General features: G+C 39.7%; 3 protein-coding genes across 6 annotated transcripts; 1 reads left to right on the top strand and 2 right to left on the bottom strand.

Annotated features, from left to right (window-relative positions):
• Positions 1-25948: 25948 nt before the first annotated feature.
• On the top strand, positions 25949-36807 carry nocta (nocturnin a). The gene is made up of 3 exons (XM_053323390.1): positions 25949-26555; positions 35043-35327; positions 35424-36807. The coding sequence occupies exons 1-3, from the start codon at positions 26336-26338 to the stop codon at positions 36284-36286; spliced, it is 1368 nt and encodes a 455-aa protein (XP_053179365.1). The 5' UTR covers positions 25949-26335; the 3' UTR covers positions 36287-36807.
• Positions 36808-37654: 847 nt separating this feature from the next.
• On the bottom strand, positions 37655-49339 carry elf2a (E74-like factor 2a (ets domain transcription factor)). Of its 4 annotated transcripts, none has more exons than XM_053323386.1 (9): positions 49070-49339; positions 47327-47410; positions 46203-46488; positions 45261-45368; positions 41938-42054; positions 41748-41831; positions 40452-40644; positions 40131-40370; positions 37655-39408 (listed from the first exon to the last, which is right to left on the bottom strand). In XM_053323386.1, the coding sequence occupies exons 2-9, from the start codon at positions 47399-47401 to the stop codon at positions 38835-38837; spliced, it is 1677 nt and encodes a 558-aa protein (XP_053179361.1). In that variant the 5' UTR covers positions 47402-47410; positions 49070-49339; the 3' UTR covers positions 37655-38834. The 4 variants fall into 4 exon arrangements, with proteins under 4 accessions (XP_053179361.1, XP_053179362.1, XP_053179363.1 ...); XM_053323387.1 differs by having other exon boundaries at positions 41748-41828; XM_053323388.1 differs by having other exon boundaries at positions 41938-42051.
• Positions 49340-53423: 4084 nt separating this feature from the next.
• Positions 53424-68979, bottom strand: mgarpa (mitochondria localized glutamic acid rich protein a). Its single transcript, XM_053324475.1, has 9 exons — positions 68800-68979; positions 65844-65944; positions 65604-65709; positions 62145-62162; positions 57560-57889; positions 55029-55213; positions 54093-54971; positions 53819-53865; positions 53424-53607 (listed from the first exon to the last, which is right to left on the bottom strand). The coding sequence occupies exons 1-8, from the start codon at positions 68873-68875 to the stop codon at positions 53830-53832; spliced, it is 1731 nt and encodes a 576-aa protein (XP_053180450.1). The 5' UTR covers positions 68876-68979; the 3' UTR covers positions 53424-53607; positions 53819-53829.
• Positions 68980-72089: the final 3110 nt, after the last annotated feature.

Genomic DNA, 72089 nt, shown 5'->3' with positions numbered 1-72089 from the left:
GCATTTGTGAAACATTTAGCATTCAACTGTGCCAGCAAGTGGCCCTCTGATGCCAACAAACACTATAACTTTGCCTGTAGTACCTCATTAGCTTCCAGAGGTCAGGCATATTCTTTTATTGCTCTTTGTGGGGTTGTGATGCTCAAACTGTGGTTAGTGACATCCTGTATCTGAATGACTGGTGGACATTTCTGTGCTCTTTTTTTCTTGTGTTCCTACTAATTAAGAGTTTTATATCCCTTCATAATGCACTTACAATGTAAGTGATGGAGGACAAAATCCACCGTCCTTCATCTGTATAAAAATAGAATTTAAAAGTTTCTTTGAAGCTATTATGAAGCGTCAGCTGTCCAAATGAGTCAAATCAAGTCTTCTATGTTTCAACGTTACAGTGTTTTTAGTACCAAAGTTCCTCTTTTTGTTACTATACTTCCACCACAGCTCAACAGGAAACACTAAGAGGGAATTTGATGCTAAAAAGACTGTAAATGTGTCAGATATCACCTGATATGACTAACTCACACTGCTGAAGCTCAATAGAAGCTGATCATCTACTTTAAATGACTATGTGGACACAGTATGAGCAGGAGGAATGCTTACAGAGAGGAAAACCTCTTTCACTGATCATATGGACACCTGGCTGCTGGTTTAAGATACACTTGAACAATAGTGATAAATCTCCATAGTCTTATGGACAACATAGCTCCAACGCCAGTCCATCATCCATTTCACCACAGGACGTTCTCAAGGTTTAGCAGCTACACTGAGTAGTGAAAAGTGAATGTTAAATAATGCTTGTGCTACGAATCGACGAGTGTAGCAAACAGACATTTATGTATGTAAATGTCATCCTCATTTTCAAAGCAGGTCAGTTGTTTTGAAGGTAACCTTCACAACAACACTGGTGGCTTGCTTAATTTTATTCTGTATGTGTGTCCAAGTAGCTACCTTTTCTAAAGCCTTTATCCACCGCCAAGCACCTCTCTGTGCTCAAGGACAGCCACTGGAATGACATCAGCCCAGCATCAGTAAAAAGCAGCAGAAGAGGCAGAAGCAGATGAAGGTGATCAGAGTTAAAAGCATGGCAGCATGCAAAGAGAGATACAAGAAAAATGAAAGTCACACAGAGGGAGAGCAGGGAACAAATTGATGGCAGAGAGAAAAAGTGACAGTGTGGAGCGAAGACGAAAAAACATGATGGAGAAGCTAATGAAGGCAAAGAAGAAAAGGGTGTAGCGTTTACTGCTTTTTGAAGTAGTTATTTCAATCAGATGCTGAACATAATGGAGGAGAGTGGGGTTATATCAAACCAAGCATGTTTGGAGTGGTTTATTCTGAATCTTGAGGATCTATTTTTCAAACTCATTTCATTAGGCAAGTGAGAACAATGCTATTCCAATTTAGTACCCAGCTGGTACCAAACCACAGTTTGAAAATTGCTAATATTTGTCCTCATCTCAGAGAGGTTTGGTTTATTTGTATATGCCAATGTCACTACACCATTTCAATGGGCTTTACAGGAACACAGCAGCAATAGTTTCCAATCCAGCCCGAGCCTCAGACAAGAAAAAACACTAATAACACAAGGAAAATGAGAAAATCATTGGAAGTCCAAATAAGTCAAAACATTAGGTGTAGTTCGACCAAGTTGTGGTGGAGGGATAGTAACACAATGAGGTAATTTTGTTCTGAATAGACTTTGCAGCAACTGGTTCTAAATCATAGGTGTAGATTTGGTGGTGTGGTTGATGAGGACCCATCTATAGATCAAATCAAATCTACACCCTTGGTTCTAAATAGCTAATGACCAGCAACATTAAACGTTGGCAGCAAGTATATTAAGTTATTAATGTATATATTTACATCCAACAAGTAACAAACAACTTCCTGTATGATGTTTTGCAGCCCAGTCTGGATTTGACCTTTTCTCTCAAGCTCTCTTTTTTTCATTTCAGTCACTCTTTGTCAGACAACTGAATGCAACACCACAGAATTCTTTAGAGGAGAGACTGTCCATGAGTGTTTGTGTTATACTCAACTGTATGGTTCATCACATCAAGATGACAGTCACAGCAGGTAGAACTATTCTTGCCTTTAGACATAAACGACCTACTTCATTTGAAGCAGTCTAAAGCCTTCACATCAAGTATTTTTGTAGTTATATTGTTCATTACAAGTATCTAACATTGGTGCTTTTCACATACAATACCAAGGAGCTCACTTCAATGTTGTTTGCTTCATGCCTGTAGAGGCAGCTGTGTTTGTAGCAGAGTGCGAAAAGAAGAAAATGTGATACAGACAGTTTAAAACTAGAAGAGAACATGAGTGAAGAGAGGAAGGTGAGGTAGCAGTGAAGAGGATGAGACTGTGGGTGCATATGTTGACCTGTTGAGTCAGTGCTTTGTGAATGTATGAGGATGTATGTATGAGGAGGGGAAGGAGCCCAGTGATACCGCAGATGCATGGGGACTAGATTTTTCTGCTGCACAGCTGAACTGGAGTGTGTCAGTTCCAAGAAACCAAACACACAATTGCGTCGAAAGTAATCTAAGTTTGATCATTCCCTAAATGGCTGCCCTTCAGAGGAGACTGAGAGAGAAAACAGATGCGAGTGGAAGATGCATCGCACTCTATCCCCTTGTTGAAAGCTCTATCGAACGAGGCTGGCCACACGGTGGAAAACCTTTAAAATAGAGCCAGGACCCTCGCATCCCTGTGAGATGGAGATGACGATGAGGAGGATGAGGAGGAGGAAGAGGAAGATAAAGTCAGAGAGGTGAGTCTTTGCCGGCAATCTTTAAAGCCTCTCGTTTAAAGAAGAAAGACACTTTGATTTACCGGGGAGTGGCATTCTGAGTGCTGGACCGAGTCACTTGAGCATTGGAGAGAATAATAAGATAAGACTCCTCCTAAAAGCACAGTGAGGATTCACCGCAGGGTCTGGAGCGTCCTTAGAAACATGCAAGAATGAAGTGGGCGAAGAGACTATGTACACAGAATTCCATCTATTGTGTGTTGAGGGATCCTGATTGATGAAGTTAACAGAGGCAGGCTGTGTGGGCTTCAGACAACAGAGGGCCGGAGGGGGTTTCAACTCCACAGACAGCTGCTCTGCTTTGGGCACAGTTCCCTTAAAGCAACGCCAACTATCACACTTGTTTCCACTCAGTAACCACCATTCAATTTGTGATGTTAAAGAACAAAGACAGAAGTATTTTCTGAAGGATCGCATCCACTTTTCACTGTTGTGGTTTCTTTCTTTCTCTGTGGAGTGAATGAAGTGTTGGATCATCCGAAACTCGACAGCAAGCTATTTGTTTCTGCAGCAGAGCATTTCAGCCTTCACTACATCTCATATACCATATTTACACATTGCATGTCCACATAAATCATTTCTGAAGTCATGTCATAGCATCCAAGTCAGCAGAAATTAGACCTGAAAACAAGATTTTTGCAAAGTGATATCCAAACACGCCTCCTACTAATAATACAGCTCTACTTGCTAACTATCTGTCAACAGCAGTATATTATATGATGGGTGGGGGAACAGTGATGACCCCGACTGGGGAACAAGAGTAGAAACTGGATCTTTGTTGTTTGTTTTGTTTCCTATGAATCCATGTTGATACAGAACAAGCATGACTGGACATAAGAGGACCTGGCAACAAGTAAAGACTTAATATAAGAACATTATTGAACACAAAAGTGCCTCAATATACTGTTGATTTGTTACAATGTACAAATGATGTGTATATAAGTCTTTGACTTATACCAAGGGATGCCTGTGTTGGAAAGGATCAGGGGGGTGAGGAGCACTGACTATGTCCCACCTACAGAAACTTGCCAAGTTTTTTGTGACATTCCTGTGACTGTTAATTTACTCAAGATGAGAAAAAAAGAGACTATACTCCTATCTTTTTCATATATGGGTCATAGTACTACCATTTTGCATTTATGTACAAAGATTGTTCTTTATATATTCTTTTGTTTCCACCTAAATGTACACCTGAAAAATATTAAGCGGGATTGGAACATCATGTGACTGTCAGGTGACCATGGCCTTATGTGTATTTAAGACAGCGATGTTCTAGTTGTTTTTTAGTCTGAAGGAGAGCATTGTGCTCGGAACATCACGCCAGTGATATCCTAATAAATACTTGCATTGGGAGCTGCAGTGTGTGGACCTTTTTCTTGTTACTTATTGGTTGTTTGGTCTAGCATCTGCTTTATTCATTTTCTGGATGTGTGAGTCGACCACACAACCAGAAAATGCCCATCTACAGAAACTGCCATTTTCAAATACATTATACTATTCCAGCACTACCACACAATCAACCGTTATATGGTGTTAGGTGGACTGTCTGACATTGGTTTGCAGTGTCTGGCAACACGCAAACTATTGTGGAGCCACCAGAGAATAACCTTAATCCAGTGAGTATTATTCATTTAAGGCGTAGGCTTGCACCTATTTAGACACGTTTTATTGAATGTGGCAGGGTGAAGGCACATCTGCAGCAGAGACTGTGTCGGTGGTATCATGCCAATCTTGTGGCAATACTTATTAGTCCATAATGGATAAGAGGTCAGTGATGTGGTGCTCATAGGAAATATCATATTTGTAACAGAACCCAGACGCTGTACAGAGAGAGTCAGTCTTGCAACATAGTATTACCCAAAGGACATCCACACCATGCACAGTTCCTGCTGTGCTAATTGATATATTTACACAATTCACAAAGTGTCAGATGTCTGTGCAACACACACATGCAAATACAAATAGAGTTCGCAGATGTGAAAATCAAATTTCACAAAGAAAAATTGCAGGACTTGAACTTCGATAGGGAGATAAAAAGAAAACACTGGGGAAATTGGAAATCCACAAACTAGAAAGAGAAGTACACGATGAATACATTGTACACTGTAAGCATGACTGTAACACAGGGCGTTAATAATTGTTTCTCTCCCAGTAGTTCCCAGCAGAAGAGTGATCCCAGAAAAACAGCTAGTCAATCAGTGCACGGCAAACATCAAAGCTACTAGAAATCTTCAAATCTTATTAAAGTAGCAATTATTTCCAAAATGACCACCAGCACACTTATTAGTGGGCCTGATCTACAGACAGAGACCATAATGACTCAAATGATTAGTTTAGTATTTGTAGAGAGAAGTTGAGGCTTTTAAATAGGAGTCATTTGGCACATCTAGTAGGTGTTGTTGACATTGTACTTAAGGTACTTCTGCACTGGGTTAGGGGGTCAAAGCAGTTTGACTTATAAATAATTTGGTGCTTAATTCCAAATAATAATAGACTAATACCATAATAGGCAAATTGTAATCTTTAAGATTTTCATGATAATAAACTCATTTTTGATACAATGTATGGCTGCCAATTGATGTACTAGATTTGCATTCTATATTTGCCTCTCCATGCAGTCGATAGTTACTGGTGAATATGACCTTTCCCTCTCAGAATTCAATCTGTGCAACAACACACAAAAGATCTTGAAGGAAGCAATTCTTGTAAAATGAGAGTCTAATTAGAAGCCTCACTGATTGTTCTCTGCAGTCATATCAGAACTGTGTTCACTTCCTGCTAATGCAAACCCTACATTCCTTTCTGCTGCTGCTTCATGTTAAGAGTATTGTAAATGACTGTTAACTGATAATAATAATTTCATACACAACTTTATTTTTCCTTTAATTCCCTTAGACATCCACTCCCTGCAAGCTTTTATTTTCACAGTAGGTTTTTTTTTTTATGTTTTGGATCTGGAGCCGTCTGAGAGTTGTTTAAGTTAATTAAATAGTGTGAATGAGAAGGTGTTTGTTATTTTTGTGATAATCAGGCGCCTAGATGGAATGGGAACAAGGCATTGTGAGTTTTGTTGTACTTTGTTAATGTATTATATGTACTATATGTATGTTTATTTATTTAGTAATATTTGTTCTTGATTAATCTGTGACGGTAAAGGTAACGGTTAAATGTAATGGTAAAATGCTAATGCTTGATTTACAACTTTTCTTGTGCTTTTGATATGTATGATGAATAGTGAATGTTTTTGTTGATGCCCAACTCTACATTTTAATTGAGTTTAACTGATGTTTGTGTTTGTGATTTGTGTTACATACGCTCATTTGCGCCTGCAGCTCTTAAGGTGTACGGAAAGTTACATTTGTGTTCAAAAGCAAGGCTGATGGCTCTTCAGTTTGAATGATGCTGAATTGTACCTGTGGTGTACTCATACATATGGATGCAAAGCAGTCAGCAGTCTCTAGCCTCTCATGAATCTGTAGCTGTGTGTGTGTGTGTGTGTGTGTGTGTGTGTGTGTGTGTGTGTGTGTGTGTGTGTGTGTGTGTGTGTGTTGTGTTGAGCATGTCATTTACATATTCTGCTCTGACTGGACAGCTGTTTTCTGACATAGCCGTCGGCAATTTGTTTCCACTTGCGGTTCTTTTTTTAAGGTACCGGTAGCTCATTAAACACACACCATAGAAAAACCTGAGAAGGCGACAATCACCTTTTCTTCCATTTTTGTTTAAAGTTATTTCAGGTTGATCTTTTCTCAACTTCTTACTTGGCACCTTTTGAATCTCTTGAGCTCAGCAGAGAACAGAAGGCTGCAAAGCCAGGTCTCATTCACAATTAATAGCAGTCGTCAGCGTCCCAGCTTTTGAGTCTGTATGTGTCTGTAAGACTTCATTAATAGAGAAGGGGCAGATAAAAAAAGTCTGGAATGGAGGAACATACTCACAGTCACTGCTTGTTCACAGTTAGGTAAATTGTCCAATGACTGCTTGAGGCCAAAAGACAGACTGAAAAACCACATGTTGATGCAATTTTTAGGTGTCACATTTTTGTCCTTAGTAATAGAAGAAATTCCTTACGCCCCTAATATAAGATCTAGCATCAATAATATGAGGACAAGCAAACCTGGGGAAAATCTCTACCACTCTGAAATGATCTTTTTCAGTCTACACCTCTAAGTCTGGAGGTTAATTGGACGGTTAAGAAAAGTTTATCTTGTGATTCATTATAAAGACACACCTTTCTCAACACCTTTCTTCACACATGCTGTACAGGCATAAAGCATCCTGTGATTGAGCCACCTGAGGCCTTTTAGTTCCACGTTTCCTGCTACCTGTTTGTTAAAAACGGTATTTCCACCTTGTTGTGTCTAATGGGTGACTCAACTATGTGTCAAAATCTAATATTCGACCATTCCCTCGACACAAAGCCATCTTCTATAACAAGCTATTGCTTAGTGGGAGATAACAATACTGAGAAAGTGTGAGTTTCTGAATATCTAATGATTTTGGTTTAATTGGTGCTTCCTATCAAGTTGATGATTATCATATGCACTTTTATCCTTTCACAAGGGGAGCAGTTTGAAGCTCGGGAGGTAGATTGGATCATCCACTAATCAGAAGGTTGGGGGTTTCGATTCCTGGCTCCCACAGTCCACATGTCAAAATGTTCTTGGGCAAGATACTGAACCTCAAATTGCTCCTGAAGGCTGTGCCATCAGTGTGTGAGTGAGTGAATGTGGTTTGTAGTGCTTAGAGTGGTCAGACGACTAAAAAGGCATTATCTAATTACAGTACATTCACTATTGTTCGCTCATTCGTCGATGACTCTTTTCTATATCTTTACAACATGACCTATTTAGTCCAAGTGGCCTGTGTAGATGAAATTGTTACATGTTTTGGTGACATTCTGTTAGAGACTGCATTGTTCATTATAGAACAATGCAGTCTGTTGGGGCCACTAGGAACATTTTTGTCTTACCGTCTTATAGCAATAAACTATATGAAAAAGGAGCGTGTTAATTGGGTTCATGTGGGTTCTCCTCCACACCAGTCGTATTTACTATTAATGGATTTCTAACTGCTTTCTGTTGCCCTGTTTTTTAGGCTCAGTAGTGCAGCTCTGTCCTTGATTGAGTCATGAGTCTGTCCTCTGAAAATCCGTCCTACTCAAGCTTGCTCTCTGGTAAAACATATGAATGCAATGAATAGCGACAGATTAGACTGTTCCCTCCGATGTCTCCTGGTAATCTATGAGACATGGATCAAAGATGATATTAATATAACAAAAACTGTCAAGAACAAAATGTCACAGATCAGTATCAGTCCAAATATAATGCACATATATTGCACATGCTGTAGTGAACTCTAATCAGTGCCTTGATGTGAAGAAGGTAAATTTCATTTTCACTTCCAGAGACATTCAATCTTACCATAATTTAAAAGAGATGATCACACAGATAGATAAAGCTTTGGTGTCCATGTGTAAATTCTATTTCTATTCTATTTTAACTTACAAATTAAACAGTTAGTTAGAAAAATAAATGGTTGCAAGTGTGTGTTTGTGTGAACTTCCTGAAGATTCATCTCACTGCTCTCTCACCATCTCTCTTTATTTCTCGGTTTGCCCTCTCTCCCTTCCTAATTAAACATTGAGCTCATCGAGGCAATTTGATCTCCCTCGTTAACAAGGCCTCATTAGGGCCCCACGCTTCATTTTCTTAATGAACTTATCAAGTTAAATGAAATGGAAAGTTAGGACTGGGAATTTAAACACCACTGCACACTCCCCTGAAATGGAGAGTCACAGTTGGTGTGTGCAGAGGGGGGCAAAGTCATCCGTTTTAACAACATCCGGAGATGCTGAGAAGTCTGCTAAAGTCTGGTTGAAAGTAAAAGGTTGCAAGATGTGTTTGTGGCTCTTGTAAAGATGATTGAATGAAGTTGTTTATCAGTCTGCTTCTTTATTCATGCTTTGCTTAATAAACTCAACAAGAAAGACTAAAGTAAAAATAGGCGGCTGCATATATGGAAAAAAATCACCTAACCCAGAATCTGGCAACATGCACTAGAGCTGAAGTTGCTACAAGGAAGTCCCTGGAAGATGTATAAGTTATTGCTGGTCAAGAAATAGTTCCATTATGTAACTCCCCATAAACCAGAACATGAATCATTTAGCAGAAGCAATTTAATCAAATAATTAATTTTGCATTATTTTAATAAATATATCATGAATAATTAACACAATATTTGAAAATATGTAATGAAATACATTTAGAGGAACTTGGATAGGTCCACCCTTTCTACAATAGAATAGAATTTTAATTTCATTGATATTTATAATATTTTCCTATATATTTTGGATGACATAACATCACCTAGAGTGTTAGCATGGAGCCTACTAACGCTTAACATATATACGTAGATGCTGAAGTGATATTGTAGCCTACTACTGCATGCTAACATAGTATATGCATGGATGTATTATAATAGCTGTATACTGGACCAAAAATGGCACTCATTCCTGTATGAATTGCTCGGCTGGCGAAAATGCCAAAAAATTGTCAGTTCCTTCTCGGCCAATAGACTTTATATTGTGATGACATCACAGATTTTTAAATCGCTTTTCTCAGCTCAAGGAAAGTTTTACAAAATGTTCTTCTTTACAATGGTGGTCTACGGGGGTAAATGCATTTTGGGCCGCAGGAGGATTTTTCACTGCAATACCACGAGTGACCACTAGGGACAAATAGCTGCATAGTTGAGCAGCAGCCCCTATTCAAATATTATAATACATCCAGGAGTATACGCTATGGTGTTAGCATTGAGGCTGCTATTACTCAACATGTATCCTAAATGTTAGCTTGGATCCTACTAACACTGTCAAGTCTTTTAGGCTTTGCCTCACATTATCACTCTACCTAAACAAACCTCACACCAAATAAAAGGAAGCCACAAAGCCATGTATAAACCTGTCAAGTGAGTTTTCAGTTTTGCTATTTAAAGGATATGGCTGATGATTTTCTATATTTTTCTTCCTGTCAACAAATCTCATATGCAGAGCCAAACCCACAAATTTGGATTCATTTCAGACTTTTGTGAAATCTTTGCTGTTATTGTGAGCTATTGAAGAGTTTTAAACTCTTTGGGTCTTGAACAATTATCTATTTGAAACCATGTGAGACATTTTGAGGGGAAATAGCTCTTTGGTGGTACTGCTTACAGTTAATAGACATCTTAAACATGACAAGGAGACACAACTAGGTGAACTACTGGTTTAATATTTAAGAATGCATTGTCATTTCTTAACTTATATACTATTTCATGCATAATTTTAATCAAAAAAATAAATTGTAATTACAGCTGTTAAATGAATGAAGCGGAGTGAAAAGTACAATATTCCCCACTGAATTGTAGTGGAGTAGTATCAAAGTGTCATATGAAGTATCATAAAATGGAAATACTCAAATAAAGTACAAATAGCTGCAGTATTTGAGTAAATGTGTTAGTTTCTAACATTGTGTTTAACTAAAGGTGGGATGTCAAAGAGTAACCAACAATGTATGGATTCATTCATTCAAGTGTAAATACATATTTCAAATATGATTTAGCATGCGCTTCATTATCTGCTATATGGAAGATTCCCCTGGTTCATTTAGGTACACATTTTTACCTGCAAGTGAGGCAAGGCTGTAAACTAGTCACAAGTTACATGGACTCATGAGTATGAGAAGTTTGCAAACTTGTGTCAATGGTCATGTGACTCCAGTTTTATCTTTATTTTAAAGTTAGACGTGCACTGTAATATGTCAGGGTATTCAATGTGGTTCCCCCAACTGCAACACAATGACCAAACTAAAGTAGAGAATATTTCAGAGTTCAGGTAGCATGCTTGGTGTGTGTGCCCTGGCATATAAACCATCCGTCTTCATTATTACTACAGCTGTTTAGAGGATTCAGCTTGTTCCATTAGAGAGATTCAGAGGAATAATGAACTCATGGGAGTGAAACTTTTTGTGCTTGTACAGTGTAATCCATCTTTCTTTCTTCCTTTTTTCTTTTTTTTACTTCTCAATGTTTTGTTTTTTTTACAGCCGGTTGATTTGATAAACAGCCTCTTATGCAAAGGCTGAGGAGAGAGAGCAAGGAATAAAGAGGCAGAGCGAAACCACACACACACATACATGGACAGAATGAGAGAGAGTTCTCATCTTTTAAACAAGAATAAGTCTGAAGGCTCATATTTCATTAAGTCCTTATTATGAGGCTCTGTTGTCGGCCCTGCAACCTGCTATAATCTGTAAGCCATTACCAGCGCCTAAAAATAACCGAGTTAACACGCGCTGCTGCCGAGCCAACCGGCAAAATTTTAATAAACGTCATGTAACTGCTGCAACAATCACATTTAATGGGCCTGAACCACAGCTTCTATGCTTTGTCCCACAGCGCAGTTTGCATAAAGAAAATGACAAGCTAACCCAATAACAGCAGAATATTTGTTTCTTTTACATATTTAATTCATAAGGTGGTGTTGTGTTTACAGTATTTTACATTTGGCTCAGAATCTATGAAGGCTGTGCTGGGAAGCATCAAGTAGGTGAGTGGAACAGATGGAGATACAGAAGGCTGAAGAGGTCTTAGTTATGTGGAGTCTCAGTGGCTGATTGACAAATGCAGTCAGGATAAATCTCTGTGTGGTCGACTACTACAAGACTTTGACATTTCTATCATTGGTGGAAAGTACATTTACTCAAGTATGGGACTTACAATTTTGAGGTTCTTGTACTTACTGTAGTATTTCCATGTGATGCTACTTCATACTTCCACTCCACTACATCTCAAAGGGAAATATTGTACTTTCTACTCCAAATGTATTTGACAGCTTTAGTTACTTTTCAAATAAAGATCTGACACAATGTATAATATAACAACACTTTAACACTTTTATAGATTAAATATGGTTTTTGGCTTTTGATGTCTTACAAAAAGCAATGTGTAGTCAGGTTCAGATGTCTATGGAGACAAAGGCAAAATGTGCAGTTATAAATTATTTCCCAAAAGCATTACATTGATTATGTTTTTTACAGTTTACAGTAAATGGTAACTATGCAGGCCTGAGAGTCACATTTAACTACAGCCTTGAATAAATACATTTTCTTCATATAAATGTAACAAAAAAAAGATAGTGTTCTCTTTTCCTCCTTTTACACCAAACCTACAGAAAGAAATACACTTTTTCATGCTGAAAGCTTTCACCTGATTACTTATAAGGAAAGTCTTCCTGTGAGCCAACTCACCAGACTGAAAAGAATATTATGTTCTAGAACAATATGATAAAAGTAGAGATGTTATCCAAATTTAGAGAAAGAACTTACCAATAAGATTGGTGTGTATGTGCTGGAAACAAAGTGGACTCAAAGAGCAGAGAGGGTTATCTGCAAGCCAAAAAAAATCCTCCAAATCTAAGCCACATCTTTTTTTACTTTCTTAAGAAAAATAAGGAACAGGGTTGGTAGAGCATGTCAGCACTCTGGAGTCCTGAATAGCAACCTCACAACAAAACTTCTTCAAGGCAACTGTAAGTGTGGAGCCTGCATAAACTGCCAGTATACCAAAAACCATAAGAATTTAAACTATCCAACCAATGGGGACGATTAAAGACTTTATTATTTGTAAAACAAAAAATGTCTATATGATACATTGTCCATATGGTAAATATATATGGGTGAGACATCTCGTTCCAACAGTGTATCACTGAACATAGGAGCTCTATTAAAAGGAATAATGTGACCAGCCATGTTGTAAGAAATTTCACTGAAAGGCAACATCAAATTTCATCTGTCATTTTTACATGCACAGAAGTGATTAAGCTCAGCCAAAGAGGTGGGGATGTCATTTTTCTTAGGAAAAAGAGAGAAGCATTTTGGATTTTTTTTTATTTCAAAAGTTTATTACCAGGGGGCATGAATGAGGATTTTTCAATCGAGTTTTTATAGAGGTTCTTAAATATCTCTTGTTAATGTGGTTTCTTAATGGTTTTTATGATGTATTATTTTACATTGTTGTATAATTTATCTTTTAGCTCATCCTGCTCTTCCCACATTCAGCACTTTTATACATGTATTTGTGTGTGTATGTGTATGTAGGTATGTATGTTTAAATGTGTATTTATAGATGTAGGTTAAGTATGCCATATTAGATAGGAACGTTAAGCCACTCCTGTACTGTAAGTATCCATTTTTTATGCTGTTTTATGATAACCCTGAAGAGGTCCGCAAGCTGAAACACATTAGTCTAACAATAAAGTTATTCTGTTTACTACAAGTGTTGCTGGAGCTTTGACCTTCTACTCTGCTTCTACTGTAAATGTGTGATGATATGCCTCTTTGATATGAACAATTTCAAATAATTCAAATGCTTTGTCAACATCTAAGTCTTACTTTCTAGTTTACTTAATGACTGTATACATCTCTAATCATTTGAACAGTGCTGTCAAAGGTGGCGACCACAAAAGCAATTAATAACATTATGAGTGGTGAAGTAGTCTATGTGTTACAGGTGAAGTAGTCCTTGCACCTTGACATGTTTACTGTGTGTTGCCTGGGTTGCTGTTCTGTACACTGAGCTTTGTAAGGAGGAGTGGGGCCGTACATTTTTTTTCGACCAATCAGCTTTGTTGGAGCTGCTACAGCAAATTATGTTGTTGGCTTAAAGTTCATATTACATTATAGAGGTGTAGAATAGGTCTGACAATGCACTGTCCATTATTGATTATTTTGTTGAAAATATGCCTACTGATGAAAGCTGCTAACAACAATTATCATCTCGCTTTGCAAGAACTAAATACCTTGTAGACTATATTCAAGGAATACAAGGTATGGGTTTGGAAATGTTAACTCATTATAAAATATTTCTCCACAAATCCTATTGACAGCCAATAGAAGCCTATAATCATGTAGCATGTATATCTGGAGTGGCAAGACGAGTGTGAACTGTGAATTGAACTGCAGAGAGGAATGCCTGTTTTTTCCCTTACGGCATGAAATGTATATATATATATATATATATATATATATTTTTTTTTTTTTTTTTTTTAAACACTCTTGTTATTTCTTCACTCAAATTAACTTTATGTGACTGAGGCAACCTGTGCTTTTCTAATATATGAGTGCTTCATTGGAGTGTTTTGTCCTTCCTGAATATGTACTGTATATGTGTGTTTGATTGTGTGTATCTATAATAAGTATGTTTTGGCCTTCACTTGTAAAATAATCAGCAACTACTTGTGAAGGCCAAACACCTTGGAAAGTCATTCTCAGGGGGAATCTAAGTGTTAAATGGCAACACAACCCTGAATGATTGCATTCACCCTCCTCAGCACACACACAAGCTATTACTACCCTCCCTTGACACTCCCTGACAGCGTGTCACCCTCACTTCTTCTCCAGCACGAAGGAATCTACATAGCACCCTAAAATGCATCTTCAAAGCTAATCCACTCCACACATTGATTCGAGCTGGTTTTGCCCCCCCCCCCCACCCACCCACCCACCCACACACGCGGCCCTCACAGCTCTCTGCCACGGGTGGAAGGACAGGGAGGTATCAGAAGGAGAAAGCAACAAAAAGAGAAATAAATCAAAAGATAAATCAAGAGATGTGAAGGGTGAGGAGGTGATGGGTTGAGTCCTGCCAGCACCAGCCCCACAGTGGAGTGAAGAGCCAATCGAGCATAGAGGAAAACATGTGAATCTTATCAAAGGGGACGAAAGAAAAAAAAATGAGGGCAAGAAGGTGCAAAAAACAGAGCTGGAGAGCAGTGACACGCTGGTTCATCCCCCTCGTGGCTTCCATCCGACGCTTTTAGAGAGCTCAACCTTCACCTGGAGATGTCAAGCAGAAAATACAGAGCGATTATAAAACCCTATCAGAGGCAGAAAGAGTAGATCCATCTCTAGCTTTGTCATGGGGAGACATCAAGTAACACCAGGTCTTCAGAAAAACACACAAATGCCTCTTTCACCATACAACTGTGGTCAACAGCCTCCTTCCAAAAGGGAGAGTGTACAAAAGAAAGAAAGAAAGAAAGAACGAACAAAATAATGAAAGAAAGAAAGAAAGAAAGAACAATACTTTTCTGTAGGTTTCAGATTCAAATTCAAGACATTTTAAGACAACAGGCTCAATTAAATTTAAAGGAATTAAAAAAAACAACAGACACAACAATTTTACTTTTTTTTAAGTATATTTTTGGGGCTTTTTGCCTTTTTATTTGTGAGTGTGTAGTTCAAGCTCTCAAGATAAAATAAAAACATTAATTCTTGTCCTTGGAAATAAAGAGAATAGAATAAAGAGAGCAGACACTCTCTATACATTTAAGAGTAGGCTTAAAACGTTCCTTTTTGATAAAGCTTATAGTTAGGGCCGACCAGGATGTCCTGGTCCAGCTCCTAGTTTATGCTGCTATAGGCTTAGAGCTCCTCTCTCCTCCTCCACCTCTCTATCCATCTATACCCATTTACATTCATGTACTATTAATGTATTCACTATTTTAAACTTATTTCCCACAGTTCTCTGTGCTCTCTCATCTCACAAAACCAAACCTCTAATTAGATTAACTCCATGAAATTAAGCAAATTTTGTGATGCTGTTGAATGGTTTGTAGATGTTGGTTTTGTCTTTACACTGTTTTGACTTTGTACAGTTTTTGTTAAGAAGTCAGTTAGTCTTCCTTCCCTCTACACTGTGTTTTCCCATTGTTTCCTTCTTAGTGTTTCATGTTTGTTCCCAATCTGTCCCTCTCTGTGTTTTTGTGTGTGTCCGCTTGGTGTGGCCTCCTGGTTTCCACTGCTCAACCATAGCACCTGCAGCTGATCAACAAATCAATTCTACAAGCCACAGCAGTATAAGGCCTCAGTTCACCTCTCCAGACTCTGATTGTTCAGTCACCAATGTGGCACAGACTCTATGGCCAAGTTCCCTGTGTTACAGCTTTAGTGTAATGTGTTTGCCTGTATGCGTTTTCCTCTCCTGTGTGTGTCTCTCTAGAGAGGTAATTAAACACAACTCTGTTTTCATAATTCTGTTTAATTTTTGTTTCTCCAGCCCTGTGAAGAAACCATTTATTAAAAAAACAAAACATTCATAATCTTGTAATATTCCAATGAAGATTGTCTGTGCCTGCCAAACAGCCTTACCTAGGAATTAACTGTCTTTTTATAACTGAATTTATTAGATAGATGGTATCTTTGAAGAAACATTGAGATTTTCATTTTGCAGGTGGATGTCTTCAATTTGCCAATTTTTTTATTTTTTTTTATTTTTTTGGATAGCCAACATCTTCTCTCAGTGAGCCCTGCGGCAAAATTTCATTAATAATCAACTACAGAAATTTGTATGCTTACACTCTATTACTGTCCTGTACATCAGTGTGATACTACTTACTTTAGTGTTTACATTTTCCACATACAGCCAGGCTAAAAGCAGAAGCTGTTTTTTACATAGAAAACCAGATTAAACATCCCTGCTCTAACCTCACTCAGGAGAAGGAGGCACCCTATCCATCACTACCACCTGTCTCTAAAGTTTTTTTTATTTTTTAGTTCAACTCCATTTCTATCTGAACAGTGAAAGGTTAGGAAGAGACCCCAGACACTGTAACAGATGGGTAGAGGGTCTGTTTGAATCCTCTTGTAGGTCAGGGCCACCCCATAGCTCCAAGCAAAGTGAACTCCACCACTACTTTCTGCTCTACTCTTCTACAGGGGAATGATGAGTGTGAGGGGGATAGTGAAAAACACAATGATGGGAAGTGTTAAGTTTTATTTTTGCTTGTCCAAAAAGGAAAAGGTAGGCTGTGTTTGCTGTGAAGGCACACTCAAGAGAGATCTCTGGGTTGTAGCTCACTGGTGGAGGCTCACCCACCTTTTGCCCTCTCCATTTCCTCTACCTTCCTCCTTCTTTTTCACTTTTCTTCCACTCCCTTAGGCAGCACCTTCAGTCCATCAACACCTCCACTTCACAGAGAGAGGGAATCGATAGTGTTCAGGTCTAAACAGTGAAGGAGGCATCGATTGCTCAGCCCCGCTGACTGCCCTTCTCTGTTCAGCAATCTGGAGGGCAGCAAGTTTTGGGCTGTTTTCATGTCAGACATTTATCTAATTTTGGACCTCAAGAGATGCAGCCAGGCAATGTTACAGACTCTCATTGAATTTTGTTGAATTTTAATCACAGGACCGTCGCAGAACAGCAGTAATTCATATCGGTGAAACTTATTTCCAGTGTTTTCTTATTAAATAACAATTCCCCAGCATCCTACTGCTCGTAGGAACTGGATTGTTGCTGTAATTACTGATGTACCTTTCTGCACTGAAAGAAACCACCAGGGCTCATGATCATGTCTGAAACAACAGGTTCATTTGGCTGTAATTTAAGGTCACTGGTGAAATGACTAAATCTTCTGTGGTCAGAATGAAACTGAAGAAGGTGCTCTCCCCTAAGGTTCGTAAATACGATCATCACACTTACACTGGTAACAAAGAGGAAGATGCAGAGTATGTACAGCATTGAAAATCAAGGATTAGTCAGTTTATATGCTAACTGGTGTAACCATGCTCAAATATAAGGGAAACGTGAGAACAGCAATTCAGTTGATCAATCCACCTCTGGTCCAGACTTCAATATCTCAAGAACTATTAGATCCATAAACATTTTGCCTTGGTTTGGCACCCCCCCTGACTTTTCACCTAGCGCCACCAGCTGGTTAAAGTTTTCATATATTGAGTGAAATATCTCAACATCTACTGAATGGAGTAGAGTGACCTACTTCCATAATTGTTGGATTGCCAAATTAGTTTGTCTAATTCTTTGGTTTATGGCCAAATACCTGGAAAAACAGCTGATATTCCCATCATCCTCAGCTGTACTCTGTGTTCAGTGCTAATTAGTAAATATAATAATATTAACATGCTAATTAAAGATGATGAGCATGGCTCACTATACCTACTAAACATTAACATGTTAGCATTGTCATTATGAGACTGTTATATGCTAACATTAGCAATCAGCTCTGAGCACTGTTGATCAGCCTTACAGAGATGCTATCTGCTGAAAATAGCTCTGTGCTAAAACAGCTCTGTACCAGTGAGTAGAATTTAGTGGCGACCAAGAGGTTGTAGATTGCAAACAACTGAATAGAGCTCTCCTTCCTAGCATCTAATGGCGCTTTTCAGTACATACAGTTCTAGCACTACTCGACTCGACTCGACTCTACTCGGTTTGGTACCAGGCACATCGTTTTCCATTACTTCACTGTACCTCCTCAATGTGGGCAGGGTCGTCATAGCACAGCTGCGCGTCTGCCACCACACACAAGAACATCTGCACCTTGTCGAAGGACCACAGTTTAGTTTTGCGCATTGGAGCCATGTTAACTCGCGTGAAACTCACTTTAACTAACTCTCGTGAAACTCGCTGTAACTATTGTTGCCGGTATTTAAAAATGGCGGGTTTGATTCTTGTGTGGGTCGTCGCACTCATGACTCTTCCAGTGACTACACTCTCTGACCAATCAGTGGCTGGCAGTCTGTTTACATCACATTTTAGTATCGGCCTGGCGCGAGTACCAGGTACCAGTTACTATCCCCAATGGAAACGCAAAAAAAACTAGTAGAGTCGAGTCGAGTAGTACTAGAACTGTATAATGAAAAAGGTGTTAGTTTGTCTGTTCTGGTTTAGGGTTAGGGTTAGGAACATGCTGTGGAAGAGATTCCACTCACTCTGTACATATGAAGGTAACTGTTTATCACAGTTTAGAGAATTTCTGTAAATGACCGCACACTTGTAAATTTCTCCCCAAAATGAGTGCTTGAGATATTCACTGCTGTTTCTGCTCCTGTTTCTTGACCTGTTGAACTTGGTTGTAGCTATGGTGACACATTTTGAGGGCTCAGTGTTTACTTTGGTGTTCTGAAGGATAGATTCAAGTTGCAACAAACAGCTTTTTATTCTTTAAAGTGACATTCCACTTAAAATGTGTAGTATTAAACGCTGTCCCCTTGTAGACTTGGAAGGCTGTTTAAAGTTGTTTTTTTAATCCCTCGCGAGAACAGCTGTAAGCCTGGATTCAGCTACAATGGATTCCAAAACATCTACAGAAACTTCTCAAAGCATTCCTGCGGTATAATCTACAGCCTCAGCAAGTTCCACTAGAACACACAATTCTAGCCAAAATAAGACTAAATAAATATGTTGCTGCTGCTTGTAGCTCACACTATGAGTTTGTCATAAACAGCTCAACCTGAATTCCCATTCAGATCAACATCTGGCTTTTCACACACTTATAGCACTGAGCATCTGGATTAGACCAGAGCTACATAAACACAGTCAGCTAAAGAAGCGTCTCTCCTTTCACACACATGAAGTCTCTTCAAGTTTTGCTGTTCTTTGCATCATGCTGGGTGACCTGATTCTGGATTACCACCATCCTTAGGAGATTATTAAACTGTGTGGGTGGCTGAAAGTCTGAAATGACTTATTTGCATAGGCACATAAAATTAAAATTTTATATTAATGTCATCTGGAGAGGATTTTAAGAGTTGTTTGTTTTCCCCCCTACTCAAGTTCTACCAGTTGTAGCTTTAAATATGAACCTCAACATTCCTGTTTTTGCCAGATGTCTCCATTGTAGATATGGTGAAATAAATGAGTATGGTAAGATAGAGTACGATGAAGGAAATATACATTTGTTTTGAAGAAAATCATGTCATTGCCCTCATGTGTGTACAGTAATAAAGGCTCATTCTTGAGAACTCATGAGCATACTGTAGATTTAGGTGCAGTTCCATCATGGAGCTTTAGTGCCATCTAGTGTCCAGATAAAGCTATGACACCTTAAACATACACTAACCCAAATAACCAGGGCCTAAATGCACCCACACCTCTTTGATCTTTACCTAATAGCCAGTGCTGTGAGCATCATTAATTTATCGGAGTGATTTGCATTCCAATTTCCTTTCAAAATATAAGAGGTTTCATTAATTTGGGATTTTGTTTTTTGCTCTTGTGCAAATGAGGTGGTAACTTCTCCCGTCTAATCCGTCTTAGCTAATATTAGCACACAAGCCCAAGCCCTAAAAGTGTATGCATGAGGAGACACAGCTTAGATCCCCACTTAAACTACATTTAGGAGGATAAAAGCCCTGCTTTGGGTAATGACCCAGAAATATAACAGAATATTACAGACTGGACAAATCAGCCTCTCACAAAAAACACACACACACACAGAGGCGCAAACATTTAACACCCTTGCTTTTGCTTTCTCAGCAATACTTTGTCAAATGAGGTACAAAACTGCTGAGGAAATGGTGTGCTGTGTTTCAGGTCTTATCATGGCTCATACATTATATGTCGATGGAAGCACAAGTCATAACCTTTCCTTCTCACATCTCCATATAGTGTGATATCAGCACTGAGCAGCAACTTCTATTTCTGTTCTGCATCACTGAGGCAGTTTTTCGCAGCTCTCTGTAAAACCACTGCATGAACACGTTATCAACTCACTATGAAGATTAATTATACACCCCCAACTGCTGCGATGCCTCCTCTTTTCATTGGACAAATCCAGGTTTATTATGGAGACAACTGCTTTTCCTGCTTACTACAGAAAGTTGTGTTTTTCTCAATACACTGGTTGAACCGTGTGCTACTGTTACGTGATGTCTGTCAATAGTAGTGAGTTTCAAAAGACGTTGGACCTCACAGAAGATTATTAAGCAAGAAATGAGAGACCGAATGAGCCAGTTTACCTGCAGGAGCATCAGTGAGACAAAGGGCTTTAATTGGTAAGTGGGAAATCATCACAGTGTGCCACACTTGGTTTAATTAAAGTATATTAAGGTTCTTTGGAGCATCAGTGAAATAATTGCACCCTCTATCTTTGCCCACTGTGTCTTAGTATGTTTTTCGTAATTTTATATTGCTGGCTCTTATATTCAGTGATGAACTAATCAGCCACTATTTTATTATCTTATTGTCAGAGACCAAAACGAGCAATGTGTTAGTCCACCTTGTAATCAATCTGATTTTCCTGCCCTGGTTTTTTTTAAAGGCTCAGTGACTTCCTAAAACAGGTCACTGTAGGTTTTAACAAAGGTTACTCAATCAGGAGAGAATTGTGCATGTGTTGAAGACTATTTTCAGTGGCAGATGAAAATGTTTTAGTGAGTATTTCTGGCAGCAGGATGTTGTGTGTGTGATTGAATCATAATTAACCGCGGTGTGTGTGTTCATGGTGATGAAGGAACATGTCAGCTAGTACGACAGTGTGGCTCACTGATGTGTTTTAATAGGTTTTGGACAATAATGGAGCTCTGGCACAGACGATGAAGATATATCAAGCTTTGATACACATACAGTATTTGTTAGTAGATCAATTCACTGTTAGATTTGATTATACACTTTTTTTAACAATAGTAAAAATATACCATATATCACCAGACTTACATTTAACATAAGGTTGGAAAATCACTACTTTTCTATATGTAAAAAAAACATGGAAAAACCTGATGAGCCAAAGTACAACCTGTAGGAGGATCACTGTGAAAAATAAGGAATTTATGAGGCAAGTCTGGAAAATCAGGACAGCCTGCCAGACTGAGTTCAGTGAAGGTGCATTAAGGTGCTTTAGAGCATCAGTTACCATTAATTACACCTCACTTTTACCATCAGTTCTCTTGGTGCTCTGAGTGCAGTCCAAGTCATTAGACTTCAGCTCATTTCACATACCTGAATCAGCATTAGAGGATAATCAGTTATTCATTTTCTTTTCTCAGAGTGAGCTAAAAAGTTTGACATTAATCTTGTGACAAGATGTGTGTTAAGTACAGAGAGCATAAAGACTGGACGCAGGGGGCATTGTTAGGCTGGCCCTATCAAAAGTGGAATAATAAACCAACCAAACACCTCTCCACTTATGAACACATTGTATCTAGTTTAAATAATGTAATTTGTTTAATCTTAATGTGAACAAAAATGTAAAAGCAATTATTTTGCTTTCATGGGGAGTCTGGCACTGGAACTAGTTCTTGGCGAACAACAGTCGGATGCAGTAACTGTGAACAGTTTCTATGTTTTCACTGTGACCTTGTTGGGTTTGGTACAGTTGTGTCTGTTCAAAGACCAAAACCTAAACCTGCGCTCACAGATTGGGAACTGGCAACATGCACTAGAGCTGAAGTTGCTACAAGGAAGTCCCTGGAAGATGTATAAATTATTGCTGGTCAAGAAATAGTTCCATTATGTAACTCCCCATAAACCAGAAATGGTTTATGATGGTTTTTTTGCATTTCTGTCAATATACAGATTAAACAAATAAGAAACAACGTGTAAATCAGTGAGCTTAGAGATGTTGTTAGGAGTAGTTTTTAACTTTGGACAGAGCAAAGCTGTTTCCACCAAAGTAGGTACAACACTGCAACCCAGAAATAAAAGTGTGGCTAATCAAATACTGTAGTTAACTCAGTAATTTGATTATAACATTAAAAAGCCCTCTCTGTTACCGAAATGATTTAAGAGCCACTCGTGGTGCAATTATACTAAATTGAGACCAGCCTCTCTCTCGATTTAGATTGACACCTGGATCATTTATTTCATAAAAAGGCACAAATTGCCACAATAGTATCCTCAGTGGATAAACTCAGCATGCATTATTCAGATCTCTCTGGATGAATGACTAACTAGCAGGGTATTTGCAGAGGGAATATTTGTGTTAAATATCAAATAATTAACAAATAATAACAATTAAAAGCTTGTTAAATGAAGGAAAAGTCACCTACATAGTTCACCTGATCTGTTGCCAAAATATGAAAAAGTAGTATGGGGGCAGTATGGAGGTCTGGGAGTGACAAAAGCTAGTAAAGGCCGGTAAAAGTCACACATTTTCAGCAGTCACTAATTGAGCTGATTCATGCCACAGCTGCTGCATACTTAAATCTACAGGGTGACATTAAACACACCTAAAGCAAACACCTGTTCTCTCTTTAATGAGCAACAGTCCATAAAGGTGAAGGAAAAGTCATCACAGCACATTTATAGTGACGATAATTGATTCATAAACCTGTCATTATAGACGGGTAATGTTCTCTGATAACAGTGCAATAGTGTGATAGAAATAATAGATTGTATGTACGGTGCTGCAGCCAATCATACATTGTCAAATATAGACATAAAATAACATTTATTTATAGGGACCTAATACTTCATGATGGACCATTTCATATTTGTATCTTCACTGAAAAGCATTGCTGTCTGCTGCCTTTTTTGTTCAATTCTAGCAGCTGTTTGGATCAATATTACATTCATACATTGTTAACTATAAGCCAATGTATATGTAAGATTTTCTCATTATATACCAAAAAACATGTAAGTGGTTATAGTTTCATTTTTTGTGACTACTGTTACATCAAGTAAAAAGTAACATTCTCAGTTATATGTGACTGTCCTGATGATAATGACGAGCATGAGGTCATTGCAATGCTGCTGTGGTTGCAGTTTTTAAGAATTACTCATATTATATGACATATATTACTAATATGTATGTCTTTTCAATATGTACACACCTCTGCAAATATAGAGCTTCCTCTCTGAATAGCATTTGAGCATTTTTTCAAGGGTCTTAAACAAGCAGTCAGGTGTCCATATGAACAATGAAAGAGGTTTTCCTCTCTGTAATCATTCTTCCTGTTCATACTGACTATTAAAAGATCTCCTTTTAATGTGCTTTCAATAGAAGTTATGGAGGACAAAATCCTCAGTGTGTCTTTTAAGCATCAAATTCTCTCTTTGTGTTTCCCTCTTGAGTGGCAAAGTCCCTCTTTTAGTTTCTATACCAGAAGAGGGACTTTGCCACTAAAAAGAATGGCACGCTGAAAGATATCTACTCGACTTAAAGCTTCATATTAGCTTCAGATCAACTTTTAAACACATTTTTACACAGAAGGAGAACTGTGGATTTAGTTCTCTATCACTTCCATTGTAAGTACATTATGAAGGGATCTTCTAAAGGTCTATTGACTTAAACAATTGTGAACCCATCTATTCTTAATTATGATAATATAACTGTATTTGTATAGCACTGTTATTAACAAAGTGTTTCACAGTTAAATGACAAAAGCAAAGACAAACAGAAACAGACAGTGAGATCATGAATAGAAGCAATGAGATTCTTAAACACACAAAAAAATCAAAATTAAAGTGACTGGCAAAATAATTACACCAAGACCAAACAGTCTGCTCAGCATGTCTTGTAGTTTAACAATGTTTTCTTTATTAAATGATGTGGTGAAAGAAGGAAAAAGGAACCTGCAGGAATCTAAGACTCGATACCATTTGGTCTGTCAAAAGAATTGCCTTTACATTAAATGACCAGCAGATGGCAGCATAGAGATGGAAGAACGATTTTGTGCCCTGCAACACAACTGATGCAGAACCTTTAGATCTCTGAAGCACTCTCTCTGCATGTGGAACAGTGCAGGAGTTATTAAACTATGAACCATTCTGTGTGGTTTGTATAAATAGGCTGCAAATTCTAGTCTATGGAGAAAAAAAACATTATTATGTGGTTGCTTTTGTGTAATCAATGTTAACATTTGGAACGTGAAATGATTCAAAGATGTTGTATCTTGATTTAATAAAAGAAATAAAATAACTAAACACTTAGTTCTACTTGATGTTTGTTTTTCTTTATCTTTTCTAAAATATCTGAATTTGAACAAAGATACAATAAAAACATGGTATACTTGATATAGTCTTCTCTTATGAAACTTCAGTTGTTTTCATTGCTTGGCTTGTTTACTTTTCTTGTTTTCCAGTGTCTCATGACGTATAATATATGTATACATATACCATGACTTTACGTAAAATGTCCTTTGAAAACAGACCTGGGATGACCCATGCAGCCTTGTTTTGTCTTTCAACTTGATGAATAATTGACAGAGAAACAGCCCTGGAGACTCACACTACTCACCTCTCCTCTGGTTATATAATGACTTTAGAGCATTATTTAACACAGCTAATACAGAGCCAAAAGAAACACTGAAGAGGACAGAGGAGTTCACAGTACGCTGTTGCATAAAAGACCACAGATCACTTCCTTACAGTTAATCACCAATTCACCAGTTCACCTTTACTGTCTAGCTTACTGTGCTTTATTTATAATGAGGGAGAGAGTGGCTAGCTTTCACACACTCATACGATGTGAAGCTCACTGTTCCTATTTGCCAAAAAGCTCACACTGATTTAGTTCATTGATAAAAATACAAATAAAAAGAAGAACTAATTGTTTTACTAATTTGGTGTGATTAATCTTCTTTGCTTTTTTATTTTTAATGTAGAACCCAATGATAGTCACATCCACACATGGCATCACAGAAACGTATAAAACGTTCTAAAAAAAGAAAAGAAAAAAAGAAGATGATAAATTATGATAAACTGATCTTGCTCTTTTTAATCCTGTTTTAGGCTGACAGTATATTGGCTAATTTACTAATGTAGTGCAGGTTCCAACTGGTTAGAGAAATAGGCTTCTTTCTTTCTTTCTTTCTTTCTTTTTTATCTTCCTTATTTTCTCTTGCGTGCATTGGTCTCAATTTTAGTCTTCAAATTTGCTCTTTCTTTTTGTTCATTCATCGTTTTTATTCATTTTCTTCATGTTGTCACTAATTATGTGTCTTATTATCAGCTTGTCAATCAACTGTAAAGGACTCTGAAATACATTAACCTGTATGAAAGCTGCTATATAAATAAAGTTTAATTGATTGATTTGAGTGCATTACATAAGCTTTGATTCCAGACCAACATTTACTATCTTTCAGCATAAAAAGCAAAAAAAACACTGTGTTCTTTGAAAACAATCACACAAAAGTACGATGAACCCATTCTGAGTGAATGGAGCCTTCAGGCTGTACACATGAATAGACATCACAGAGAACGTGGGGCGTCCTGCTGACGTCAAATGCGTCATACGTGTGCAATAAGCGCTCTGTAAGCTGATTGGCCTGATTATAGAACGTTAACTCCCTCCTGCCGCTTTGGTAGACTACAAATGTCAGAGCGGCTCAAACCACTGGTGACAGCAGAGGGGGCGAGTGTATGAGTCTTTTTAAAAATTCAGGCTTGGACACGAATGTAAAACTGTCAAACACATTTTCTGTTATGTATATTTATGTGTTGTAGAATATGCTTATATCACACGTATTTTAGTGCCCTGGGTAAAGCGGGACGGATTAGCTCATTAGCAGGTAACCCCTATGTAGCCGGCGTTCCGTGACGCGGCAGAAAATGATGTAACTGACCGGTTTTTCAGTCTGTTGCCTTCAACAGAACAACGTGAAAAGGAAGTTTATAAACCGCGTGCGGGGGGAACATTCTCACGCTTTTTGTTGAATTCATGGCTCGGTTTCGTCGGTGAAAAGACAGCGGCACACTGCCAGTAACTTATAGTTCTTTCTCCGCTCGACTCAGTCACAGTCAATAATGAATCCAACTCGTCGCTGTTCGGCTTTATTGAGCCAGCTGTGTGTCTCTTCGTTGGGGGGGCCGACTACCAGAAGAGCGTTCACACCGGCAGCGGTCTCAGCCCCGGCGGGAGCGCGGCGCTGTGAGACCGGTGTCCGAGGAGGAAGAGGAGGGGGTGCCAACGGGACCGGTGCCCAGCTGAAGCCGAGTGGAGCGTCCACACCTGGGGCAGTAGCAGGTACCGTACACCGCAGTGTTTCCTCCAGTATGACTCACAGTGATAATATCGTGTAAACTACATTGATCAGTAGATGACGTGTCATCCTCCATCACTCACAATGAGCTTTCTCAATTGATGGCAAGTCACACAATACAGTCCATTAGGCACTAACTATCTGTATCAATGTCACCACCTTACCTCTTAGTATTAGTATTAGGGTGGATCAGGGTAATGTGGACACTTTTTTGCAATTCTGACTTGTTCACCATATTTACATATGAATCTAATACATTACATCAATACTTAATATCATTATGAAATCCCTGAGATGTTTGCTTGTTAAATCAGGAGACATTTTTTAGATATTGTACTCAAAAGGAAAATGGCATATATATTAATATTCCTCATGCTAAGTCATTTCAGAATTAGTAGATTTAGTAATGTGGGACATTAGTTTTTAGGCTTAGAAATACATTGATATATACAAAGCAGCCTCATCTGTCAAAACTTTATAAAATGTACGTACCCATATTTACAATATAACTTGTAAATCTTTAAATAATTCAATAGAAAAAGAGATACATGTACTGAACCTTAATTGTCCCATATTAGTCAATGTCCCACATTACCCTAATCCACCCAATATTTAAAAAAAGATGAGTTTTAGTGAACTTCAGGTTTTACTATAAGATGATTTAAAAGAGTAAACGTTTTTTACCTTTTTGACCATGCCAATTCTTTTCAATTGAGCTCAACATATGGAGTTTTTTTTTCATTTAAGAGCAGAGTTACAGGCTGTCCTCCTTTTTTAGAGTTCCATCATAGAATGACACATGACCGTAAAACACATCTTAGGCACGAACATGAGAAGAGTTACTGTCACAGCACAGGGCAGAATGTTCCCTAAAATAATCAGTTATGGACTGAGAGCTACATCAACACGAGAGCTTTTCAGAACACCTGCTGTCTAACTGGCCTTCTCAGGTGTAACAAAAAAACGGTCACATAAGAATGACATGTTTCATATTTCATTTTTGTGTTCCTTTATTGTACAGTCTTTAAAATACCACAAACTAGTGTAAAGTTACAATTTTCCTTTTTTCTATTATTATTATTATTATTATTATTATTATTAGTATTATTATTATTAATAGTTATTTTCTCAAAAAAAATGTCTTCAAGAACCCATCATTCTCTGTTGAGTAAGTGTATTTAGCACTATTACACTTTTCTTCCTGTGAACACTACTTCCACCACTTCCTAACACTACTAAAAACATATCTTTTTTCCTTGGCGTTCAGTCCCAGCTAGGCGAGAATCCTTGGCTTCCTACTTTTTATTTATTTTATTTTACTTTTTATTTGTTTTTATTCTAATGTTAGTTTTTAAATTGAGTCTTACTATTCCTTTATAGTTTTTATTATTTGTGTGTGATTATATTGTATTTTAATAACTGTACAGCACTTTGGCTCAACTGAGGTTGTTTTTAAATGTGCTTTATAAATAAACTTGACTTGACTTGTGTGTGTGTGTGTGTGTGTGTGTGTGTGTGTGTGTGTGTGTGTGTGTGTGTGTGTGTGTGTGTGTGTGTGTGTGTGTGTGTGTGTGTGTGTGTGTGTGTGTAAACAAACAAAAATCTTCATAAACAAAAGAATCTTCCCTCAAGGTCCACTTACTCCTTGTTCCTGAGCTTTCCACTGAATGACAGGCTCTTCATCCACACAGTTTGCTGTCTTGTCATAGAGTCACAGATTATTCTGAGCACTTTCAGACCCTTGTCAACATCAGCCAATAATGACCTTTTTAACATTTATGAGAAATTAAAGGACTAATCTGTAAGATTCAGCTGTTAACTAACCAGTGCGTTCAGACCTTCTTCTATAGATGGTGCTCTTTTCTCTTTGACTGCTCACACATGAACAACAAACCCAGTTCTATTTATTCCTGCTCTCACACTGTGATACAGGATGTTCTTGATGACCTCTCTGTGGCTCTTAATCAGGTTCCTCTGTGTCCTAATCTGTCCTATATCAGCCTCACTTTCATCCAAACTCATCTCACTGCATCCACAGCTCCACTTAACCAGAGCCGCTGTCACACACGCACTGCAACCCTCAAATATTCCGGACATTACATAGTGTGTGTGTGTGTGTGTGTGTGTGTGTGTGTGTGTGTGTGTGTGTGTGTGGATGTGTGTGTGTGTGTGTGTGTGTGTGTGTGTGTGTGTGTCCATTGTCTAGGTCAAAGATGGAAATGGCTTTTCTAACAGTTGTAGAGATCAGTCCTGGTGCTGAGATGCTTATGCACAGGATTGGCCTGGTTACTTAAAATATAAAGTATGAGCTTTGCAGGTCAGTGCAGCTGGATTTACAGACCACTGTCCTGGAAGACAGGTTTGAATGTTTACTGGCATGGTTGAAATGTGTGGCAGGGTTTACCACACGAGAAGAAGAAGCAGAGAGTCCTGATGGAGATGTGTACATGAAGCAGAGTTTTAGTCGTCACGCAGCTCCTAACAGGTTGCAGGTTTGTCTATTTTAGGTTTTGTCTCAAGTAAGCAGGTCAGGCCTCTATTTTATGCCTGTGCTTGGGTCACAGCCAGAGACACGCACACACACGCGTTTGTATAACTATCTTATTGAGGTCACTCACTGACATAATGCATGTCCTACTCCATAACCCTAACCATCACGTCTAAATGTCTAACCTTAAAATACATCTAACCTTCACCCTAAAACCAAGTCTGAAGCTTCAAACTCACACACACTTACACACATACACACTGCTACATATTCCCACATAGTCAGGAGACCGCAGCAAATTGGTTCTTTTTAATTAGCTTCTTTAATTGTTGTGTGCGAGGCCTCCGGTGGATAAAACTCTTTATGTAACTACGTGGTGTATCTTTGCTGGCCTCCATCTGTAATGGGATTGGTCAGGCTGGGTTGCATAACCTTCCAGAGGAGAAGACATGGGGCCAAGGCAGAGTGCACCCTAGGGTCAAATCCATCAGTCAGGCCTTTATTAACCTCCATTCAATCTGTTGAGTTGGCTTGGTATTGTTGACACTATAAGTCTTAAGTCTCCGTCTCTGTTGGTGGAATTCAGCTCAGTGTCTGATTAATGTCACATTCCACCTATAAATAGGACAATCCTGCATTCAGTCCCACCCACTGCCACTTAATCTAATATGTGACTCTGGTCATTTATTTAATTGGCATGTGTTTGCCTCTGCAGACGAGAGACGATGACCTGGAATTTGATCTGTGTCCACTCAGCACAGTCTGTCTTGTTACACTGAGTCCTACAGCTGGACCGCTGCCACCAGCAGCTCCTCCTGTAGCTGCACACACAGCAGCACTTACAGTGGAATAGAGGAGCAGGAATGTGCAGCCATGGAGCAGATGTTAGTTGATAATGACATAGTGACTTGGTGTGTTTAGCTGGTAACTGTGTGTTACTGCTGAGTTGGTAGTGGAATGGGAAAGTATGAGACCGTAAGCTTTCCTCAGTCTGACTTCCTGTCAGAAAATGCAACCAGATTTTTAAAGACATTTACCATTTGCCATGACTTTAGCAGAGTGTCTCTATAGTAACAAGTCATATCAACAAGAACACTGTGGTCCTAAATGCCAATCAAGTGTTCTGCATCTTCTTGCCAACTATTCCAACAGCTCTGACGAAGACAAGTTGAAACACTGCAGTGAGAGGAGCTTCAGGCCTTTTCCCCAACAGACACTCAGCAGGAAGAACACAGGTAGAACTAATAACACATGAAGAGAGCCAGCATGCATGAGAGCAGAGCATTTTATCAAGCACATTATTTTTGTGTGTGGCTTCACCTGTGCTGCTCCTGCTGAGTTAAATGTCTCTCCAGAAAAAAGAGTGCACACACACACACACACACACACACACAGCAGTATGTTTAAGTTACCAAGAGGCTTCTTTTTATTAAAAAAAAAATCACAGACAGTGCCCACATGCTCTTTAAGAACACACAGGGAAACATCTGGATAATAAGGATGACCTCATTAACATTAAGACACATACATGCTCCTACTCAAACAGGCTCAGTGTTATATGGTTTTCTATCACAGGAAGAATAACCTGATACTAGAATGCTGAAGGAGTAATGCATAGTCATTACATGAAGTAATGCTAAAATAAATACAAAATATTTAATTTAAAATTCAATTAGTGACAAAATGAAGAGAGATGCTGTGTGTGTGTGTGTGTGTGTGTGTGTGTAAACTAGTGTGTTGTGTTCATGGTGATGAGGGAACATCACAGTATGTGTTAGTAGATCAGTTCATTGTTGTTTGACTCTGATCATGACACTTGTTAATATGAGATCTACTTGCAAACACAGTCATCTGGTGCAGTGTGCACCAAGTGTTTAACACAAGTGTGTATTCATTCATATGGTGAATGTGGAGTGAACACACAGTGAATGCAAATTCTTTGCTTGGCTGAAGGTTCATTGTTGACTGACATTTCCAGTTTACTGCACGAGTTTCCTCTGTGGACTGCCTACGCTGCACAGCTGCCATTCTCTTAGTGTGTGTGTGTGTGACAGAGAGGGAGAGCATTCTTGAATGGGCCAGTCAGAGGCTGAGTCACCTCCTTCATCTGGCTGCCACAGCAGCAATCAGTGGGACAGTCTCATGAGAGTCACACTGTGCCTCCATCCACTCATCCAGCAGACTGGAGAGATGCTCCCAGCGCAGCTCTGCTGAGCCAGCAGCCAGGGAGGAAGAGCTCGGCCTGACTGAGAGGACCACAGGCAGCGTTAGGTGGATAACCACAGGAGAGACTGAACTGTGTGTGTGTGTGTGTGTGTGTGTGTGTGTTCCTTTCATCGAGTTGTGTTCCATGTAAGTATCTTTTTGGTGTTCTATGTTTATGTGGCCAACAGTTAAATCAGATGTGGTCCAGTTAGTGTTACTGTCTGATAGGTCAGACATGATGTCACTCGTTGTAGAATTGATCAGCCTCCATGGACACATTGATGCTACAGCTAAAAAAGCAGCCTGATGTACAGTATAATAGACATGATACATGTGTGTGGTCATGTTGAAGCAGCAGCTGGTGATGTAGCTGTAGTGACGTAAGTCGGCCAGTTACACTTGACAGTTTTGGGTATGATTGAAATATTGTAACTCATTTTGAATACATCACCATGAAATATGTCACACATGTTCATTTTCCTCTCTGGATCAGTTGTACTTTTTGTTCAAATACCTGCAAAACTAATGACGTTCCCCTCACAGTCAGCTGCACTTTGTAATAATCCATTACATGAATATTTGTAATTTGTGTGGAATGTGCTGCACTGCTGCTCCTAGGAAAGATGAAAATAAGATTTGATCTAAATAAAGCCTCAACTTAATTGTTAAGTGTGTGAATTCTTTAAACAGAGACCTCAGAACACACTTTGAAAAACAGAATTTGAGAGATGGCTGCCTGCTTTTTCTGGAGCTTTCAACCACAACCTCAGAAGACCATGAGATTTAAACAAGCTAACTGAGGCTAACTATAGTTCCTCAGCTGTTTCTATAGTTATTTGACAGTCAGTGTCCTCACATGTACTGTTAACATATCATGAGTCACCTACATGAACAGACATAACATCAAGATCTGCTCTATATTCACCTCCAGTTTGAAATAGAAGGCACACATGACAGTTATTACACAGTATTTAGGTGTAACCATGGAGACTGTTTTTCCCGCAGATGAAATGCTGTTTCTGAAGGTTCTTTTTTTACCCTGAAGTGTAACAGTCAGCAGGAAACGCTGACCCCAAATCACATTAGTCAATTAAAGCAGGTTAAGGAAAAGAGTGTGTGCTGACAGAAAGAACAATCCACTCTGTGTGTGTGTGTGTGTGTGTGTGTGTGTGTGTGTGTGTGTGTGTGTGTGTGTGTGTGTGTGTGTGTGTGTGTGTGTGTGTGTGTGTGTGTGTGTGTGTGTGTGTGTGTGTGTGTGTGTGTGTCCACAGCAGATAGCCCTGCCATGCCCACCTGTTGGACAACGTGCTCATTCTTATCAGTACCCCATCCCATTTAGCCCATTAGTAAGGTAACACCCTTGTATGTATCACACACACACACACACAGAGAGAGAGAGAGAGACACACACCAGCCCCGGAACTCTGACCAACCCTTTCTATTCTTATCAACTTCTTTTATTTCCTTTTTAAAAACACTCCCTGCTCCTTTCTCAGGGAGCGTCAGGCGTAAGTGTGTGTCACAGCTCGCAGAGGTTAGTCTGTCACACACTGGACCAGAGCGGGAGGGAGTGAGGGAAGTGATGATTCAGAGAGAGAGGGATAAAGAGAGAGAGAGGGAGAGAGAGACAAAGGCACTGGGGGATGAGACAGATAAAGGATGAGTCACAGCATAGACAGACAGGAAGAGATGCAGCGCTAGACGAAGAGGATAAAAGAGCAGAGGGCAGCAGGGAATGAAAAACACACACTGTCCTGGTCTGTAGGAAGAAGAGAGGAGAAAACATTTGGTCAGACATGGAGGCCGTCGGTAAGATATTTCTATTGCACAGTTCCTTACAGTGAGTGGAGCAGTAGAGCAGAGACCAGCAGACTTACTGTATACTGACTGAAGTGTATCATTACATTGTTAACTTGTTCTCCATAGGCTCTGTTGTTCTCTAAACATCTGAGAAAGCACTGAATTCAGCATCCTCAACTAAAGGACTGAGACAGATTAATCGCATAATCAATATTAAAAGAAAGTCCAAATCTTATGAGTCCAGCTTCTCAAGACCTGTCACCATACTTTAGTTGTACGATATGTTGTTTATGTACAGCTGAGAAGTGCTGAAAATGTGCAGGTACACTGTAATAGTAAATGATTGTAGGTGATGTTGTTTCTACTGCTTTTCCTTCATAGTTTGATACTTTGGTTGGTATTACATTACATTTGATGATGTTTCATCAGTGAAGTTTGTGTGCAGCTATTCTTAATAGTTGACCCAAAAAGGGTTTTGTGAAGCATTTTTTACATTCCTTAGAAGTAAGGTCTTATATAAATGAATGCTTGGGTTCAGTTTTACATTTAGACATTTCAAACATTTCATGTTTGAATGCACAGTTTTAATTTGCACATATATAGACTGATAGACTGATAGACATACAGACCAAAGAAGTAAAGAGTGGCGGTGTTGGTGTTATGTAACAACATGCAGTCTGATGTGGAAAGCAGCAATAACACAAAATGACTTGCGCTTGATTCATTATGTAAGCTTGTCACATGTTCCTGAATATATTCACATGAAGAGAGAGAACAGAAAGTCACTCTGACTCACATCTGCAGTCCCACACAGACGGTTTGGACTGTCAGACTGATGACCTGGTTTACACTTTCAACTCTTCACAGTGTTTGTAGTTTCACTCTTTACAGTTCAATACTAAACTGATCAATAGGTTCACCTGATCAACCTGATCAGATATGAGTGTGGCTGTTTGGTGGGTTCACACTGAAGTAGTAGTAGTAGTAGTAGTAGTAGTAGTAGTAGTAGTAGTAGTAGTAGTAGTAGTGATCACTGGAAGAGCTTTTAGTTCAGTGTTTGATCCAGTTGATCACATCAGTAGCTTATAAACAGAAAGTCTTATTTCTAATGGTGGACATGTGTGATATCACCTGAACTTCTCCATCCTACAGAAAAGTATCATCACCTGCTGATGATACTTTACTGTCTCTCCATAAACTCCATGTCTGTATTTTTATTCCACTCAAAGATCATTTGTGAGGAAAAACGCTCCACTTTGTGTTTCCTCCACACACAGTGATACACCCTTCTCACTGATTGCATTACATTCATTTCAGGAGTCTCTTCTCTCAGTTCAACATTTCAACTTCTATAACTGAACTGATGAGTTAAATAGTTTAGAAGCAATACTTGGATTAAATAGCTTTGGAAAAGTAAGGTGTTGGACTGGACAGCTATGTCTTTATATGAATAAAAGTATCCAATCAGACTGTATCAGTATACGTATGTTGTTGTTGTTGGAGGGTCATACATACATCTACACCTACAACACCTGCACCAACACAGCCAATTGTTATAGCTGTCTCTTTCTGTGTCTGACTGATCCAATCAGACACAACAGTCTCTGTATAATCTTCTGACACATCTGGCTGACAGCTGTCTGTTCACACCGGGTGAATGTCCAGTCAGTGTTCTCTCCTGTCTCTGCATGTACTGGACTGTTGACCTGTTTGCTCTCTCATGGTCAGCACTTCAGTGATGGTGTCAATAAATGTTTAGTCAGAATGTTCTGAAACCTCTGAAGGCCAAAGTAACCAAAAATGGCCCCAAAAAACCTTTGTCCTGTCTACAGTACAGCCTGTCAGCATGTCATGTAATGTCGTGTACTAGTGCTGATTCAACCTTTCTTGGCCTGGTATGACTGTTAGCTTATGGTGGCTAACGTTAGCAGACTTACAAGGCACATTCTAATGACCACATGTGTGTTCCCTCCTCCAGTTTGTCCAATGGGAGGCAGCAACAGCACCAGATTGTTCGGCACGATGGCCCAGTCCCTCAACAGCGCCCCCCTGCCCCACCCAGACACATACCCAGAGGAGAACCCAGACCAGGAGGACATGGCTGAGATGGACCCAGACCAGCTGCTCAGAGAGTGTGAAGAGGCCCTGCAGCAGCGTCCGGCCAGGCCACACCGGGACCTGGTCTATCCGAGTGGAACAGCGTCCCACGGCCACAAGCACAACCCATCCATCAGAGTCATGCAGTGGAACATACTGGCACAAGGTACAGATCTATAGATGACTCCAGTGTACATGTGTAGAGATGATATGTGGTATGAACATCTGTACAAACTGTGTGTGTGTGTGTGTTGTGTTGCAGCTCTGGGTGAGGGGAAGGACGGCTTCATTCGTTGTCCACTGGAAGCTCTTAAGTGGCAGGAAAGGAAGTACCTGATCCTGGAGGAGATCCTCACCTACCGCCCCGACATCCTGTGCCTACAGGAAGTGGATCACTACTACGACACTTTCCAGCCCGTCTTAGCCAGCCTGGGTTACCATGGCAGCTTCCTGGCCAAACCCTGGTCCCCATGTCTGGATGTAGAGCAGAACAACGGCCCCGATGGCTGCGCTCTGTTCTACCGCCGCTCGCGCTTCTCCCTCCAGTCCACAGCTCACCTGCGACTGTCGGCCATGATGCTGCCCACCAACCAGGTAGCCATCGTGCAGACGCTGCACTGCCGGGTAACGGGCCGACGGCTGTGCGTGGCCGTCACACACCTGAAAGCTCGCAGTGGTTGGGAGAGGCTGCGGAGCGCACAAGGAGCCGACCTGCTGCAGCGCCTGAGAAGCATAACATGCGGGAGCGGAGGACAGAGCGAGACGGTGTCCTGCAAAGACCCGTTAGTGGTGTGCGGGGACTTTAACGCAGACCCCTCAGAGGACGTTTACAGGCGCTTCAGCTCTTCCCCCCTCGGACTGGACTCCGCCTACAAGCTGCTGAGCTCTGATGGACAGACAGAACCGGCCTACACCACCTGGAAGATCCGCCCCTCCGGAGAGAGCTGCAGCACACTGGATTACATCTGGTATTCCCAGGAGGCTTTAGGTGTGGAATGCCTGTTGGACATTCCCACTGAAGAGCAGATCGGTCCAGACCGCCTCCCCTCTTTCCACTACCCCTCTGACCATTTATCACTGCTCTGTGACATCAGCTTCAGGGAAGAGCCTCATAGGTTGATGTAGGCTGTCAATCACAGCAGCTCTGGACCAACAGGAGGACTGATTTTAATCTGTTTTAAAGATAGTCATGATGGGACACTGGGACATCAGTCCTGCAGGTATACATGATTCCTAGTTTTAGTGAGAAGTTGGGATTTGATGGAGTGGAGGTGGGATGGCTTTAGAGTTATACTGAAGCAATAAAATACTCTTTGTATTCAAAAGTGTGTTTGAAGTCTAAACTTTAACTAAACTTTGTTTGTTTAACTGAACTTCAGCTGAGGTGGCAGCTAATGGCTGCAGGTTGTCCTCCAGCAGTTATTTATTGTTTCCAATATGCACACAAGACTGTAGTAACTTAATTTTTATTAAATTATTCTTTCTATTCTATCAGTGGGTTATATTGTAATAAACATATAGAATGCACTTAAGTTATCTTCAATGGTTCTTCAGCTTGATATTGCTAATCATGACGATGTTGTTGCTGTGGCTGCATTGAACATGAGGAGAAATATTAATATATAATAAAGTAATTATTTTTACGATCTCTGTTGTCCTGTTTGTTTACATGTTGGTACAATTTATTGATAATACATCTTATATTTGTTTCAGCACACAGAACATGAAACCTGTAGTTTTACCAAATTAGCTAACAAGCTAACTGGTGTGTAGTACTCGTCAGCTAATGACTGATTTTTCACCTCTTACTGTTTCCAAGACTTGTTAAAAAAACAAAAAAATAAAAGTATTTTTCGTGGGTTATGGCTGAAGACTTAAAGGTCTGAAAACAAATGTGTGGAGTTAGTTAGAAAGAAGTGAGGTTAGCAGAGCTCTAACAGCTCTGAGCTACATTAGCTGCTACTAGCACTGATTGAACCTGTGGGCAGTCAAGTTGCATTGTGGGTGATGTAGACATCAGGCTTAGACCAGAATAATGTGCTGCACATTGTTCCTCTCTCTGTGTCTTGTCGGCCAATATCTCATGTTTTTTCAAACAGGGTCAAATATCATCTTTAAAAAAAGAAAGAGAAAAGGTACAGAAGTGCAGCTGAATCTATGGAGTCCTCTATGCAGCTAAGGGCTACAGAAAAAAAGTTTGGACACACCCACTCATTCTTTTTTATTTATATATTAGGGCTGTCAACCAATTAAAATATTTAATCATGATTAATCACTGATTGTCATGAGTTAACTCACGATTAATCACAAATTATTGCACATTTTTTATTTTTTTCTAAATATTTTAAAGGGATATTTTTCAAGTTTTACTAAAACACTTAACATGAGTGGATACATATGCTGCTTTATGCAAATAGCTGTTTATTATTATTGAAACAATTCAGAACAATGAAATACTACATGCTCCAAAAATCTGCTGTCAGTTGTGATATCAGTTAGGAACTAGTTATATTCACTCACCCATTCAGACACACACACAAGCACAGAAGAATGTAAGAGTAAAACACACAGTCTGTCTCTCTCTCTCTCTTCCTCGCTCACACAATGAGAAAATAAGTAACTTTTTTTTTTTTAAAACACTTGAATGTGTCTGTGTCCACTTCTGTGTACTTCTGACCTGCATCAGCACCTTTAACACCTCTGTGAGCCAGACCATTTAGCTCAATCACCTGAAGTGCTGCTGCAATAACTCAATACTCACCTCTCACAGTTCGAATGCATAGTTAAACAACTTTCATTTTGTGTCACTTCATTGAGTAAAGTTTCTACTTGAGTTTCTCCTTTTAAACCCGAGAAAGTTACTTCTCTCCACGCAACACGTCACACTTTTCAGAATAGAGAGTGTGTGTGTGTGTATCTTTGAATAAAAGACAGACTACAAGACCATTTTAATTCACATTTTTCTTTTTTATAATACATATTTCAGTAAAATCTACTTCAATACACTGATAGTACAAGAAAAAATAGTATATTATACTTCAAATTGGAGCACACCTTTTTAGTTCGTTTATGTGGACGCAGACATCCTTTCACTCCCTTTTTATGAACAGTACAAAAAGACGAGAGGTGTGTGGAGACTGACGGTGCTGTGGAGTAACAGAAGAGACAGATGAATTAAACTAGTTCTGTACTGATGCATACCCGCTGAGTATCAAAAAAATGCTTTTTACATTTCTGTTTACAACAAAGTCTTATCTTTTTATATTACGTTTGATTACAAAAAAAAGGACTGGTTTCATTTACAATCTAAGGCTGCTCATCTCTGAGCTCTGAAGGGTGTGTGTGTGTGTGTGTGTGTGTGTGTGTGTGTGTGTGTGTGTGTGTGTGTGTGTGTGTGTGTGTGTGTGTGTGTGTGTATGTGTGTGTGTGTGTGTGTGTGTTTGTACAACAGTCCCTTTAATCCTTTGAGGGGCTTCAGCTGCTCTGTAGTGAGAGCATGCTGACAGTCTGGGCCAATCAGAGAGCATCTCTGCTCTGCGGTATGGGGGGGGAGGGGAGAGTCCTGCACTTCCTCAGCAGTGTCCACAGTCACTTCCTGTTCCTCCCCCCACCCTGTGGCCACCGCCCCCCACCACCACCACCCTCTGCCCCTGCCTGGCTGAGGGCGGAGCTTTCAGGATGCTGGGGTTTGTGCTGATGCTGCAGGCGGGCTGGAGGCGGGTGGAGCCTCTGATTGCGCTGCATCCGGCTGACTGCCGGAGGGCTTTGGGGGCTGGGTGGGGCTTTTGGGTGGGGCTGGGTGATGCTGGCTGACCTGTATGGAGAACTGCGGCAGCGGCTGAGCCACCGCCCCCGCCGGCTTGGCCAGGATGAGCTGCGGCCGGCCCGCTGCTGCTGATGATGCCGCCGCCAGCTGCACCGACGGGGCGGCGGATGTTTTGATGGTGGCCTGCGCTAACTGTGTAGCCAAAGGTTTAGCATGGATGAGCTGCGTCAGGTGACCCGATGAGTTAGCCTGCATGAGCGTGGCCAGCTGATTGGCTGGGATGGTGATGATGGTGATCTTCTCCCCTGCTTTGGAGCCGGCGGGCAGCATGGTGGGCAGCGCCTGGATAACCAGTTTGGGGGTGGCGTTGGCGTTGGTTACCGTTACTGGGACCCCCGCGGTGGTGGTGAGGATGGAGGAGTTGTTTAATGTCACCTGACCCAGAGAGTTAGTCATGACCACTGGCATCGCTCTGATGGGCCTGCAGGAGAGGAGAAGAATCTATTTGTAATGTGACTCATTTTGATCATTGTAAGATACACTATAACAGGGGTGCCAAGCCTACGACCCGTGGGCCAGAACCAGCCTGCCAAGGGAGCCAATCTGGCCCACTTGTAAAGTATGACAATTACAGAAATGTAATTCCAATGTTTCTGCTGATTCAGAGGTTTTTTTCCACCCTGAGCAGAATACAATTCTCTGAAAAAACAATGAATATATATTGTGGTCATATTTAAAACATTCATATACTGAACATTGTGCAAGATGTTGTCAATCAGCAGCTTCTGTGCAAAATAATCTGAAAAAACCTCTAATATCATTGCTATATATTGCTATGGGGATTGTGTGTTTTTTTAATCAGCTGGTATTGCTATCAATGGCTAGAACTGGTTTTCTAAGTCGGGTGTGACGTCATTCCCAGCTTCCGCTTCAAAGGCAAATGGAATGCAGGATTATCCCTCACCGACATCCCATAATAGTTCAGACCCTGGGTTGCGTGAACATGAATTGTTCATGATTCCACATAACTGGATTTTACACTTGAAAAGGGGGTCTTCATGTTTATCTGGAGCTCACTGAGCAGTGTATAACTAACTGGATCACGATAGCTACAGTCTCCATGACAACAGAACAAACTCCACTTAGTGATGATGACTGCTGTGGTTGAAAGCTCTGGTTGTTTTTGTTGTGTGATGTTCGGACCTGCTGGCGGCGTTGCTGGGGATGACGGTGACGTAGGTCTGCTGAGGCTGGGTGGCTGCAGGGGAGTTGGCCCCCAGGCTGGCGGGTCCCTGCTGGCTCGACACCACGCCCTCGCCTTCCTCCGCCTCCTCCGCCTCCTCCTCGTCGTCGATCACCCGGATGTTCTTGGGCATGTCTTTGAACTGGTAGGCCAGGCGCTGACCCTCCACCTTGGCCAGGATGCCGCGCTGGTAGTAATACCTGCATGCACGCACACACACACACCATGTTTAGCCCCTTGTCTTTCTTTAGAGTGACTATTACTCTTAGGTATTGGCTGACCTCAGGGCTCGGCCCATGGTTTCGTAGTTCATGTCGGGCTTGTTCTTGTGTTTCCCCCACAGTTTGGACACGGCTTTGGAGTCGACCAGTTTGAAGATTCCCTTCTCTCTCTGCATCCACTTGATGTAGCGGGGACAGGTGTTTTTATCCTGCAGCAGCTCCAGCAGGAACTCCCACAGGTAGGTGGTGTTACCTGAAGGAAACGCAACAGAACAGCATGAAATAAGGTCAGAGTCTTGTTATCTGCCTATGATGATCTATCAGTAAATGGCACACAGGTTGTTGAGCCTAAACTTTGGAACACACTGCCTGCACCTTCACAGTCTGCTCACTCTGTTTATGCTTTCAAAAAAAACCCAACTGAAACACACCCGTTTAGTCAGGTGTTTGTGTAACCTGTAAACACCTAGCTTCAGCATTTTATTATTATTACATTACTATCATTATTCTATAACCCACCTTTTATGTCCATTTTACTTCTTTACTTTTTATTTTTTTACTCCTAACACCTCCGGTTTTACTCTGTTCATTCTATAGTGACTTTATTTTATTCTTTCCTTTTTTCTAATTTAATCTTTTATTACCTTTTTATTTGATGTATTATCACATTTTTATCCTACCTCTGGTGTTTCCTCATTGCAGATTCTTGAGTTATGATAATGTTCCTATATTCAATGATTTTTTTCCCCGTTTGTTCTGACTATGTAACTTTGTGTCACATCACAATGTATGAAAAGTGCTATACAAATTTATGTGTGTGTGTGTGTATTGCATGTATTGTATGATCTATTTTATATATGTTATGTATATCAATGGCTCTCAAAGTGGGGTCCAGGGACCGCCAGGGGTCCTTTAGTTGTTTTCAGGGGGTCCCCAGCACAAGGGGGAATCATTTCTTTTCACTATAATTCCATCTATAAGTAACAATATGACACAATGTTTTGGTTTCATACACTTTCTGTAATAAAACATCTGATGGGATTCATTGAACAATGCTGTGTGTCTTATAAAGCGTTTTTTATGGTACTTAATGTCTGTTGTGGATGCTTGAGCTGCTGTCATCCAGGAATTATCGCTATATATAAATATTGCTTATATTAACAGCATTATCCACTTTCTATATCATTATTATTCTTATTATTAAACAAGCCAGGAATTATCCACAGCCCTGAACACCTCCAGGACTACAGAGAGCTGTATGTTAGGTACTGATAACATTCTGAATTGTGACCCCAAAACTGATATGTGTATCAGTAGTTTTCATGGCTACTGTCACACCAACACACACACGCACACCTTTTCCCTCCCTCGGTCTCTTCTTGATGCCCAGGTCAAAGGAACCGTTGGATGCAGGCTGGTGTGTTTTGGGCTTACGTCCTCCTGCGTAACACACACACACACACACACGCATACACAGTTAAACTCTCCATCAGTATCATTGTAGAGCACAGGTGAGTGGCAGCAGCGTTGCCACAGTAACACTGACCTCCTCTCTTTTTCTTGGCAGCAGGCTCACAGTCAGGAGGGATGGGGAAGGACTCCTCCTCTATGGGGCCACACTCTGTCGACACCTCCACCACCGTCTCCATCATCACGTCCTCTGCTGGAGTCAAACACATTCACATTATTATTATTCTCCTGATGCTGGATCATGACTAAAGATTTAACATGTTTATACTCATCATCATATCAGAAAAGAGAATACAAATATCGCATTTGGGCAAGAAATGGCAAATATATAAAAGTGTTCCTTGTGCCAATTTGTGCCAGATTATGTGCATCTCCTAATGTGGGACTCTCATTAGTAATCATTATATTATATTATGTATTATGAATTAATATTAGTAATAATATGATTTGCAACCCGTCTAAAAATATGTTCAAATTAAGAATTATAAGGGTCATTCTGCAAAGGCTCATTCTTCTTCTACTGAGCATGTGCAGAGGAGAGATGAGTGAAATAGCAGCAGAATACCAGAGAAGAAGTAACTGTATACAGTTTCAGTTTCCATGGCGACTTCCTGACATTTAGTTGACAATGAGCAGATTAAATCAGTTTGAGCAGAGACATGTGGTTCTTCTTCTTCCTTCTTATCCATTATAAAGCTTCCTGCTGCTGCTGCTCTGTCAGTGATAGGACAGCGTCTCTACAAAGTGACGAGTCAGCGTTTTCACATTTACACACAGTGGAGGACGTTTTAGAAAAAAAATCTGTTTTGTCTCATAGTTGTCAAGATGTTCCACATGTTTAAGTGAGGTCACTTGAAGCAATGTATCAGATTTCACACAGATCCACACAACTACAACTAAATCTTTATATTGTACTACTATTTACACACCTGGAAACAAACACACACACACACACACACACACACACACACTAGAGCAGCATATACCAACTAAAAACCATGTCTCCCATTTCTATAAACGATTATAGAAAGTGTCAAAAAGTGAGTATTTTCTGTCAGAAAGTGAGCTGACAGAAAACACTATATATTATTTATCTATTATATTTTATGAATCTTTCATCTGATTTTATCTGGATTGTATCTACCTCTTCTGTTTCCTCACTACACATTCATCTTCCTGTTTTTATTGAGTCATTATTATTTATAACATAGTCATTAACTCTGTGTGTGTGTGTGTGTGTGTGTGTGTGTGTGTGTGTGTGTGTGTGTGTGTGTGTGTTTGTTGGGGGTTTGAATGTTTTTATTGAGTAAAGCACTTTGTGTTTACATCACTATAAATGAAAAGTGCTGTACATCCCTCTGCTGGAGGGTATTACTAAGGACCGCTATGGAAATTGAGAATAACATTGTTGTTTGTTTTTTTAAAAAAGGAGCCCAACAATAGTGTCAAGGTTCAGTAAAGGCACAGCTGCAGCTCTGTGCTGGAGGAAGTGTGGAATAATAGATCACTCTCTCATCTATTATTAACATGGATATCCCATTATATCCAACATGCTTAACACTTTTTGTGCAATATTAGGTGAAACAATAATGATGGCAGCATGTGGAATGTCTTGTGTGTGTGTGTGTGTGTATTATGTGTTTCACCTTCTTTTTAGTTTTAGTACTAAATATGTATTTTTTTTAAAGTTATACTATCTTTTATCTTACATGTACAATGATAATAAAGACTATTTTATACTATGCATTACACACTTCAATGAAGGGTTTCTACTGTTTTACCAATCATAATCTCTTTACAGTCAGTGACACATACACACATACATATACATATACACACATATACACACACACACACACACAAAATAATAAGAATAAAACTGACCATTGAGCACATGTCCTGACTCTGATGGGAATTGTGAGTGGGCTTGTATTTGTATGCAAAGCAAGAACATGTCTACACACACGTTAGTGAATGAGGCTCAATGTGCTCTTTGTCATTGTTGTTGTGTACAGAGCTGTCTGTCATTCACTGCATCAAGCTGATTAGGATTACAGCTTAGGGCTACATTTACAAGCAGAATGTGCAACCGCTTTTTCCCACAAGCCATAAGACTCTTAAACGCATCATACTGCACTTTTATACATCTGCTTCTTCAATGATTTTTTATTGTTATTTATGTGATTTTATCAGACACTTGATTGCACTTTATTTTAATATAGCACTGCTGTTTTTTTAACTGCTGCTTTATTTACACAAATCCAAGATACAAACTATATCCAGGACAAGTCAGCAGGAGCTCATTTCACTTCCTGCAGAAACACCACAATGAAGCTCTGCGTTGGTGATGTTATTGTTCTTGTGTTCAGGAAAAAGGAAGTGACACAATGACGCAGAGCTGCTGCTACATTTGAAAAGAGCATTTGAGGTCTGAATGAACCGATACAGAAAGTGAAAGCGGCAGGTCTGCTTCAGCTCAGACCACGGCTCAATAAAACAAAACACAGCAAACATGGAAAAGTTAGTTAGAGTTTACAGATTGTATTTGATTCATTTATATATTTATCTATTATAAGCTCACTTTCTACAGACATCAATAGATATGATGACAGGTGTAAGTGTATTTATACTAGAGCCTGACCCATACTGGATTTTTGGGGCTGATGCTGAACACAATCAGCTAAAGCCTGAACAGGAGCTCTTCTATGTTCCTCACAGATGTTGTTTTCTAGCTTACATCTGGTTTACAGGAACCTCTCATTGTTTTTTTTTTTAAAGTCCCAAAAGAAATGTGCACAACTGATCCTGATGTGCTCACCTTGTAACAGTAGCTGTGCTGTTCAGGGATCAGTCTGTAAGTGCTTCATCAGCAATGAGGTAATGTATGACATCACAGCCACTTAACTTGGGAAAGTATTGGAAGTGTGACTCAATTTGTTTGGAATGACACTAATATTATCAGGTCATAAAGAAGTGTTTGGATGCTGTACTTGAAGTTAGTGCCGTCAGCGTTGCTAGGAGACCGAAGGCGAATACGATTACATAGCAACAGAAAAGTAACCAGCACCAGTTCAGAACCGGAACTAGATTCCAGCTGCTGGGAAATTACTATGTGAGGATGTAATTGGGACTATGAAGGGTTAAAAAAAAAGGATATGGATAGTGGAGGATTTTTCTTGTTAGTAAATGTCTGTCAACTCTTGCTCAATGTTTACGATATAATGAAAAAAAACCATCTGTGGCTTCATCGTCATCTCTCTTCATACCACACGCACCTGCTGCCAATATGACTGTTGTAATCATCTGCCGTCTAACATGTAGAGGCAACACGTCCACTTATAGTCTGTGTTTATCACACACACAGGAGGAAGTGGTGAAGTAGTGACAGTGTGTTTTTACCTGTGTTGCGTTCGTTGTGCAGTCCTCCGGGAGACTCCATGTGAAGAAGAGCCTCGGCTGCCTCGAACGTTTTGTCAAAACACACCATGTCATGACCCGACATCTCCACTGAAAGAGAGAGAAAGAGAGAGAGAGAGAGAGAGAGAGAGAGAGAGAGTGTCAGCATGCAGACCATCACACACACTGCATGCTCGACGAGGAACGATGGTTCGACACGCAGATCCTGTTTCTGCTGACAGAAATGTTACAAACAATAACCCCGCCGCTACAACCTGCTGCTGTTTTGAAATGTTGAAATGACTTCCGTGTTTGGTGGTTGGTAGTGGCCTCCCTTCCTGTTTCCTGTAATCTTCTCTTTTAAGGAGACGGGTACCGCAGCTGCCAGCAGGGGGCAGTCTACAGCTGTCATAGTTTCATCACACAGCTGATGGATAAGTGGAGATGTACTTTGGGATAAATTTGTTGCTTCTGCTTCTGCTGGCAAGGATCAACAGTCTTAAATGTCAATTCAGCAGTAAAAAAAGCTCACTTTGCATTATTTCCTCCAAGAGAATGAAAAACATATAAATGTGATCTCTAAATGCAACAAAAAGGCTATAAAACCCCCTATCTTAGTGTAATGTACCCCTGGCTATTCAATAACTTCACAGTACCCTTGCAACGTAAGATGACATCATTACATTTTTTTATATATATTTTGTCCTGCTGATTTTGTTTGAAAAATGACTTCAATGATGAATAATTAAAAACCAGCTGCTGATTAAACTTTACATTATGTTCAAGTGACCCAGAATATGCAAAAAATGTAATTATTTCAACTTTATTAAAGAGTGATGATGATGATTTGTGGTCCCAAACTAATGTATATAGACTAATTATGAGGGGATATGTGTGAAATGCCTGAATATGAACAGTGTGTAAGGGTCACTTTTTCAGCCTCACCGTTCTCCGCCACCTCAGTGACCACTTCCTGTTCCTCGGCCACGTCCTGCATCAGGTACGTCTCGTCGTCGTACACCAGCACCTGCGCCGAGTAGCACTCCTCCACCTGAGCGCTGGGCACCTCTTCCACGATCACAGCAGGGCAGCCCTCCTCCTGCAGCACCACACCTTCCTCCTCCTCCTCCTCATCATCTTCCACCTCCCCCACGATCACCGCCTCCACCTCCTGCTGCACCACTTCTTCTTCTTCCTCCTCCTCCTCCTCCTCAGCAGGCTGCTGCTCGCACTGCACAGTAGATAAAAAAGGCGGGGGGGGTTTGGCAATATTTCAACATTTCAGCATTCCATGAAGTGTTATTGTAACAGATAGAAACCTACAAAATAAGAGTCATTTCCTTATAACTGTTTTTTTATCCACTGACTTTTAGATTGATTTCATAATAAACAGGTGTGTTTTTGATCTTTCCTCCAGCTCTCTGCTTCTTGTTATCATACTGGTTGGATTTTTGTGGACACAGTGTTTTCTGTGGAATCTGTTTTTTTTTCCCGCTCATGTCTGTTGTGTGTCAATATTTTCTACTGATTCACACAGCACACCTGCTCATTCTGTCATAATACACTGTAAGAAGTTTAGGGCCTAACTTATCTTATGATCTCTCAAATGTGATAATCAAACACTTTACAGTTTAACAATGAAGTCTGTATATGTATAATGTAATAATCATAAATGGCAAATAAATAAAACACAAATAAACATATGTGGGTCAATGACATGATGCAACCCTGTGTCAACTGGTGTAACCAGTATTTTTTCATAATAATATGATTAAATATCTATAAGATTGTTATGACAAATGTATAGAATATCACATAGAACTGTTCCACTCTTCTGCATTAAATCAGATCTAACGCATACACTACATTAACTCACTCATTTGGTCGTTTTTATAATTAATAACTTGAAATGAGATCATGATAAGATTCTACTGGAAAAATAGAAAATTACCAATAATAAATGAAGTTTTATAAAAAGCTCAAAAAGAAACAGATGTATCGATTGTATCAGTTTGAAAGATTGGAGCTGTGCAGGTGTGTGTGTGTGTGGGGGGGGGGGGGGGTCTCACCTGCTGGGGTTCCTCCACCACGGTGACATACTCCACTATGTTCCCTCCACCGTCTGACACTACCACCGAGGTCATCACTCATTCCTACCAAAGAATTCAAAAAAAGCATGATGGGTCAGGATGGAGACGGCACAGTGCTTTCATAACAGAGATGAAGGATTTCGTGTGTGTGTGTGTTTGGGGGGGGGGGGGGGGTTATGTGAAAGCCCCATGGCACCGTCTCTCTCCTTGTGACTTCTCCTAATAATGTTGCAGTCTTTGTTGTGAGGAGAGAAAACAGAAAACTACATCACAGTACAGTCAATAAGCCGTCCTGTAACTCCAGACCGATGGTAACTTCAGCTAGTGATCTAATGTCAGACCTTCAACAAGCATTACAGGCACAGTCCGATCACAAACACCTGAGACCATGAGACTCAATAGAAAAATAAATATCTGTTGCTGTTTGTGAGTTTGAAAAAAAAAAAAAAAAGCATGACGGGTCAGGATGGAGTATAACAAGGATGCACTGTTATATATCAGCCAAATATCAGTTATTCCCCTTGTTGAGTAACATCAGCCTACCAGCAAATAAGATACAATTCACAGATGTCAGTGTTCTGGTTATTTTGCGGTGGAACAGTCACACTCAGACAGTAGCTATAGAAGTACATCAAATTCTTCTTATTAAGAAGGTAACTGGAATATTAAGTTATTAAATCATGAATTTACACTCATTCAAAGATAGTGGAATGATAGATTGCATTACTTTAAAACAATTCATTTTCTTTACAACGATTACTTTGGAATAAATGACAACAAAAAATAACATCAAAAAAAGAGAAAGAAATTGGTATATATTGGATCAGCCAAATTCTTATTTTAAAAATCAATACTGGCCCAGAATTTCACCATCAGTGCATCCCTAGATTTGGAATAATGATAGGACTAACAGTGTTTGGGAAGTCATGATTTTCAGTCACATTAAACCTCATGCAGCTGGTTGACAACAGTCTTCTATGATGGGTTAAGGGTTAAACATAATTGGGAAACCAGTCATAAATATGTCTTAACGTATGTAAGAAAGGTTGAACAATGGTATACCGTACTTATAAGAAAATTACATAGCGATAAGTAAAATGAAGTAGAGCATCTGAAGCTAGTTAGCTGACACTTCATTCTTAAAACAAGTCTCCTCAATATGTTTGTAAAGACAGCCGTACTGTTGGCTAGATGCCAGCACCACTACATTAAAGACATGAAGATGTAGTGAGAGCACTGACAGTCATATGAAGCTCCTCTGCTCTGACAGAACACATGAGAACCACTGACTGTCAGCTCACAGGCTAATGTTTACTTTCTGAGCGTGTCTGTACGTCAGTGCGCCTCAACTCTAAACTCTGCAGCTAACCAGCTAGCTTAGCTAGAGCTTCTGTTATTCAAACACGACTGTATAAACGTACATACACCTGCTGCTCACACTATGCACTTCATAAAACTTCACATATTTAGATATATATGCGATAAAATATTAACATTGCATTCCATTTTATAAGACATCAACCACAACCCAACAACTTAGCTATGGCTAGCATTAAGCTTAGTTATTGAGCTAGCTATCATACTGTATATCGTATTTAAGGTATAGCTGAAGGAGAAAACTGTCACTGACTGCCAAAAAGAGCTAATTAAGATATCTCTATTTAAAGTTATGATCTATCAGAGGCTGTTGATGTGTTAATGCGACAGGTTCCCTCCTCTTACCTTGTTTTGCTTTTGCTAGCGATAAGTAAGCTCCGCAGCTAGCGCTAGCTGGGCCTAACGTTAGCCAAGTTGACAAGGCCAAAACGTTCAGCTCGCCTGCACAAACAAGTGTTTATAAGTCCTCCGTCGCTCAGAAATCACTTTGCAGACACTTATCGACTTCCTTTAGTGAAATGTGAAGGGTGAACGTAGATCCGGGCCCCAGAGTTGTGTTTTGATTAGTGCTCGTCTCTTGCTATCCTTTAGCTTTCCGGCGCGCCGCCTCTTCGCTTGAACAGATCCAAGCGGGTCAAAGCACAGCCCGTCGTGACGTCACGAAGAGAAAGCCTCCTATGCTCCTAACACAGTAAGCTCGTATGTGCTCTGTGTCAGGATGCAAGCTTGTATCTGCTGCCGGATCAAACCACTCATTTAACCCTCCTGTTGTAAAAACATGTTTTTATATAAGAAATATGGGTTTATTTCATCTGATTGCATGGAAGTCACAAGGATGGTTCTATACTGCATTCTTTCCATTACTACTTTCATTGCTTTGTAAAAAACAGTCAAACCAGACACTGGGTCAATTTTGGCTCAGAAAATCTACATGTGTGAATAAGTGCTGCCATTCAAATATTTGAAATGGTTTCAAAACTGTATCCTGACTAAACTTTGTGACATATACCAGTTTGTGATAATCCATCTACATATATTCCTTTTATCTTAAATGTAGTTTAAATAATTCATAATTTCTGCTTTTTTTAACTCAGAAATTAGGTATGATCTCATTTGAATGAGGCCTGTTGATCATCGTTTTCAAAAATATGTGAGTTAGAATAAAGTTGTCTAAAAAGGTCAAACACAGAATTGGGTGATGATTTACACTTGATGATTTATTAACAGTCAAAATTGACCCAGGAGGATAATAGTTGCATTGGTTGACAGGAAGACAACAGGAGGGTTAACCAGAAAAAAATAAATGACTGTTATTATATTATAGAAATATGGCAATAGTGGTACTTCAAACAATGGTATAAGAAATAAATATGTATTTAAAAAACCATTTGAGAGTCAAGGTTGTATTAACCTGCCAAAGAGGTCAATAGCTTCAGGGTTCCAGAGTCCCAGGGCCCCTGAGAGCCTCTGGTTCACTGTGTTGCAAATGAGTATTTGGATCAATTTGCAAGTTTGGAAATATGATAATATGTTCAACTAAAGCATAATATCAGCTGACTTGAGGCACTGATGGGTCTTACTGCTACTGTCTAACCTAGAGGCCCTATCTTGACAAGGGTAGACACTAGACAGATTGTTCTGAGACCTTTATTTCAACTGTTGGCGTACCTCTTTTACATGGTGCATATTTCTAAATGACTGAATTCACCACAAAGTAAATCTGGTCCCAGGTAGTAGAGAGGATGAGAAGAACAAGGGCTTAGTAACATATCATTTTTACTCTTGCAGTTTGATTTTGCTGGGATTCTGAGAGCTGGAGCAAACCATAAGTTTATTTTCAGAGTAAGTGGTGGGAAATGACCGTCTATCGAGCCAACTGGCAATAATAATATTTTGATTAATATAATCACACACACCCACACAAGAGAAGAATACATAACACAATCGTAAGACAAGTATAAAGTGTGTGATGATGATGTAAAGTGCATATCAGAAGTGACAAGTTCATATGAACCTACAGATTTCATTTGGTGCGAGCATGCATTGCAGATCAACAGTGAGTGCAGGATTGATTACTCTTGAGCCAGTTCTTCAGATGTGTTTTGAATATGGCATATGTATCACATTCCTGTATTGTTAGTGGTAAACTATTCCAAATGTGACTGCCCTTGACTGAGAGGACTGATTGACCAAAAGTGGTGCGTCTGAACGGTATTATACAGTCCCCTCTTGTAGTTGCCCTAGGCCTAGTAGATTGGTTATTGTTTGCTTTCTGTTTGATGTAGTCACTTCTTGGGTGTGGTGCAAGTCCTTTTAATGTTTTATATATTGAGCAGCTGAGGAGGTTATGTTTCTGTTTCTGAAGTATACGACAGTGATAATGTATATTTTATTAAATATTTTAAGTGCTCTTTTGTATAGTGATTTGATCTGACTGAGTGCTGTTGTACTAGTTAAAGTCCAGTTTGTGAAACCATATTCTATATGAGAGAGGATCATTGCATGCAAAAACACCCTAGCTGCAGCTATTAAAGAAGATCTGATTTGTCTGAAATGATGACAGTCATTTGAAGATCATTTTATACCACTGATATAATGATCATATAATAGTATAATAATGCAAGGGGGTGGGGGGTGGGATTGGAGAGTCTGTAAAAACAGTTATTCACCTTTAATTCTTCTGCAGTCTCCACTCAGGACGTACACAGTGAGGAATGGAGGACACTACTTGCTTACTCAATGTGACATGAATAGCCTCTTAGCTGCTAATCTGAAGTGTTGATAATTATGTTATTGTACAATAAGTTCATATCATTGTTTTGACAGGTCTACATAGTACACCTTTTAAGTTTTCCAGAGGAAACAAATAGTTAAAAAGTAAATCACTGACAAAATGATATTCTCAATCCCTCTTTATTTTGCAAAAACAAGAAAAATAATAATAATAATAATAATAATAATAATAATAATGTGTCAGACAATCACAGTTTCTGTCCTTTGCTAAAACAAAGGCATCCATTCATATCCTTTTATGGAAACCAGCCTGCAAGCACCGAGGACAGTGTCATTTTATGAATCTACGTTCCATTTTTAAAATACATACTAGCATTCAAGTTCAATAACATACCTCGGTGATCTCAGACTTTTTCCCCAAAATACGGTACGCCAAGCTAACAAAGACAGGTTTAATAGTTACGGTCAGAATAGAGGAAAGAGGGAATCGGGGAAGAGAGATAGAACAGAGCGGTCAAAGCATTTCACACTGGAGCCTTTTCTTCAAACATACTTAAAACACTTCCCAAACACACAAACTTCATGTCACGCCAGCACATCAATATCATGACTCTTCATACTTGCAGTAAGCCTTTACATCACACATCCACACAGAAAAAGGAAAAAGCTCTTTGAAAATAACAAGTAATCGAACACTGAAAAAGGACATTCCCCAATCCGACTTGCTAACTTGTCCTGGCGGAACTATGACACAGAGCTACACCTTTAAAATGTACATTTTCAGAACATAAAACACTGATCGTTAATCTAAGTTGAAACATTATCCTTGTACGAGATGTGGATCAAGAGGATGTGAGGAGGACTTTTTCAACTTTGACATTATCGAGATGTGGATTGTGTTAATATCGGGAAAGATGTCCCTAATGATTTTGTACATTCATTAGATTGTCTACAAAGCTAAGGAGGAACAAACTCGCCTATTGTATGCGTAAAAGGTAATTAAACACTGAATATAGGGAAGTAAGAACACCTGCTGTGCTCTTTATGGGTCTAAACTTTTAACTTGATGCACCAGTTGGTATGTTACACAGAACAGGTAACACAAGGTGACGCACAATTTCAAATGTTTTCTTTTCAAATCATGTCACAACTGGTGTTTTCCAGTACAAGTTAGGGCAAAGCACCTGCTGATCAGACACTGGGGTGTGGCCATAATGGAGAATGCAGTTTGGACTTAATGAACACATCATAGCAGCAGTTTTCTTCTGTGTTTCAGTATTGAATTACACTCTTAAAAACAAGGGAGAACAGTAAAGGGAAATTAGAAAATACCTGCCTTAAGAAGTCTTACAGGATAAGTTATTTTGGTGATCATATAGCAGAATAAGCCTACTGGCTCAGCAAGTGTCTTGTTAGCATAGGAAGTGTAACACTGTGATAGCATCAAGAAGAGTTCTGTAGTGAAAACAAGAGGAACATTGAGGTAGCAAGGTAGCTACACGGGCTGTTGAGCCAGTCAAAGCATTTCTTCATTTAAATAGAAATAAAAAAACTAAAGCAAGTATTTCCAGCTGGTTTTAACACCAAGAAAAGCACAAGAACCTGAGCTTGGGTACTGTGAAGAATGCTGGTGATACAAAACCCTCCTTGCTTTAAAAAGAAAGGTAACGCTGTAGGTTCACATCACAAGTGGTTGGGCAGTGATTAGGCTAACAAGATGTGCTGATGAGTATCAATGTATTCAACTGGAGTGATTTTCTTTGAGGTGGTCAACTCTGTAACAGTAAGAGTGTAACTGAATGGCTCAGTATTGTAGCAGTAAACAGATTGCATTTCACAAATATTGGAAAACTACTTAGTTATTGAGTCTACTTAAAGATAAACCAGAGATCTGTTGAACTACTGGCTGGGCTCATCTGGAACTCAAGAGTTGTAAAGTCAGTGTGGAGTGTCAGTAACGGGCCACTGCTAACATGTTAGGATGGTTATTATATTAAACAGGCAATTGATCCAAACACTAGAGTGTGTGTGTCTTAACACGGGAACTATATATTAGTCCCTTGTGTTTCAGGGTGAAAGGAGGGGGGATAAGTGTTGGAGAAAGGCACATCCTCTTCTTCCGCAGGATAAAGTCATCATTCAGGAGTTTACTGTGATGGAGGATAGAAACACAGAAGTCAGTGGCATGGTACCACATGTTCAATGACTGAATGAGTATGTTAAATAACTCTACATCCCAACAGTGTACTTAAAGCTAAAAGGTTAGGAATGTGGACTGAGGTTACCCCTCATGTTGAATTTTAAATGACATCATGTCCACAGCTACTCGAACATGGAAGAATTAAACATAAGGCTCAGTACCTTAGTTGGAACTACTGCATTTGCATCCTAAGGAGGCGTCGTTTACCCTGAGTAGCAGAGTTTAAACATTCCAGTTATTATAACAGACAGGAGTCAAAATATCAATACATTTCTAATGAAGGACCCTGATGACAATAGGTACTCAATATTATTGCACTCAACTCAGGCTGACAAATGTAATAATCATGATCTAGAAGGTTTAAATAATCAACGTCTCTGCATTAATTCTGTAATCAATATAAGTGATCAGTCTAGAAACAAAGTTTTCTGGTACCTCAGCAGCATGGGCTTCGTCATCATCTGGAGCTGGGATGATCCTACCACCCATGGGCCCCACTCCCAGCACCTTGGGCCTTTTTTCTGCGTTAGGTGTTCCTTCCAGAACCACAACAATGTACTCTCTCTTGGGGTCTTCTGCCAGGGTCTCCACTGGGGCTGCAGCTGGTTCTTCCACCACAGGGCTGGCTACTTCTACAGCAGGGGCTGCTGGAACTTCTTCTACTTGTGCGGGGGCCTCTTCAACCACTGCTTCCGCCTCTACTGGTGCAGGGGCATCTTCAACTACTGGTGCCACCTCAACCACTGGAGCCACCTCTACTGGTGCAGGGGCCTCTTCAACCACTGCTGCTGCCTCTACTGGTGCAGCGGCTTCTTCAACCACTGGTGCCTCCTCAACTGGTGCAGGGGCCTCTTCAACCACTGGTGCCTCCTCAACTGGTGCAGGGGCCTCTTCAACCACTGGTGCCTCCTCAACTGGTGCAGGGGCCTCTTCAACCACTGGTGCCTCCTCAACTGGTGCAGGGGCCTCTTCAACCACTGGTGCCTCCTCAACTGGTGCAGGAGCCTCTTCAACCACTGGTGCCTCCTCAACTGGTGCAGGGGCCTCTTCAACCACTGGTGCCTCCTCAACTGGTGCAGGGGCCTCTTCAACTGGTGCTGGGGCCTCTTCAACCGCTGGGGCCTCTTCAACCACTGGTGCCTCCTCAACTGGTGCTGGGGCCTCTACAACCGCTGGGGCCTCTACAACCACTAGTGCCTCCTCAACTGGTGCTGGGGCCTCTTCAACCACTGGTGCCTCCTCAACTGGTGCAGGAGCCTCTTCAACCACTGGTGCCTCCTCAACTGGTGCAGGAGCCTCATCAACCACTGGTGCCTCCTCAACTGGTGCAGGAGCCTCTTCAACCACTGGTGCCTCCTCAACCACTGGTGCCTCCTCAACTGGTGCTGGGGTCTCTTCAGCCACTGGTGTAGCCTCTACTGGTGCCACAACCTCCTCAACAGCTGGTGCAATTTCTTCAACAGGCTTTGCTTCTTCTGGTGCTGGAGACTCGGGTGCCAACTCTATTACTTCAGGTATCTTCGGTACTTCTAGAGTAGAGGCAGCTGCCAGCAGCACTGCAACACAAAATCCAGCCATCCAAACATCACTGATTCTCAAGTTATATATTTCCACATTTAGGTCATACAACTTGAGGTGGTTAGCCAAGGTAATTTGTTGAGCATTTGTGAAAACCTAGTGATAAAGGATTTAGTGCCAGAAAATGTCTCTGGTGGGTTGTGACTACATGCAGGTGCAATGTGAACCCCCAGAAGAAGTTGAAGAGAAAGGCAGGACGTGTTAGTGACAAGAGGCTTCAATATAGTGTCACAAACCAATAAAGTACTTCCATACAAGACCAGAGGAAATAGATTACCAGAGAAATTGTGCACAGACATGAGCAAAACAACAGCACGCCTGTTAATATTGGGCAATTCTGGTAGGGTTTGGGTATGTTCCTTTGAAATCTTAGAACAGTAGAAATTAGTGAATAAGGAGAATCTTGAAGCATGCCTGGAATGTGAGGCCGATACGGGTAAATGAGACTTTAAAAAAAAACAAAAAAACATACTTAATGTCAAAAATTGGCCAAAATTTGCTTATTAACATTACACCCGACATTTTCGATAAATATGCCTTAAAATTTGGTTAGATATAGGGTGGTGATAGAGCATATACGTGTTTGTTTGTTTCTTATTACGTCAAACATAACTGCAATTTCTTTACTTACTGGCCTAAATACAGTATATAGCGTACTGATATCCAGTGTCTATGATACGTCAAAATTGGCCCATATCAGCCATGGTGCTGATGAATGTGTCACTTTGTTCCAAAGTTCCAAAGACATGCAAGACACCTTTCACCCCAGCATGCCTCCTTTAAAACCTCACTTCTGAATGTGGAATTTTTAAGAAGACATACAGTAGATATGTCATGCAAATATACCCCTAAAAAAGTATATCACAGTGCAAAAGGAAACATTATGTTCTGATGAATACAGAAGTCCCAGTGCATTTCTGATACATGTGCTATGTGCAAAGAAAAATTAGATGCAATAAGTGGTGAGACGGAAATGCAATGGGGAGCCTGATTCAAATGTGCATGTATCACATATTCAGCATGAGACGGCAAAGCAAATTGTGGGTGTTATTTGCAGTAAATGTATAGTAAATTTGTGAGGGGGAAAAAAAAAACAGGTCATGAAAATTAAGTTCTTTAACTGGAATGAATAGATAGAAATGTCCTTAGAAAGACCAATTCAGACAAATTAAAGACGGCAGTAAATCTTTCCGGTTTGATAGAAGCTTTATTGTATGGCTCGAATAATTACCGTAAACTGTTCACAGTGCTCATTATCCAGTTATAAGCAAAATAAAATTATGATCACGTATAGCTCGATTCACTTGGTAACCTGGTGAGTTCTTTAACAGTTTCACATTACACTTGAGGAAAAAAAACAAAAGAAAAACACACTGCAGCAGTTACAGAGTTTGTACACAATCTCAGAGCCATCTCTTCTTGCTGTAGGTTATATTACATAACTGTATGACAGTTTAAAAAAGGATTAACAGGCTTCTACTTGCTCTGGCAAAATAATTTACAACATTACAGAAGTTTATAATCAATTGTCAGATCTCAGAATTACATTAGGGGCTTAATACGCATTACAAGAATAATTATGACAACATTTGAGGGGTCTTTCCTGCTTGTTCTCTTGCCATGTTTATTTAGTTTAGCGTGATTGGTTGAACCTTAAAACCAGTACGGTATATAAGGCATGTTATGTTTTAGTTTTGTTAACTATGCGGAATCAGGGCCAATCTGCTTCAATGATGTTATGTTATGTCTCCACAGAGTGATCACTTTTATTTCACCCATAACTGCAAATGAGCGTCACATACAGACCTCAATGCCACGTTGATGCACTGCATTGTGCAGCTGTAAATCATGGGACCTGTTGGTTGTTAAAACATTTCTAGGCCACATTGGAACAAATATAGACATCATATACAGTGATTTTAATCTGCACACCCAAAAAAAAAAAAATCCATCCTTACGTGAAGAAACAAGAGAGAAAGAAACTGAATAGCGTTCTGTGTTTTCTCCCTTATACTCACTCCAATAAATACAAGAGAAAAATATCCTTTGAGAAAGTTTTTAGAAAGATATGAGAGAGTGGTCAATAAGAGGTGAAGCCAGACACCTGAGGAATAGCAGCTAATCTCTAGTGCTTCTAAAGACAGTGACTAAGTTACCAGTGTTATTGTTCCCAGGGTTGTGAGGAGGAAAACACCTGCTGTTTCAAGTGGTTTAGAGATAGTCAAGTATATGTTTGGTCGGGTGTGTGTGTATGTATGTGTGTGTGTCTCCCTGTAGTGAATGTGTGGAACCTCAGGCCTCCTCCTCAGATGAAGAAGTCGTACCGTTGCTTTCGGGCTCCTCGGCGGCGACGGCGGCTGGTTCTGCGACGGCCTCAGCAGCCTCCTCGACAGCTTCTGCCACTTGGGCCACTTCTTCCGCCACCTTCTCCACTTCCTGAGCGGCCTCGGCAACGCCCTCGGCCACCTCGGCAACGACCTCGGCAGCCTCCGCGACAACCTCTGCGACCTCCTCCACTACGGTCTCCGCCTCGCCGTTAGCAGCAGCGGCAGGTTCCTCTTCAACAGCCTCGGCCTCAACCTCGGCCTCTCCACCGGCTTCCTCAGCAGCAGCTGCCTCCTCCTCCTCAGCTGCAGCCTCCTCCTCCTCTCCTCCTGGAACAGAAAAGCAGAAGAAGAAGAGTATTAGAGAGTCACTAGCCACAATATCACTCTTGTCAAATGCAAAATTTGCCATTTAAAAACTAGCAGCGTAAGATTAGCAGTTGCGTTTTCCATCCAACTTTTGAGGGCAATATGTGAGGAATTACATTTCACCACCTTGTAGGAGTTGATGGGAACAAAGAAGCTGTGAGACTTGTTTCCTGGAATACACGAAAAAGCTTGTTCTTCATTTTCCCTCGTAAGCATCGTGTCACAGCTGCTCACATCACACCTGCAGCCAAGTCCTAAAGGGCACTCACCTGTATAACACTATGTAACAATACTGTGGTGGGTTATGTATGTGTCTCAATAAAAACATGCCGATTTAAAAAAAAAAAAAAAAAAACTTGAATAAAATAAAAAAATAAATAAAATGTTCTCTCATCTTTTAAATTAAGTGTTCATGGCCACTAAAGATGTCATTGATGTTGTACAATAATTCACTGATATATTACAATATCAAACATCATGTCTTGTATGGATGTATACTCTTTAAGGCCTGATACACAGGACTGTTATTAAGTGGTCTATTTGAAAATTCACTATCATGAAAGAAAATATGGTGAAATTCTTTGTGTCAATCAAAGACATTGGTCTTAAATCACACTGTGAGACTGATTTAGAGCTTTGGGGACTGAAAAAAGCCTGTGTCCAAAATAATGTATCATTACAATTCAGCATGGATTACATCACACAATCTGACATGGACTGATTGAGGATTTAATTTAGACTCATCTCACATAGCATGGCAGTGTAGCGGTCACAGTGTGAATGTCAAATATGAGTCAAGTGTAACTGAGAGACAGACAGAAAGTTGGATGGAAACATGGCTTCTGATAGCTGATTAATTTGTGCGTTTTGATTTTGGCAGCCCTGCCGACTGATCCGTAAGTACTGCTTCTAGACATCCCACTCCAAGCCTTACCGTTGCTGCAGCAGATTAATAAAATTAAAAAGAAATCCAGAGGCGACACATTCATTACATAAACTGCATGCAAACTCAAAGAAAGGGAGGAGCACGACACAGAGAGGGAGGGGAGGAGAAGGGGGAGAGGTATAAGGAGGGAGAGGGGGTGGAGGTGCAGGGTAGAGGGGGTGAAGTTGAATCTTTGTTCTTACCATCTGAATTAACAAGCTATGAGTTATCTGGAACTCTGAGAGTGAGTCTGAGTGAGACACTGAGACGGGCCGGGTAGGTTGTGCGTCTTTAATCTCTGCTGTTTGTTTGACATTTAACCACTAACACACACACACACACACACACACACACACACACACACAGATGTGGGAAACCAGCCCAGCAATCAACCTAGACTCTGCTGTTCAACACCTGAGCACTTACTACTCAAGTGATAATAGCCTCCATATGCTGTTCATTCATGTCAAAAGGAATATAGGCTATACACACTAACACTTGAGCACACATCATCATCAAACTTATACTACAGGTTTATTTTAGCACCACCTGCAGCATTATACGTTCCGTCAAAGAATTATCTGAATTTTACCAAGAATCAGAAAAAGAAACCGATTCATGTATTATCAGGGTTCTCAAAAAGTACATTTGATTCTGCCCAAATAGAAGCCAAATCAACAAAACTGGGAGTTGTGGTCATCTTTCCTTTTTTGAATGTTGGCTTTATATATCAATAAACCACATTTTTAAAGCTTGTCTTGCTTTTCTTTTGGGAATTTAATACTGCCATCCAAGTTTTTGGAAGTGCTCTTAAATTACATAATTTAAGTGTAATTATATATGAAAATACAACATTTCTAGTATTTCCAACTCTAGAATTGATGGCAAGATAACTGTAGCTAGGATGAGGTTCCCCCCTGTTAAAAGCAACAGGTATAGACATTATTTTAAACCCTATTTTAAATTCAGGCATGTGGTGTTCTTCAAGCACTTTATATATTTATTGCCCCTTGGGGACATAAATAAAATTAAAGTTGAAGCAAAAGATAATTGTAGCTAGTTCAATCACTGTTTTTAGCTGCTAGCTTGAATATCTGTAGCCATGTACACTGCTAGCAACACTGTCCACTTAGCTTAAAGCTATTCATGATGACATTTAGAAAAGCTACATACATAAGCTTTTTGAATGATGCTAACGGAATACTATCTCAAAGTACAGCGTGTGCTAACATGTTAGCGTGGATAGCTCAGCGGTCAAGTTGATTAACTGGCTAATGTCCCACAAAAATACACTTTATCCAAACCACCGTTGATGTTACTGATAATATAGTCCATTGACCAAAGAACTGGTTTGTGGATAGTTCTGCCAAGTCCATTTATCCTCTTCACATTTTTTTTAAATTTTTTACTTTTAACATTTAGCAGCACAAGGTGAGACAATGACGAGAGAAGAACTGTCCAGAGGTTTTAGGGCTGAGTAGTGCACTCTGTTTCTTTCTTAGTAGTACAGGAGAGGAGGGAAGGAAGGAGGGAGGGATTTTGTTTTCTTGTTCACATCCAAAGAGTCCAGTTCTAGGAAGAATATCCATGCGGCCACAGAGGACCTTAGTTTTACCATTACACTGAAAGAGTAAAGACACAGAAGAGTTAGATAAAAAGGGAAGAAGAGTTTTGTACTTTAACTTTAAAAATAAAAATAAAAGAGTCATTTTTATACAACAATATCATGTTCAGTCTAAATTCAACCACAGAGGAAATGATTGTGAATTAGCAGGAAATGGATATGGACTGCTAGCAAGATGCACTGGTGATGTCAATGGCGAGCGCTCTATTAAAGCTTTGCTTATAAAGGAAATCATGACAGTCACCAGTTTGTCTCATTTGGAGCGGAGATGTCTTTCAATGACTCGAGTTCATTAACGAATACAAGACTGTTATTTCTAAAAAGACACTGGTTGAGTCAGTGCAACGTAGGAGGTGTGGGAGGTACACAGTGAAGAGTGAGAGAGAGAGGGAGAGAAAGGAGGGATTGAGTGGTATCAAAGAAACGAGGGTCTGTTCTGATCGACTTGTCTTTAGGCCACAAGGATACACTGTGGAAGAGATTTGAGGCTGAGTTCACACAGCAGGGTGTAGATCTGACTCAATATATGTGTTGGAATTAAGCAAAATAATCAGTAAAACACTGTGGCATAATAAATGATGATGTGGTTTATTATAGTAAAGTAGTTATTTATAGGTTATTATGCAATGTTCTACTGGGCTGTATGTGGCCCCTGGTATAAAATAAGACACCCCTGCTCTATATGATGACTAAAATAAAATACCTAATCCCAAAGTATCACTGCAGGAGATTCAATCTATAATAATAGCTAACTACAACCACTGATTTTTTTAAATCAAAAGTCACAGTTTAGCCAATCAAACAGGATGAGAAAGCATGTAATCTCTTTATAGCATCCTATCAAGTTATTGTTCAGAAGACCAAACAATTCATATATAGATATAACTGTTAAATGAAAAAGGTCACGGTCTATGTTTGATAGTTCTACACTGTTTTCTCTTTAACTTTTATTACCAATGTTACTCTGTTTATTACATCATACTCATTTCCAAAATAGTATTAATGGAATGACTTTTGTTTTGAAATTCGGAGTATATAGTGTCCAAATTGGAAAACACTTCATCCTCTGGAGAGCATAAACATATTTGGTAATTGTATAGAAATCTGCCAGTTTAATATACATATTTCTTGTGTTTTATTACAGGTTTTGTCCCCTAGCACTGAATGATACAGTACATGGAAGAGGAGGAGTTACTGGATCACTGGATACTGAGCAGCACCCTCTAATCTCATCTAGACTGAGGAGAAGCAGAGCAGTTCTCCTCCCTCACCTTTTATCACAGCCAGCCTCCTCTTCATCATCACATCACATCACACTGCTTACAGTGTACGTGACTGCACATGTGGGTCCAACATTGCTTCATACTCTCTTCTTATTGTAGGTTACATGCTGTGCCCATGCTGCATTTGTTAGTTTAACTTCTAATGATATAGTACTGACATTATTAACTTGTCACTGCTGGCTGTCAGATGAAATATGATCATGAACTTCCATTTGAACACATGTTAGAATCAGAATAGTGAAATCATATGAATGTTAGAAGAACGATCAGGCCCATTTCTCTTGAGTGCAGGTTGACATTTCAGTGAGCATACATAACAACTTTCTCAGGCAGTGATGATAAATGAAAAGCAAAAACAAAAAGATCTGTGAAGACAGGACTTACCTTCTTCTTCATCCCTGCCTGGAAAGAGACAGAAACACAAAAGGTCAGTGACACATGGAAACAATAAATCAGGCTAGGTTACAATCTCTGGGTTTGTTCCTTCAGTATAAAATAAACAGTCTACATAATCTGTGCTCTTACTTTTTAGGGATCAATAAACGCTTCCTGTGACACATTACAGCTGATTACTGTTTGATAAATACACTTTACATTGAGTTACAGAATCAAAACAAGACTTTCTGATACCCAATGTGTTTGTATTTAACATGCTGGTCACACTGTTAACCTCTACATGCTCTCATTCTCATAGAGCAACAATAAAATGGAGATTTAATTAGAACAATTCAACACTATTAATATATATAAATCAGATAGGGTTCATCCACTGGGGAACATGAAAGTATTCTTTTTTTTTAAATCCCTTTTATTATCATTATTACACAAAAAACAAACAAAAAGGGAAGGAGGGGTTGGCATCAATAAACATAGGAGCAAGCTTGTTTTTATTATTATTATTATTATTATTTTAATTTATTTATTTATATATATTTTTTAATTATTGCAATAATACACCTTGATTAAAATCGAAGGAGGAACATTTATAATAGGCTACATGGTAGATCTGATATCTGCTGCCTGACTAAATGTCTCTCTCTGAGTATAATTCAAGTTAAAATGACATTAATGACAGACTTGCACTGTTTCACTGTTAAAAACCAGTTTGATGCCGCTGCTTTGCACATTGTAATTTATTTTTCTTTGTTATATTTTCCATTTTGAGTGTGATTTGCTTGGAATAGCTTTGTAAATTCTAATTTACACACTAAATATCAATGAATTGTTAAATAAACTTGTCATAGTGTCTGGTGTTTTACATTCATATTTTATATTAAACATAATGTTAAATAATGGTCATCTGGAAATGATTAAGTCTCTTAATATTTGGGTGAATTTCTAAAAGCCAGAAGTATAAATTACTGAAGAGCCATACAATATCATATAAAATCAATGTACTAAATTTAATTCTGCCCATGAGACTATGAAGATGTTCATGTAAAAATAGAAAATGTGTTGTGATGGTGGTAAAAAGCTCAGAAACATTAGGATTCATGTGATGTGTTGTTGGGTTACGTTCCTCATTACTCAGCTCTGGATGTGATGAAAACCACATGTTTACCACCAGCAGCCACTGGGACTCTGCATAAGCCAAGCACTTGATATAGTGGCTTTATCTGCTTCCCTGCATTAGTGAATGTACACAGTGCTGTTCCTCCTGCTGCTGCTGCTGCTGCTGCAGCATCAGTCCACAGAGACCAGTTACATTGTTTGCTTTCTGCATACTTAATACAATCTGGATCAAGTACGCTTATCTCATCTGTCAGAACAAATAAACAACCAGGCGTGGGTGTGATCACAAACACTGATGTCACACTCAAACACAATACACTCTGAGTGTGTGTGCGTGTGTGTGTGTGTGTGTGTGTGTTGGGGAGGAGGTCCAGAGCTACCAGAGAGTAGAGGCTGACTTATTTAAGCAATTTGCCAAATTAAATCCAGATGTTGGTTTGGATTAGTGACACTTTTTTTTTATTGTTAATTACAACTTCTGTGTCATAATGTGCAGAGTATTTAATTCATTTCATTCTCGCCAATGTGGAAAGCTTCATTAAAGAGTAATTCAACAAACTGGGAGGAAATATTCTGATCAGGCCTCTAAGCAGTGAAGTCAGAGCAGCTGTTTCACCTCATCAAATGAGAAACATTCATCACAGATAGAGATGTGACCAAGAGTTAAACATTCAGCAGACAGGAAGGTAAACTAAATAACACCTTTTAAGTCCACTTCCTGTGCTTTCAACCACATCTCTGTCTGCAGACTCTTCCCGGAAAGTGTTAAGTGGTCATGATGAGTCAACAAACAAGACTATCACTTGTGGTTGAAAAAAAAAAGAAGGTAGAACAATGATGAATTATGCTCTATATTTTCACAAATATCTAATTATTTGGTCAAAGAAATGAGTCCTCGCAGCTTTCCACAGCACATGATTATCTGTTTTAGGTGTTTAGTTTACCGTCACAGAAAACTATGAAAACCATCATACAGCCAAAGATGGTTTGACATTTTTTCCAAAAAAAAAAAAAATCTCCCTAAAAAGGGTTGCCATAATTGTGAAAATCACCTGTTACCATAAATCGTAATCAAATAATTAGAGTTAATTAAAATGCCTGATTCAAAGTGATTAACTAGTCTGGCACTTTTCCTGGGAGCACCAACATATTAGAATTTGTTTTTTCCAATAAAAAAGCCTAATACCATGTTAAAAATACACCAGCAGCTCTGTGTGTGTGTGTGTGTGTGTGTGTGTGTGTGTGTGTGTGTCTCAGACTGAGCTGGGCAGCTACAGTCAGGCTCTGCAGTGGAGCGTGGGGTCAGGGACGTTCCTTCACTGCTGAAATTAGCAGAGGATAATCTGAGACTGTCCCACAATCCTTTGCTGGAGGTCGGGAGGGTAGGGGAAGGGAGAGGGGGAGGTGTACTTACTGTTTTTTGAGAGCGAGACATAAACATGAGTGTATTTGTTGTAATCACTTCATGCTTCACGGCTCTTTAGTACACACTATTTACTGTTAGATCAGATATCAGGAGGTTAGTACTTTTACTTTCAGCACTGTGCTGAATTACTCTGGTTGTTTTAAAGAAAGTCTCATTCTGTGCTGTAATAGTTTACACCACCTGCACCTGTAATATACCTCAACTCACATGATGACAGAATGAGACATTAGACTTTAATTATTAGTTCTGCTGTTAAACGAGGCAATAGTCAACAGGAGCTAAAGAGTTTTAATTTGTTGCGTGTTTGTGACTCTTCAATAATACTGATGAATTATTCTGTGTTTGAGCTGAGGGCAATACAGTATTACTTAATGCAGTGTGTGTGTGTGTGTGTGTGTGTGTGTGTGTGTTTTAATCCTTCTGTTTGCACTGCCTCATTTCAGCACCAGGAACTGTCCATAAAATGACCAACCACAGTATCAGAGTGTGTGTGTGTGTGGTGTGTGTGTGTGTGTGTGTGTTGGGGGGGGGGGGTTAATTAAGTTATGGTTTTACATTGGACTGTACTATTTTATAAACTACTGCTGTGCAATATATTTATGCAAATGTGCAATATATTTTTATATCTTGATACATAGATTTATTTCTCCCATTTTATTATTATTATTATTATTATTGGGTTTTTTTATATTTGGCACTATTTTTAAGCCATTGCAACAGAATCTTGTTCTGATGTGCAGTATATGGTATATAATCTAAATAATGAATAAAGTCCATCTATCTATCTATTTAGAGTCCACTGAGCTCATATTTCTGAGAGCTAGACTTGACCAACCCCTCAATTACAACTGCTTTGTTTATTTCTGAGCTTCCTCATGTTTTAGTGGCAGGTAAGGAATACTCACTCTTTGGTGGCCATGGTTTAGGGACCCATTCAACCTTTGGTCTGGCCTTGATTTCTGCGACACGATCATTGAACCTCTCGCTGTCTGAGGACACAGTTTTGATTGCCTGAGAAAAGAGGAGAGAAGAAGTCTGAGTCACATATATTTCTAGTAGCGTGTTGCTACTGACATTTGGTAATAGAATTAGATGTAGAATAGCAGAGGCAGCAGTGGCTTGAACCTGAAGTGATAGAAACTTACATATGTTACAGCGCCGACGAAGGCTCCACCACACAGCAAGGCGTAGACTATGTTCTCCCCAGACCCGCCAGGAACAGATGACATCTGCCGCCTCTGCACAACTGGAAAAGATGGAAGATCACATGTTAGATGCTTCTCACACATGTCTGCATTTATTTCATAACATTTTCCTTCACAGAGCTTATGTGTTCTCTCTTAGGAATAATGTGCCACAGTAGCCAATAAGCTTCAGCTCTCTGTGTGAGAGGGATTGATGAGAAAGCTCCCTAAGGCGCTCTTATTGGCTCATGATGCCCCCCACTCTTGATTGGATTTAGCGCAATAGATTTAAATTGCCAAAAATATGCCTGTCAGTGCACGTTGGACACGGGCAAGGTGAGGCAGTCAACTCCACATCCTCAGTCTGTAACTGGAAAATGCTTTAAATACCACAGTGAGGTTTGGCCAATTTCATGAGTGAGGTGAAATTTAAAAAAAAAAGAGGTGGAATGAAAATTCAAATCACCTGGTCTCAGGGTAGATATCAAATTGTGTTTATGACTCTGCAAAATATTTGTTTCGGTTTAGCAGAGCCTTTGCTTTCACAGCAGGACTAAAAATACCGCAGGAGAGCAAGCTTTGTTTACTACGAGACGACTTGGACCGGAGTCAACAGCTTAGCAAACGCTCTTGAAATCAGCCTCGCACTTAAAACCCCCCTTTGCAAACACCAAAGAGTAAGATAGATAAAGTGTAGTTGAACACAAACCAAGTCACAAAGCTAAAACTCTAAACTGAATGCTGAATGGCTTTTATTGCTCAATTAACCAAATTTGTGACTGTATGAAATTAAAAATCCATCATCTACAAAGTCCAAACAGTCCAACTCCTCCCTCAGCACCGTCTTGTCCAGTGTTGATGGTGTTAAACTCTTCTTATTTCCAGGAGCTAATCCGGTGCACAGGCCTCTGTCACGGCTCCCTACCTCCCTGTTATTTATACTAGCTAATCGGCTCAAGTCAAATCGGAGGTATGAGCTAGCCGGGGGGTAAGGTTTTGAACATTCATGACTAGCTGAGGGGTCTCAGGTCAAAAAGTCACAGGATTATATCATGATACCCTTCTCTGGTTAAGTGGGACCACTGATCCACAAGATCCGCATCCCCTGCATCCCCTGCTCAGCATCCTTGTTCTCTTATTGGATGGGTTTTTCTGGGATACAACCGACAGTGCGGTGATGTAATCTCTTTCCATCTCCCCCCCCCCCCCCCCCCCCCCCCCCCAAGTAGTGCCTGGCAATGCCTGGCGGTAAAGGCATGTCATGCTAGCGTCTTTTTTTAGGCCTGTGTTTCTTGTCAGGTCAAAGAAACCGAGCCGGAAGCAGTAAGGACACAGGCAAGAGAAGAGCAGTAGAGGAGGAGGCCAGGCAACGTGCACAACATGGAGGAAAGTAATGGTTGCTACACCTGAGCAGTCAGAGGGAACGTTAAACCTAGCTAACAACTCAAAACTCAAGGTCTAGTTACTATATAATGTGGGATACTTTTTGCAATTCTGACTTGTTCACTATATTTACATAATACATATCAATACTTAATATCATTATGAAATCACTGAGATGTTTGCTTATTAAATCAAAACATTTTTTAGATATTGTAGTCAAAAGGAAAATGGCATATATTAATGTTCCTTGTGTCAAGTCATTTCAGAATTAGTAGATTTAGTAATGTGGGACATTAGTTTTTAGGCTTAGAAATACATTCTAAGCAATACTGTCTGTTCACATGTGTAATGTTAAACAATATAACTCACAGTTTGCATTTTGCTAGTTAGCTGTAGAATAACTGAATAGAAAAAGTTGTCCCACATTAGTCAATGTCCCACATTACCCTATGTTGTCCTATGCGTTTATAATGTGGCATTTTATAACTTGTTTGGTGTTACAGTGTGACATAAGTAGCCCACACTCTTACTTATTTAACCAGCTTATGTTGAGATATTTCTTGTCAATCAATATAACATAAGCTAAGAAACGGCCCCTGTCAGGTGAGCAGGAATGGCGTCTTCCAGTCAGACTGTAGCTTTTACATGGCAGCACAAGTGATGAAAGACAACATTTCATCACCGTTTCTCTTCATAATGCCGACACCGTCAGTTTCGCGGGTGTCCAACCATCACTGTCGCTTATGTAACGTTATCAAACACGAAGACAAGACACGACCCCAGTCCACCGACTGGCTCGTGGCACAAGCTCGTGCCTCATCTGTACTCTTTACATTAGACGCGCGTACACGACACCACGTGACGTGAGCGACAGAGGCAACCATGTTTCCACAGCACCTATAGACTCTGGTGAAGGTCACATTATGGTGTATGTTCTATACTTTCACACTGATTTACTAGTGTTCAACACATCACTACACACAGAAGAAACAGCGTGTGTTGTTCTCATATTGGTGACAGTGGTTTGATGTTAATTATATGGGTCATAATACACGTTAAATTCAATAAGTGAGGCAACAAACTAACAAACTGTGGCTATCTCTTTGGATCTGCTAGTCTGCTGTCCTGTCTCATAACCTGACACATGTACACGTGTTAATTGTGTCATTATGAAATACTCCAATCAGAGCTCAAAGTAAAAGCTGCCCTTTAAATGGTAAAATGTACCGTCGAATATATGAGATCAGTCTAATGTGAGGGATCAAAAGCCACCTCGAAGGCCTTTTCATGTAGCTTAACCAAAAAGCCAAATTGACCTTCACATTCCATGGCAGCCATTGCCATCCTCCAGTTTGAGGATGCAGCTATGCAGAGAAACCCACATGAGGACAAAGTGTACTATTCCGTCTGTAACAATGCAGAGGCGACAGATGGCGAACACTGAAGACAAACTGTCACATTCAAACACAAAGCTCATGGAAAAATGAAGAAACTCAGGTGTTATAATGTCTTTTGGCTGGCTGACGAAACTCACCATCTCGAGGCAACCTATAGGCTGCTCTCCGTGCCAGAGGCCCACACCTCTGCAAGGCCGCTCTGCAGGAAAACATCGCTGTGCTCCGAGGGCTACGGTGGGAATGATGCCGCTTCAGCAAATGCTGGATGAATGGCCGATCTGGTTTGGTAGGCAGCGTGAGAGGAGGTGGAGGACAGACCAGCCCTCGAATTGCGCAATTAATGTTGTGCGGCGTCGTGGTATGAGGCGTGGTTAATGCCAGAGAGCCTGTATGAGAAGTGATTAATACCCAAGAAGACACCATGCTTAACAATTGCATGCTACTCACTAATGTTAGACTATAAGCTACAGTATTTTATGTAGATATATTAATCCTTATAATATACTGTCTTTTGTGTACAAGAAAGCAACATACTTACAAGAATATAAGTACTTGCACCCTAAAACATTAAACTACACCCTTAGAGCACTACTGCCAATTAAGCTTCACAAAGAAGGAAGCAGAAAGTATTTTTTCAAATGTACTTTTGTGTGTGTGTGTGTGTGTGTGTGTGTGTGTGTGTGTGTGTGTGTGTGTGTGTTTTTGTTGTTGTTGTTGTTTTTAATGTGTTTTTGAAGCCGTATCTAGGGCTGTATCACCTTATAATCACTAAACTATAGCCTACTTAATTTGGTCACTTTTTCCAGTGTGTACACACTACACAAAACCTGCATGGAATCGGTGTGAAGTTTACATTTGGAACATGCCTACAGCTATTATGACTGTGGTTATTGCCAGAGAGGTACAAGAATGTTTAAAGAAGATATGTCACAAATGTAAAGAGACAGATTTGTTAGAGGAAAACAAATACTCTATTAATTTATATTAAATATATAAGGTACCAATGTGTTATAAAAACAGATGAGTGAGGCAACAAACTAATAAACTGCTATCTCTTTGGATCTGCTAGTCTGCTGTCCTGTCTGATAACCTGACAGATGTACACATGTTAATTGTGTCATTATGAAATTAACTCATATTAAATATATAAAGTATCAATGTGTTATAAAAACAAATGATGTATGATCAATTAAGTGCAATAAAATGTTCATGTTGATTAAAACAGAATGAGTGAAAATGAAAAGATTAGAATCCAGACTCTTTTTACCCAAAATACCACCTTAGCCTCAATATAAGAAAAAAAACCCAAACTGTTTATATAATTATGAAGATAAGGAACACCACGAAGACGACACTTATGCAAACACATCATCTTTTAAAATAAAGTAAGCTTAAGTAGTAGTTCAATAGTAAATAGTAAATTACAGCTTTAACATTCCATGTTTCTATCATAGAGGTAGAGTAGGCAGATAAGATAGGGTAAGATAAGATATTCCTTTATTAATGCCACAGTGGAGAAGTTTACAGTATTAGAGCAGCAAGCTGATAGCATACATAGAAAGAGCATCACTAAAAAAGATTAAGAACAATAAATAATAAGTAAGTAAACAAGCAAAAATAAAGAAATAAAAAGATCACTCTGTCACTCTTAGTTTCTGGTTCATTGTCTGCATGTGATCATGATGTGAACATTTAATAGAGTTATTAAAGTAAAATGTTCTGTTATTTCTGGAGTGTTTAGTTAGCATCTGATAACAGTAAAAACCCCTAACAGATGTCTAGCTGTCTGTTAAAACTCATTATAATAATGCTTAATGACATTTGATGACTGTATTTTCACCATATAGCCGGTTGAAGGGGAGCGTTTCTTGGAAAAAGGGATTTAAAAAGTGATATCTCTTTCAGAACATATTTCTGCAGTTAACAGTATCTCATGTTGGCACACCTGGCCAATTGACCTATGGCTAAGCCCCGCCCCCCTCCACTCACTTGGACAAACAATCAACATTCAGTGACAGGCGCTATGGCAGATGTCACAGTAGACATTTCGCAGGAGGCCATTGATGAATTTTTGGATGATCTTTGTTATCTCGGCTATTACAGATAAGTTAATGAAGCTAAGCTTCAGAAGTTAACGTTAGTTTAACTAGAGCCCTTTGGACAACAGCTAACAATGATGTACGATCACCAAAGTACAAAAACTAGAACAAAATAGGCCAATAAACTCCCAGAAAACAAAGTGACATGATGAACAATGCAGCTAGGAGCGAATGTTAGCTAACGTTTGAGATGTTAAAGATAACTTTATATTTCTTTCCAGCAAAGTGACAATATGTTGCCTCAAATACGATGTTGACTTACCTTAGAACAGATGTAGGCATTCTTGTTCATTTTATTCACGTTGAGTTGATGTTGTGGTCTACTGCACAACTTTATCCAAAGAAGACACTTTTCTCAGTTGAGATGTGGCTTAGGAAGGGTAAAAAATACACCCGTCGCCCTTGTATCGGAGTTGCACGTACCCATGAACACGGTTTGACCATTTTTAAACTTCAAATCTAAGAAAAAACTAATGAAAATTGACTTTCAATGGACGTGCAGGCAGAGAATGTCCGTGTGTATGGGAATGGCTATACGCACTGTGATAGGCTCATCGTGTTTGAGGGCGGGACTTAGCCATAGGTCAATTACAGCATATGGTTGATGTGAATGTTGGAATGCCAGTATCAGTTAATTGCAGAGATTGTCAGCACATGCCACCATAATCTAATGTGAAAAAGCTGTGTGGTAGAGTGTTTCTGACTGTCCTACTAGAGCCCTACCACACCTGATTCTCTGCTTGTGTGGCACTAATCACTCCCCATATACATGATGACTTTCATCCTCTCCACCCATTTCAGTAGAAGAGTCATGTTGAGCAGGGAAGGTCACAGACAACACGTGGACAAAAGGCTGCTGGGATGCAGTTTTCACTTATTTTAACTTCTTTTCATTCCTGTATTTATCTTTGCTTTTACAAGTTATGTTTTAATCATGTCGTACTTTGGATTTTTTAGCTTTACTCACTCAGATAACTCAATATTTGCTATGATGTATGATGTCTTGGGTTGACATTTTTATGTTATCCATATATCATCTTAGAAAACCTTTTCTTAATCTATTGGATATGATGAAAATCCTTGTGTGGAATGTAAGAGTCTGTATGAGGGTTCCACATGGTGCCGTGATATACTTTTTAGTTCATTTAAGACTAATTGGCCTTTGTGTTGGACATGTTTAAATAGCCTTGTGGTAGATTTCTGACCTGTCAAAAACTTTTAAAAAACACATTTTGTACAATTACTAATGCTGGATATGGTTGAACTACCAATAATCTGTCTAAAATTGAACTTGTCCCAGAAGACAAGTGATGATGTGATTTGATGTC

This window comes from Scomber japonicus, chromosome 8, assembly GCF_027409825.1.
Source record: "Scomber japonicus isolate fScoJap1 chromosome 8, fScoJap1.pri, whole genome shotgun sequence".
In the NCBI taxonomy this organism is placed as follows: domain Eukaryota; kingdom Metazoa; phylum Chordata; class Actinopteri; order Scombriformes; family Scombridae; genus Scomber; species Scomber japonicus.
This window is presented reverse-complemented; position numbering and strand designations above follow the sequence as displayed.

Excerpts from the sequence above, each read along its gene's own strand:
- nocta (XM_053323390.1), top strand. The coding sequence starts at position 26,336 with ATGAATCCAACTCGTCGCTGTTCGGCTTTATTGAGCCAGCTGTGTGTC. Across the intron at positions 26,556-35,042 it reads CACACCTGGGGCAGTAGCAG|TTTGTCCAATGGGAGGCAGC; the intron begins GTACCGTACACC and ends TCCCTCCTCCAG. Across the intron at positions 35,328-35,423 it reads GTGGAACATACTGGCACAAG|CTCTGGGTGAGGGGAAGGAC; the intron begins GTACAGATCTAT and ends GTTGTGTTGCAG.
- elf2a (XM_053323386.1), bottom strand. The coding sequence starts at position 47,401 with ATGACCTCGGTGGTAGTGTCAGACGGTGGAGGGAACATAGTGGAGTAT. Across the intron at positions 46,489-47,326 it reads TGGTGGAGGAACCCCAGCAG|TGCGAGCAGCAGCCTGCTGA; the intron begins GTGAGACCCCCC and ends TCTACTGTGCAG. Across the intron at positions 40,645-41,747 it reads GAGACCGAGGGAGGGAAAAG|GTAACACCACCTACCTGTGG; the intron begins GTGTGCGTGTGT and ends CGTTTCCTTCAG.
- mgarpa (XM_053324475.1), bottom strand. The coding sequence starts at position 68,875 with ATGTTTTCCTGCAGAGCGGCCTTGCAGAGGTGTGGGCCTCTGGCACGG. Across the intron at positions 65,945-68,799 it reads CTATAGGTTGCCTCGAGATG|TTGTGCAGAGGCGGCAGATG; the intron begins GTGAGTTTCGTC and ends CATCTTTTCCAG. Across the intron at positions 54,972-55,028 it reads CCCCAGCACCAGTTGAGGAG|GCACCAGTGGTTGATGAGGC; the intron begins GCACCAGTGGTT and ends CCAGTTGAGGAG.